At 35.4% G+C, this 61,719-nt stretch overlaps 5 protein-coding genes across 12 annotated transcripts; 3 read left to right on the top strand and 2 right to left on the bottom strand.

Moving 5' to 3' along the window:
* Positions 1 to 4,569: 4,569 nt before the first annotated feature.
* On the bottom strand, positions 4,570 to 7,920 carry LOC120253368 (pentatricopeptide repeat-containing protein At5g46100). Its single transcript, XM_039261708.1, has 3 exons — positions 6,387 to 7,920; positions 6,241 to 6,293; positions 4,570 to 5,080 (listed from the first exon to the last, which is right to left on the bottom strand). The coding sequence occupies exon 1, from the start codon at positions 7,918 to 7,920 to the stop codon at positions 6,469 to 6,471; it is 1,452 nt and encodes a 483-aa protein (XP_039117642.1). The 3' UTR covers positions 4,570 to 5,080; positions 6,241 to 6,293; positions 6,387 to 6,468.
* A 7,526-nt stretch (positions 7,921 to 15,446) lies between these two features.
* LOC120253370 (homeobox-DDT domain protein RLT2-like) lies at positions 15,447 to 27,407 on the top strand. 2 transcript variants are annotated; one of them, XM_039261710.1, is made up of 19 exons: positions 15,448 to 16,093; positions 16,200 to 16,646; positions 17,229 to 17,303; positions 18,014 to 18,084; positions 18,295 to 18,804; positions 18,896 to 18,985; positions 19,050 to 19,214; positions 19,285 to 19,507; positions 19,815 to 19,915; positions 20,325 to 20,411; positions 21,141 to 21,293; positions 21,394 to 21,549; positions 21,980 to 22,189; positions 22,267 to 22,977; positions 23,051 to 23,596; positions 24,520 to 25,152; positions 25,248 to 25,352; positions 25,751 to 26,011; positions 26,098 to 27,407. In XM_039261710.1, the coding sequence occupies exons 1-19, from the start codon at positions 15,970 to 15,972 to the stop codon at positions 26,893 to 26,895; spliced, it is 5,466 nt and encodes a 1,821-aa protein (XP_039117644.1). In that variant the 5' UTR covers positions 15,448 to 15,969; the 3' UTR covers positions 26,896 to 27,407. The 2 variants fall into 2 exon arrangements, with proteins under 2 accessions (XP_039117645.1, XP_039117644.1); XM_039261711.1 differs by lacking the exon at positions 21,394 to 21,549 and having other exon boundaries at positions 15,447 to 16,093.
* Positions 27,408 to 28,211: 804 nt separating this feature from the next.
* LOC120253369 (dnaJ homolog subfamily B member 13-like) lies at positions 28,212 to 30,907 on the bottom strand. The gene is made up of 3 exons (XM_039261709.1): positions 30,590 to 30,907; positions 29,568 to 30,010; positions 28,212 to 28,974 (listed from the first exon to the last, which is right to left on the bottom strand). The coding sequence occupies exons 1-3, from the start codon at positions 30,752 to 30,754 to the stop codon at positions 28,536 to 28,538; spliced, it is 1,047 nt and encodes a 348-aa protein (XP_039117643.1). The 5' UTR covers positions 30,755 to 30,907; the 3' UTR covers positions 28,212 to 28,535.
* Positions 30,908 to 32,336: 1,429 nt separating this feature from the next.
* On the top strand, positions 32,337 to 53,613 carry LOC120253371 (glycogen phosphorylase 1-like). Of its 2 annotated transcripts, none has more exons than XM_039261712.1 (22): positions 32,337 to 32,998; positions 33,249 to 33,363; positions 33,851 to 33,951; positions 34,250 to 34,341; positions 42,827 to 42,962; positions 43,066 to 43,134; positions 43,285 to 43,386; positions 44,410 to 44,508; positions 45,294 to 45,404; positions 45,518 to 45,724; positions 46,408 to 46,515; positions 47,295 to 47,390; positions 48,756 to 48,812; positions 49,276 to 49,422; positions 49,535 to 49,594; positions 49,697 to 49,801; positions 50,393 to 50,554; positions 51,140 to 51,213; positions 51,344 to 51,467; positions 51,826 to 51,917; positions 53,043 to 53,163; positions 53,270 to 53,613. In XM_039261712.1, exons 1-22 carry the CDS (start codon positions 32,345 to 32,347, stop codon positions 53,420 to 53,422), a joined length of 2,985 nt encoding a protein of 994 aa, XP_039117646.1. In that variant the 5' UTR covers positions 32,337 to 32,344; the 3' UTR covers positions 53,423 to 53,613. The 2 variants fall into 2 exon arrangements, with proteins under 2 accessions (XP_039117646.1, XP_039117647.1); XM_039261713.1 differs by lacking the exon at positions 32,337 to 32,998 and adding an exon at positions 33,077 to 33,087 and having other exon boundaries at positions 33,246 to 33,363.
* Positions 53,614 to 54,317: 704 nt separating this feature from the next.
* On the top strand, positions 54,318 to 58,960 carry LOC120253367 (protein NUCLEAR FUSION DEFECTIVE 6, mitochondrial-like). Of its 6 annotated transcripts, none has more exons than XM_039261702.1 (4): positions 54,318 to 54,523; positions 54,637 to 54,758; positions 55,295 to 55,332; positions 58,654 to 58,960. In XM_039261702.1, exons 1-3 carry the CDS (start codon positions 54,363 to 54,365, stop codon positions 55,312 to 55,314), a joined length of 303 nt encoding a protein of 100 aa, XP_039117636.1. In that variant the 5' UTR covers positions 54,318 to 54,362; the 3' UTR covers positions 55,315 to 55,332; positions 58,654 to 58,960. The 6 variants fall into 6 exon arrangements, with proteins under 6 accessions (XP_039117636.1, XP_039117638.1, XP_039117635.1 ...); XM_039261704.1 differs by lacking the exon at positions 58,654 to 58,960 and adding an exon at positions 57,331 to 57,650; XM_039261701.1 differs by lacking the exon at positions 58,654 to 58,960 and adding an exon at positions 56,113 to 56,468.
* Positions 58,961 to 61,719: the final 2,759 nt, after the last annotated feature.

Genomic DNA, 61,719 nt, shown 5'->3' with positions numbered 1-61,719 from the left:
ATTTGCATTTTATAGTAATTTATCATGATGATTAGACTACCAAAGATTTTAGTTTCAAACTCATTTTCAACACTTTGAAAAATGAGATAATGAAAAGAATAATAAAAAAAGAATTAAAAAGAAAAAAAAACAGCGAAAGTAAATAAAATATAAACCCTCTTTCCTTTTCATTATTTTTCCATTATTTATTTATTTATTTATATTTCTTAATTGTTTCCACGCATCTCTGAACGCTTGGTCTCATCCTCAAAAAGGTACGCTTTGATTGAATCCTAAAAAGAGGCATACTGTTAAGTGAATGCAAACAAAGTAGAAAACTTCATTTTTGTTTCTTGAAGTCAAAAGTTTATACTATTAAAATATGTTTTAAGATGTACATTTATACAGTGCTGTTATTAGTTTGTTGGAAGTGCAATTTATTTTGATAAAAAAAAAATGTCAGTGCTACTTTTAAAGTGGATTATTCCACTAAAACTTATTTATTTGCCAATCTATTTACAGCGCAACATAAATAATTAAATAAACAAACCATTAACACATACAAAGGTTTAATCATCTGTGATATTGTTATTTTTACCGATATAAATTTATATATATTTAATTATATAATTTCAAAATTCAAAATTAAATAATTTGTCAAAAAAAAATATAAATATATATATTTCAAAAAAAAAAAATTGCAGTCCTAACATGTACACAGTAAAATAGGACAAGTTCAATAATTTGAAAGGACTATTATTTATAGTGCAATAACTGTACATTTTATCACATTCAATGGTTTATATGTATTTCTTACAACAAAAAGTGAAAACTTTACTAGTTAATAATGTTCCCTATAATTAAAGCATCAAATTTATCAAGAGATAATTAATCATTGTAAAATATCTATTTCCAACTTCTCAAACCAAACAAGTCTAAGTTGTAAATAAATAAAACATAATAGATTTTTGTTACCTAGGTTACTAACCTTAGAAATTTTTTAACATTAAATAGCATAAATAAATAAATTAAAAAAAATAAAATATCACATAAACATATTTATTTCAATTAATAGAAAGTTTTTTCACCCTAGTACCTATAATGAAACACTTTGTTCAATGGCCTCGCACACGAAAGAGTAAAACACAACATGCCAATTAAGCGTAAAGTCCGCCCCTTAAAAAACCTTCGTGGCTGCACACATGTCCCTAAAAGTAATTTATCTACTTTATAAATAAAAAAAACATTAATTATCTCAAAATCTACCCAAGTTAAAAATAAAAACATATAGTGTCAAACTAATTAATCCAACCCTTGTCATGCATGGCTTTGCACAATGATATACATTAAATATAAGGCCCACCCACTGCAACCACCATTGAATGTATTCACGCGGATGAACAACATTATCTACGTAGCACGTACAGAGATTTTTTACGCAGAGAGACATGCAGGCAAAATTGCATGCATGCATGCATGCATACTGTGAAAGAAAACAAGTAGTATAAATTGTAAAGAAACCACCCTTCTTTTTCTCTTTGCATGCATGTACGGTTACCTATATTTAATTACTCCGCTGCTGTTACTATATCATAACTCATTACTTAGATCCCTTCTTCTTGCCTTCAAATACAGTTCCTTTAATAGATCAAGTCATTCATTGATGGCCAACTCTGAGCATCACCAGCCTTCTTTATGATCAAACCTAGCTTGTGAGAGAGGGATCTCTCTCTCTCTCTCTCTCTATATATATATATATATATATGAGTAAACATTAATTTAAATGATGATCTAACACTATTATTTATATAAAAAACTTATTTATTACCTAACACCATTTAATACTATTTAGTACTGTATATTATTCAATGATATATTGTAGAATTTATTTAAATTTAAAATCCAGGAGGGGGATTACATTTTATGTGGATATGTCCCTGGATTATATATATATATAGTTAGTTATTATGTGATATTATGTTTGGTAGAGTATTAATTAAAGAGTTGCATGGAAAAGAACAAACAAAGGTTTCATGTTGGATTTGAGATGATGAAGGAAAAGACAAGAGAGAGCATGTGAGAGAAGAGGGGTTGTCCTCTTCTGAAAGTGAGGATTTTTTATTATCTTGGCAAAGATCCGTATTGGATTGGATGGGGAAAGAAGATCCTTGTTGGGAGAAGCAATGTTCAATGTTCAGGGTTTTTCACTTTTTCTTCAGATGTAGTAGTTGATAGGATGTGGCTTTCTGTGCCACATTTAAACAACTATCAGTTGACATTTTTTTTATTTATTGTATTTCTTTTTTTTTTAAAGTTATTTGAGAGGGCAATTTGTTGTTGTTGTTGTCACTTGTCAATGTATTAAAAAAGAAAACTACTCTCGGACTAGAGTAAATAAAAAATTAATCATAATTTTATATGTAAATTAACACAAATATATACGTCTCTAGTGTTGCATGACATGAGGAATTTATCCTTAAAATTCATTCAAGTCATTATAAATAATGCATCTTCATTTTTATTTATTTATTTATTTATTGACATCTATTTATATAATAATTAAGACCTCTATCTAATTTTTTAATAGGTGAGATTTATCAATAATTTATATATTTTTAATTCATGGGACACCTTGTTCACGCCCTGTGCTTTATCCACGTTTCTCTAAATAAAATTACGGGGCACCATAAATTAAATTTTTGTATCATATATTACTCATTAGTTGTTTTATTTCTCAATGTTGTTTTGAAGGTTACTCCAGAGGTTCAATTCCCTCCTAAATATATATTTTTTAACCGTGGAAGTAATATTTTTAATTACAGTAAAACTATATATTTTTTTTCAGGCTTTTAATTACAGTAAAACTTAATATATTTTTTTAGGCCTAAAAACTCCCCCTCCCCCTTTCACACACTTCCAATCAGTGCCTCTATAATTTTAAAATTAAAAATTTTATAATTTATTAATTATTATTCTTTTACTATTAACGATCTCTTGAGCTATTGATACTAAATCTATTACGTAAAGCTTTCATTTCAAAAAAATCCAGGATCAAAACTTACACAAGGTGAGAGCATAAAAGTGTTTGTCGCCTAATGTCCAATATATATATATATATATATATTCTTTCGCTATGAGTAGGCCTCACTCAGGATGAATCATTAAAAAAAAAAAATTCCCATCAATTTTTATAGTACATGGCTTTCCAATAATTCTTTGAATATATTCTTCACGCCTTCTCATTATCATGCTACATAATTCAAATAAAACGAGATAAATGAAATAAACTTAAAAAATACCACGAGTCAATCTAGATTCACTTCCAAAAATAAATGCTGTATCTATATTTTTCAATATCTTTATCAAGTGTGTTTTATAATCTTTCTACAAGAAAAATGCAAATTATTTAATTTCTAAAAAACACAAATACTATTATTTTATAAAATAAATATTTTAAATGAAATAACCTTGTTTAAATGTGGTTTAAAAAATATTTACTTTGTAAATTAAATATTTAAGAGAGAAAAATAAATCTCATCTAAAACTATATATATATATATATATTAAAGGCACATCCACACCATGTCTCCTCCTAAGTCCAAGTGCAATGTGTTTGTGTGGCAAGTTGACAAAGAGTGGGCCATTTAGGAGAAGGGTGGACTAGACCTTAGTCCTTTTATTTAAAGTGCTAAACATCAAGAAACCCATGTGGCTAAAGAATGCAAGAATAATCTATAAAAACAACAAGAGAAAATAGTTATTTTTTGGTACCAAATTTGTGATAATCTCTAGAGAAATCAAAAGGGTATTCAAAGTGCTCTTCTTTTATATCTTTATTGAATGATTAGACTGCCCCTCTATGAGTGTATGTCCTTCTCCACAATGGCATTAGATACTATAGTTTGGTCGGAAGTATTCGTATCTTATCTTATTTAGATTATTATCACTATTACATGCTTATTTATATCTCCAAATATATATATAAGATAATTTAGATACATATTATTGTTCTCTAGGACGTTTAATCACAACTGTTGAATCATCATTCAATGACTGTTTGTTTATATAAATATTGTATATTTTTTAATGTTCATACATACTGTAAAACACTGTAGAACATGTTTTGATATTATTATTCATGATGATCATAACCTTTCGGATTATCATCTGACGACTACTATGAATGTCCCAAGATTACTCATCCTTAAATATATATATATATATAGACTAAAGTTTAATCTCTTAATATATATTCAAGGATTTGCCCTGTGACCCTTTGTATAATTCAATTGCTTGGAACTCTCAACAATTTGATGCACTAATAGTGATTGTAAGATACATTTAATTATAATTTTCTTTTATATATAAGCCTTAAGGTTTGTCTGGGATGATGATACTTAAAAACTCAAATAAAACACACATTAGCAATAAGCCTCTATCTCACACATTTATTTTTAATTTTGTTTTTAAACATAAATAGCCATGCCCCATATTTTTAAAAAATAATATCAAACAAACTCTTAAATAATCACAAAAGAAATGACAAAGACGTTAATAAAAGTTATGTCTGGGAGCACACATTGTGTTCATTTGTTTGTTTTTTTATTAATTATTTTTTAACTAAGTACAATGAAGAATTATATAATAAGAACACTAGCTAGCACCCACACACACACAGCTCCCATTGCCTCTTTTGATTTGAGGCCAAATCTTCACACACATGATGTACTGAAATTCCCACATGATGGGGTGGCAAACAGTTGGAACTAATGGAGTGGACCCATAGTTTTTGAAAGGCTACTTTTTATTTTCTCTTCATTATTGTCATATATCATATCAAGGAAAAGAATTAATGATTCCCATTGTCATGAAATTGCAGTGGCCCCATGGCACAAAGTTCATTGGTTAGCCACTTTTCTTGCTACCTTTCTTAAGATTGTTACCATGGACCTAAGAATTATCTCAATGATATTATATATATATATATGAAGATGTTTTTCAACAATAAAAAAGATACCTTATAAATGCATAGCTTAGTCCTTGGAAAGCCCATGGGCTTGAAACATTGTCCTGCATCATGGCTTCAAGAAAGCATTCATTCCTGCAGTAAAAGGAACAAGAATCTTTCAAAAAGAAGAAGAAATTTTGAGCTCTTATATGGAAGATAAAGGTTGCAGTGTAAGCCTGAAAAAAATCTTGAAACTTGAAATGATTTAGAGTTGGATGTAGAAACAAGTCTTGAATCAGAATTAACCACCTGAAAAATTCTGATTTTTATCTTCGCTAATGAAGACCAGTGGAACATTATGAAGTGAGTGAGTGGTTCCTAATGGGCTATACATTTTTTTTCACAGCTTCACATCATGGGTGGGGTTGGGAATGCAAGGCAGAGTTGAACCTTCAGAGGCTTTATAGGATGAATTCATAGACTTCTTTGTTGTATTAGGTCACTTGAGGTTTTTTTCTGCAGTTGCTTTGTTTCACCAGATGCCAAGTGATCTATAAAGCAATTGTCTACCAAGTTGATGCTTAGAATTGAAGTTAACTGCAGAATTCAATGTTCCACCACCATCCATGGCGTTCATTTCTCAGTGTTTGTTCCCATTGATGTTCCTCATCTTCCAAATATAGGTGTTAGTTTACATGTAAGGATACACTAGAAGAACTTCTCAGGTGAATATTATCTACACTACTTGTATGAGGTACTGAATGCATCACTCATTTCTTACTAGGATGCCAAGTCTTACACCTAAAGCATGGTTTGGTGATGCTTGTTTAGATAAATTGATAAGCAATATTATTGGTCAAATAATTATAAATGGGAAAAAAGTAATTCTAAAAGCAAGAGCTGTGCACTCTACAAAGTTTTGGCCGTTTGGCAATCATAAATCTGTAACACGAAAGCACCCAAATCACATAAAACTTGAGTTATTCTAAGCCGCTAATCAGTGTTTCAATTGCCTGCGCATTAAATAACTAGAATATCATATTTTACATCATTATTTACACAGTAGCCATTAACCCTCCACAGAAGAGAATCACACAATCATGTGCCACAAAATAAGACTTCTGAAGAAAATTAAATAATATAATTTAATCCCACAAGCCTTAATTTATCAGACATCTTATCATGATCATTGTATGATCCTAACAGATAAACTTCCTAAACAAAAAGAAACATTTGGTCTCTACATGTAACTCGTGTGTCGATACAAAACAAGACTTTCACATGAAAAAACACAGAAGATCAGAGCAACGTACCTTGAAGGAGCTCTTAAGCTGTCCTTGCATCCTATTCAAGTATTGATGCATGCCTGATACATAATTAAACCTAAAAGTATTTTAGATGTTACTGAAGAAATATTGAATCATATATGCATAATAAAGAAACCAAGAATATAGAGCACCTGCAACAAGCACACCACACATTTCTAGCTAAAGAGCACCATTTCGTGTAGCCTTCAAGCTCGACTTGATACAGGTCCATATTCAAGTTTTTACACAGTCCGTTATTGTGTCCCACAACAATTCAGCTGATTCCCGCACTCTACTCCGATTCCAGAATACACCGACAATAGCTCTCCAAGTAACATAATCAGGAACACACCCTCCAACCAACATCTCATAAGCAAGCTGTGCAGCTCTCTGCAAATCATCCTTCTTGCACAAACAATCAATCAGAAGTTGAAATGTCTCTGGCTCGGTATTAATTCCCCTACTTCTCATGCTCAGGTACACCTGAAAAGCCCGGTTTGCATCACTCTCACCACACAGACCCCTCACCACCAAATTATGCATTCTAACATGCAAGCTCCATGTCACTCTATTTGGTTGTACGCCACTCAGCACCATCTCATCAAGACAATTTGCAGCCTCATGAAACTTCCCTGAATCACACAACCCATTGATTACCTTCCCACACAATCCAGCATCTGGTTTCCGTCCCTGAATCCTCATCCTATCCAACATCTCCATCGCCTCTCGCACCCTCCCTTCTCTACACAACCCATCAACCAATCCACTATAAGTGATCACATTCGGTTTGCACTTATCCACCGCCATTCGCTCCGCCACCTCCACAGCTTTCATCACCCTCCCTCCTTTGCACAACCCATCAACCAAAGCACTATAAGTAACCACATTGGGCTTGACACCTCTCACACGCATTTCATCAAACAGCTCCAGAGCACCATCAGGATCACCGGAAAGACAAAGCCCGTGAATCAACGAACAGTAAGTAACAACCGTCGGAGAACACCGCTTCTCCTGCATTTCCCGGAAGAGATCTCTAGCATCACCAACCTTCCCCGACTTGCAGAACCCATCGATGAGAGTGTTGTAAGTGCAAGCGTCGGGTTTACAGTGGCGGTCAGTCATGCGGCGGAAGACGCCAACGGCATCGTCAAGCGATCCGGAGGAGCAGAGGGCCTTGAGGAGGGCGTTGAAGGTGGCGACAGAAGGTGGAATTTTGATGTCCTTCATGTGTTTGTACAAATGCCGAGCTTGACTGAGATGGTTACCAGCTACAAGGGAGGAGAGGACGAGAGTGTAGGAGCGGTGGGAGGGTTGAAGGGAGAAGAGGGAGGAGGAATGGAGGAGGAGGCGGAGAGATTCGAGGGGCCGGCCGGCGCGGGCGTGAGAGCGGAGGAGAGGGAGGAGAGCAGGCTCGGGGATGGGAAGGGAAAGCTCGCGGACGGCGCGGAGGAGAAGCTCTTCGGCGCGGCGGGGGTGAGAGGAAAGGGCGAGGCGGGAGGAGAGGAGGGTGAAGGTGGGGAGGTCATGGCGATAGCCGGAAGGGTACTCGGCGGTGGCCGAGTCGAAGATGAGGATGGCTTTGTGGATGTCCGGCTCCGCGCGGATGAGTGTGCGCACTTGGGACGGAGTGATCGGGTGAGTCCAGTGGATCGGAGCTCCGGCCAGAGACGCTTTCAAGGTCTTCATTTTCACAGTGGGGGAGATGGAGGGCTGGGTTTCGCTATATATATATTATATTATTATATGGTGCTGTGATGGAGGGAAAATAATTTTAATTTGATTAATATTCATTAAAATGGAATATTTGAAGATTTTTTTTTAATTAATGACAGGTGATTTATTATATGATTTTTTTTTACAAAATAATTATTAAAAAAATTTATTTAAATAATTAAGTGTTAATAAAAAATAAGGAATGAAATTTAGGTATTTGATGGGAAAGAAGTGGTTTATGAGGATATACTGGACTTGCCTGATTTAGGGACTAAAAACCAAGAAGGTTTTGGTCTTGGTGTTGTTCATATAACTATATATATAAAGTTAAAGTTTAGGATTTAAGGTCACGTGCCCGGTTCTACTCCAAGAACTCACACTAAACAAGAACATAAATTTCAATTAATCGATCATCCTCACACAAACCCTTAAACAAGTATTTATAAAACCTAGATTAAAGACCAAATAGTAAATCATGATAAATTATTGGATAAATAAATAAAATTAAAATAACTAATAAAGCTAAGATAATTATAAAATATTAAAATAAAAATTATTTTAAAAATTTAAATTAAAAATCCTATAATAATAAGGAGCTTTTCTCCATCTGGTTGTGTCATAAAGCATGGTTTAGGATTTAAAATATAAGGTGTAAATTTATATATATGTATCTATAGGTATAATGTTCGAACTAGGAACTTCTGTTCAAAAGTAGAAAAGGGATTGTTTCTAATTATTTGTAATGAAGGAAGTGGTGGGGAGTCAGTTGGCGCCAAGAGATATTCAGGATACAGTTAATTACGTGCGCAACAGGTAGTCGGCTAAGTCGTCAAAGTTTAAATCCATTGGTGGGGCAAGTGAAGAGATAGGCGACATGGACGAATCCTCACGGGTTAGGAGAAAAAGCAGTAGGATTCGGTGGAAGAGCTCAAAGCTCGCAGGTTATCATACTCCTGGCCACGTGGACAAAAGGAATGTTATGACTGGCGGAGGAGGTTGAGTTAGTTAGATTAACATCCAAGTGAGTATAAAAAGCAAGGGAGGAGAATAGAGAAAAGCAGAGAAGAAGAAAGTATAAGCTTTGGCCTAATTGAGCTTTCTGGCAATATTCTCCGGTGACCTTGACAGGAGGGAAGTGATTCCCACTTTTATCTTACTGTATTTCATTTTGTTTTCATCGGATCTTAAACCCTGTGGACTTGATTTCTTTGTTTGGTTGCTTATTTGGAGTTTGTGTTCTTGATTAGTTGGTTTGATGCTTGATCTCTTATTTTTTGTTGATTGTGTTAGCTATAGTTTGTTTTAGTTTGTTTTGGATTTCTTCCTTTCATCTATCTTTGTGTTACAATAGAATCTATTCTTTATGGAGGATAGAGTTAGTTCCAATCACTATATTGTAGGCTTTAAATAGCCATTGCTTTATTGAAAAATAAATATAATTTCTCTACTCAATCAGTTCTAAGCTTTCTGAGTTCTAATTCTTACATTTGACATCAGAACTTTTGAAAGGGGCTTGATTTGATTAAGAATGTGAGAGTGAGTGAAGTATGGCAACTTCAAAAAAATTCATTATTCCCAAATTTGATGGTCATTATGATCATTGGTCGATGTTGATGGAAAATTTTTTGAGAAGCCTAGAGTTGTGGAGTCTAGTGGCTGAAGGGATTCCATCACCAGCAATTGAAACTGCAGCAGCAAGTGAGGCACAGAGGAAGAGCATCGAAGAAGCTAAGCTTAAGGATCTGACAGTAAAGAATTATTTGTTTCACTATATTGATTGAGAAATTATTGAAACCATTCTTGATAAGAAGACATCAAAGGCAATTGGGATTCAATGAAGCACAAATACCAAGGATCCACCAAGGTGAAATGAGCACAACTGCAGGCGTTAAGAAAGGAGTTTGAACTATTGAATATGAAAGAGGGAGAAAAGATTGATAGCTTCCTTGCAAGAACTTTGGTAGTTGTGAATAAGATAAAGATAAATGGTGAAGTTGTACATCCAAGAACAGTGGTGAGCAAGGTTATGAGATCTTTGACTCCCAAATTCAATTATATTGTTTGTACGATTGAGGAGTCAAATAATCTAGATACCATGTCCATTGATGAACTCCATGGAAGTCTACTTGTTCACGAACAGAGAATGCAAGGAAGTCAGATAGAAGAACAAGTTTTAAGAGTCTCTCATGATGATTGACCAGGGAGAGAAAGGGACAGAAGCTCATACAGGGGTGGTCGAGGTAGAGGAAGAGGGAGAATGTCACAACATAAAGCCACCATCGAATGTTTCAAATGTCATCAATTAGGGCATTATCAATATGAATGCCCTAATTGGGAAAAGAATGCTAACTATGCTGAAGTAGAAGCTAACTATGCTGAAGTAGAAGAGGAAGAAGAAGAGCTTTTATTGATGGCTTATGATGAATCTCATCAAACCAAAAGAGAAGAAGCTTGGTTCCTTGACTAGGGGTGTTCCAATTAGGGATGGCAATAATTTGTCCGGGCCCACTGGCCCGATTTTGTTTGGCCCGGAATAAATCGGGTTTGGACAAAAATTTTAGTAATACCGACCAGGTTCGGACATAATCTGGTTGTCCTGATTTAAATCAAGGCCGGGTCCAGCCCAAGAAATCCAGACAACCGGACCTTTATATTTTTAAATTTCTTATATATATAATGTTAAGCCCACTTGCCCAAGCCCATGTTTTATTATTGCTAATTAAATATAGTTTAGTATTTAAATGATTGTTCATGATTCAAAGCCCAAGCCCATATATGATTGTTTTTTTATTTCTTATATATATATATATATATATACATGTTTTTTTATAAATTTCAAGCCCAAGCCCATATTTTTATTTTTAGATTTCTTATATATATTCGGACAACCGGGCCTTTATTCATGATTGCCATTGAAATGTATATTAAATGTCCGGATTTAAATGTATATAGTTTAGTATTTAAATTAATTTTAAATGTATATTACAAGATTCAAATAAAATTCGGACATTCGGACAACCCGGTTTTTGAAAAAAATCGGGTCTGGGCAAGTCACACTTGTCCGAATTTAAAACCGGGCCGGGTCCGGGCTTCCAATTTAGTTACTTATAATAGTAGTTGTTCAGACCCGGTTTTGTCCGGACCTGGATTTTTTCCACCCCTATTTCCAATCACATGACTGGAAACAAAGAATGGTTCTCGGAGCTGAAAGAAGAATTTGCACAATCGATGAAGCTTGAAAATGACACCACAAGGGTTGTTGTGGCCAAAGGGAGTGTATGACTTCAAATAAATGGCATGATTAAGGTAATTTCAGATGTATATTACATACCTAAATTGAAAAGCAATTTGTTGAGCATAGGACAACTTCAAGAGAAAGGGTTAGCCATTTTAATTCAACAAGAGACTTGTAAAGTTTATCATTCTAGAAGGGGATTAATCATGCAAACCAATATGAGTGAAAACAGAATGTTCTATCTGTTGGCATCTATGGCACCAAAAACCTCTCTATGTCTTCAAGCTGAGGCTCGCACTGACAAAGAATCACACTTATGGCATCAACGTTTTGGCCATTTGAATTATCAGGGGTTAAGCACACTTGCATCCACAAACATGGTAGATGGCATGCCACTTCTCAACATTCCAGAAAAATTATGTGAAGCTTGCATGGTTGGGAAACAACATGTATAGTCTATACTGAAGCAAAGTTCTTGGAGAGCTTCAAAACCACTTCAATCGGTGCATTTAGATCTTTGTGGACCAATCAAACCAGCTTCTAATAGTAATAAAAGGTATTTCATAAGTTTTATTGATGATTTTTCACAAAAAACTTGGATTTACTTTTTAAATGAGAATTCATATGCTTTCAATGTATTTAAGAATTTTAAAGCAGCTGACAACATCGTACACTCCACAACAAAATGGAGTCGCCGAGCGAAAAAACAGAACAATCATGAACACTATACGTTCAATGTTAACTGAGAAGAAAGTACCAAAAATGTTCTGGCCCGAAGCTGTAAAATGGTGTGTACACATTCAAAATAGAAGTATAACTACAACAGTGAAAGGGAAAACCCCAGAAGAAGCATGGAGCAGTGTCAAACCAAAGGTGGATTACTTTCGTACATTTGGGTGTATAGCTTATGTCCACATTTCATATCAGAAGATGAGCAAGCTAGATTCTAAGAGTAAGAAGTGTGTGTTCTTGGGTGTGAGTGATGAATCCAAAGCCTATAGATTGTATGATCCTACCACCAAGCAGGTAATTATCTGCAAAGATGTTGTATTTGAAGAAGAAGCGAGTTGGGATTAGAGCAGGAGCAATACTGAAAAAGAATCAACTTTAGAGGTGCTTGAAATTGATAGAAGCATCATTAAAGAGTTTATTGAAGAAAAGACCACTCCAAATATCTCAGGCAATAGCAGTTCTAGCAATTTCATTCACAACAGCAACTCTAGTGACTCAATTCCAACTGATAAAAATCTAGGAGATGCTCAAATTGAATGGAGGGGTGAAAGAATCAGAAGGGAACTGATTTGGATGACAGATTATGAAGCAGTTGATGGTTTTTCGGAGGAGGAAGATATGCTTGCAATGATGATGGTAACTGATCCATTCTCATTTGAAGAGGCATTCAAGAAAAAAGAGTGGAGAGATGCGATGACAACAGAAATTCAAGCCATAGAGAAGAATCAGACTTGGGAGCTGATGAATTTGCCTAAGGATGCTAAACCTATTGGAGTTAAGTGGGTCTTCAAGACCAAACTTAATGAAAATGGTGACATTGAAAAACACAAGGCACGATTAGTAGTTAAAGGCTATGCACAACGTTATGGTGTAGATTATACTAAAGTTTTTGCACCAGTAGCAAGGCTTGACATCATTCATGTAATTCTTGCAGTAGCATCTCAATATGGTTGGGAAGTTTTTCAGCTTGATGTGAAAAGTGCATTTCTTCATGGTGAGCTCAAGGAGGAAGTATTTGTGCAGTAGCCTGAAAGATTTATTAAGAAGGAAGAAGAAGAAAAAGTCTACAAACTAAAAAGGGCGCTATATGGTCTCAAGCAAGCACCAAGAGCTTGGTACAGCAAAATTGAGACTTATTTTCTGCGTGAAGGCTTCAAAAAATGTTCTAGTGAGCATACTTTATTCACCAAATCAGTTGGAGGTCAAATTTTGATAATAAGCCTTTATGTAGATGATTTAATTTTCACTGGAAATGATGCTTGTATGTGTGGTGAATTAAAAAAAATCAATGATGTTGGAGTTTGACATTATTGATCTGGGAAGAATGAAGTATTTTCTTGGAATAGAAGTGTTGCAGAACCCGAGTGGTATTTTCATCTGTCAGTGAAGATATGCACGAGAAGTATTAACAAGATTCAAAATGGCAAATTGCAATGCAGTGAAGAATCCATTATTGCTGGTACAAAGCTAACAAAAAACGAAGGGGGAACTGCAGTTGATGCCACTCTGTTCAAACAAATAGTTGGGAGTCTCATTTACTTAACTGTGACCCGTCCTGATATAATGTATGTTGTAAGGCTCATTAGTAGGTACATGTCTAGACCAACCATGTCACATTGGTTGGCAGTCAAAGAATTCTTAGGTATTTAAAAGGAACGACTTAACTGGGTATTCTTTACAAGAAGCAAGAAGGAAATGTAAAGCTCTTGGCATTCACTGAGATGTGTCTTGGTCTTCCAAAAAGCAACTGGTGGTGACTTTATCTACAACGGAGGCTGAATATATAGCAGCAACTCTTTGTGCTGTCAGTGTATATGGCTTTAGAAAATTCTGAAAACAATTGGAGTGGAGGACAATGAAGGCACTAAAATTCAATGTGATAATAGTTCTGCCATTCAATTGTCTAAAAATCCAGTTTTCCATGGACAAAGCAAACATATTGATGTGAGGTTCTATTTTTTGAGAGATTTGGTGAATGCTGATGTCGTGAAGTTAAGGTATTGCAAGTCTCAAAATCAAATTGCAGACTTAATGACAAAACCACTAAAGCTTGAGCAGTTTGTGAAATTTCGCAGCTTGCTTGGAATGGTGAATGCATCAAAAGTAAGCTAATTACAATGTTTAGCTTAAGGGAGGGAATGTTAGCTATAGTTTGTTTTAATTTGTTTTAGATTTGTTCCTTTCATCTATCTTTCTGTTACAACAAGATCTATTCTTTAAATTTATGGAGGATAGAGGTAGTTCTGATCACTATGCTTAGGCTTTAAATAGCCATTGCTTTATTGAAAAATAAAGATAATTTATTTTCTCAATCAGATATAAGAATGGAAGACTGAAATCTTAATATATCAGAGAAGTAATTGTGTGGAGAGTGTGGATTGTGTGATGAATTAATGTTCTGTTGATTCTTCAGTGGAATTCATTACATTATTAATTTAGACATGTTCCTCATTTAAAGAGGAATCATATGTTGAAAGACTTTGAACTTACCTTTCCCTTTTTGTAGATATTTATTATTTGAAATATGAAGTGCATTCATGCTTTGTATATTTGGTAAAAAAATTTCACTTCATTAATCAAAAGGATGATTACACTTTTGAATGCTTTGTTGAATGAGACTTTTGATTCAAATTCTAATTGAAGGCTTGCATTGAATTCTCATCCGTGAGTCCCAAATTTTCCATGCTCTTGGAGGTGCATTTATTCTTTTAACACCACATGCGTTGAGTTGATTATTATTAGTACTCTCAGAATAATTAAAAAAGAGGGTTAATAATAATCTATATATATATATATATATATATTAGTCAAGCCAGAAAGAAACAACACTGATTAAATAATAAAATATTTTATGTGGACTATTCTACCATAGTTTATAATTAATTGATAAAAATAGTATTTTTTTTAAGATACTACACTGATTTTGAATTTTAAATTAAAAAAACTCAATTATAATCTCTCATTGGAATTATACATACCTCCACACATATCATGGTAGGTTTGTATGTGTTTATAATCAAAAATCAAAATGATGATAGAACAAGATATTTTTAAAAAATTAAATTGGTTTTTTTTTTGCATGGATAGAGCAAATACTCGTAATATAAAATGGACCCAAATATCCATTTTTATGGGGGGTAAAGATGAAAATTTTCCACAGTTCATCTCTTGTTCCTAATCCCAATGCACTCTCAATGGCCCACACATCCCCGCCAAACCACCAGCTTACGTGGCACCAACCAACTTCCTTAATTAAAGGGCCCACATGATCCACGTCATCACCCAAAAAACACCTCCTCCAATCCAAACCCCCCATCTTCATAGATCAAAGATCACAAAAATTCATCAAGAAAAAAGAAAAACTTTATAAAAAATTATTAATTTTTCAAATGAAAAAAATTAATAAAAAAATAAAAAAATAAAAAAATCATATAATTAGAAAAAGAGAAAGAAAACTCAAGAGATGAACCAACATCTCATCACACACAGAGACCTCTTACAAAGTTCCCAATCACTCTCTTTCTCTCTCTATCTCTAATCACTTTTTTTTTTTTAAATTTTTTTTTCTCAAAAACAAATTCAAATAAACTCAAATATATTCCAGCCAAAAACACGTTCTTCTTTTTTTATTTTATTTTTATTTTTCATTTTTATTTTCCCCACAAAAACATGGTTCTCAAAATGATCCCTTTAATCCAATCCATTACAATACTATCAAATCAAGCTCAAACTCCCACATTCTTTTTTCCATTCCTTATTTTACTAATTATCTTCTTAATTATTTTTTTAATCATTTTAGAGTCTTCGCTTTCTATCATTTGTTCTAATCTTTCTCGATGGATGTTTATATTCTCATCTAAATTGAAATCCAAATCCTACCGCTCATCTCAATCTCAATCTCAATCTCAATCTCAATCTTTTTTTTTTGTGGTTTTTTTTTCCAAATTTTTGTTTTTTTTTTCATGATGTTATAAATAATATTGATTCGATTAGTTTGCGAAGAAAGAAAGGAACCCTAGGTTTTCGATCGACAGCGATCTAGGGTTAGGTTTCTAATGGAGATCGGAGAAGAGGGGAGGAAACCGCCGGAGAAGTCGCCGGAGATGGTGGAGGAGAAGCCTTTGAAGAGGAAGATGAAGAGCCCTTATCAATTGGAGGTTCTTGAGAAGACCTATGCTGGTTTGTGATTTTATTTTTCCTCTTGATTTTGTTGGATTTTTTTAGGTATTTGGATCGAAGTTTGTTGATTTGTTGGTGTGTTATGTGTTTTTGGGGATGGGGGCAGTGGAGATGTACCCTTCGGAGACGTTGAGGGCAGAGTTGTCGGCCAAGATTGGACTTTCCGATCGGCAGCTGCAGATGTGGTTTTGTCATCGGAGGCTCAAGGACCGTAAACTCCCGCCGGTGAAGAGGCCAAGGAAGGATAAGGTGGAGGGCGATATGGCTTCAGGATCGGGGTCTAGTCCTAATACTTTAGTGGAGGCGAGGAAAGGTGGTGTTATAAAGTCGGGAGGTAGGATTATGACTGATATGTCGGCTGTGAATTTGGAGAGGAGGTACTATGATTCAATGGCAATGAGACCATCATCTCAGCCACAACACCTGTCAGCTGTTGAAATGCGAGTAATTGCAGCTGTGGAGGTGCAGTTGGGAGAGCCTCTGAGGGAGAATGGACCAATTCTTGGGATGGAGTTTGATCCTTTGCCTCCTGGTGCATTTGGAGAGCCCATAGGTACCTGCTGTTTACAGTGTTTTTTAATTTTAGAATTGCTAAATTTTTTATGAATTTAGGGGTTGTAGATTTTAATCAAAGTTAGATGTTTTCATATTACAATTTTAGCTAATGTTGTTAATTATATAGCATATATTCATGTTTGTTTCTTAATGATATTGAGAACTTTGCAATGTCAATGTTGAATTCTTAAAAAATTGAAAGTGTTAACTAATTGTATCTTGTGCAATTGGTTAGTAGAGATGGTCTTTGTTTTGGTTCCTGATTGATTTGTACTCACTCTGTTAGTCAGCTATGTAGCAATTGCGTCTTGGACTCTAATATCCTAGAAGTTCATCATTTATTTATAAAACCCAATACATTAAGTTGCTAGAAATTGGCTTTATTAAAATGCTTGGAATCATTTGCCAGCTCCAACATGTTTTTACTGTTAAACTCAGTTATCAAGATGACACAATGATGCCAGTTTTTTGTTTGTTCTATTTCTTGAATGTGTTTGGATAATTTATTTATTTATTTTTATTTTTTTAATTGAAGTTGTAAACTAAGCTGTTCTGTTTTTTGTGCTATATGGATCTGAAGAATCTGACACTCCAGCAGTTTTACCACATGGGCATAGTGCAACTCATCAATTTTTGGATAGGCTTGAAAATTCAGGTGAATTTCTTGCAGTATGGAATATCCTAAATTGCTGCATGTTTATCTCTAGTATCTGAGATTTTATTTTTGAACCAGTTCAAACAAGCTACAATATGAATATTCTCACTCTCCATTTAGATTGGCACACCAAATCCCTATCTATATGCTTCATTCCAATCTATCCCTACACTTTAAACTGTAATAACTAAGGCTGAATGGCTGATCAGATTTTTATTTTCATTTGGCTGCATCATTTTTTAGATGGGTGTAGAATCTGTTCATAGGCTCTTTATCATGCGGAATAGGCCTAAAGGATGAAATATCAAGGAATATAAGAACATGGTTGAGTTATTGTGGACCTGAGTAACAGAATTTGCTTGCATAAGATTTTTTTCAGCAGTCATGATATATTGAACCAAATTTGTCTAAAATCAACGTTCAATTTGATGGAATTACTATATATTCTTTTTTAAGGAATGAATTGATTTTTTTGACATTATTATGCAATAGGTTATTTTTTCCATAGAGTTATCTACTATTGAATAGTTTCTTTCCATTGAAGGTATATTATTTTAACTAGCATATTAGTTGTAGTCTCTGCCCATGCAAATGATGTGGTTATGGTGCATCATGTTGAAATATTTCATAATTTGTAGTTTGTTAGAGACCCTTATTTATAACTAAAGGTGAATTCTTCTGATTTATTTATTGTTGAACAATAATGACAGGACGATTGAAGCAGTCTGTTCGGTCATATGATGCAAACCTTTTTGATAGGCATGATGGGAAATCAAAGAAGGTTTTCTTTCTTCCTGTATTGTGCAAGATCTATTTTCCATTTTACATATGGTTTAAAGGGTTTATTATTTTTTTATGGTTGGCTGATAGATTTATGCCTATCTTATCTTACTTATCATTGTTGTATGATCATTTCTTGTAATTGTCTAGTGTATAAAATTCCAGTTATTTCCTCACCTTGGTTTTTTTCTCTTGTTTTTAACTTTTACAGGCATCTTTCTTGCCAAGTATGGAACATTCTGTTTTTTCAACTTCATCAGGTGGTAAGAGAAAGGTGCCATCTGGTGTTCTTCTAGGTCATCCTCAAGAGGGTACAAGGGCGCTTCAGGAATATAAATTTCTTCCAGAGCAACCAAGTGTCCGTGGAGATGCCTATGAAAGAGTCTCCCAGCCTCACTACTATGACTCTACTATGGAAGCTCCAAATACAAGAGTGTCATCTTTACCTATAGAAAGGCAATTTACACATGGAAAGGAACAGCTGACTCCAAGTTATATATTCCAAGGCCAGATGTCTAATTCTAACCTTTCTCAACATGGGAGGCAGCAGCTGTATGGTTCAAGTCCAACAGACTATGACAATGCTCAACACAGTAGATCTTATATAGATCCAGCAATTGATCCAGAACAAGGTATCCATTCAGTTGTAGGAATAGAAAATGCATCTGATAGAAGGATTTGCCATGATGAAGATGCTTCTCGGATGTCAAGAAAACGCAAGGTATGCCTAGTATTTTTTTTTTTTTTTAAAGCGATTTGAACTCTATGTTTAGGATTTTGTGATCACTTGTATGATTTTTTGTTACACCCAGAGTGAAGAAGCAAGAATAGCTAAGGAAATTGAAGCCCATGAGAAACGGATTCGAAAGGAGCTTGAAAAACAGGACATTTTGAGAAGAAAGGTGCTTCTTCATGCATTATGATTTTGCTTTCTGTGATAAATATATATTAATTTTTTATTTATAGAGAGAGGAGCAAATGCGTAAGGAAATGGAGAGACATGATCGAGAGAGAAGAAAAGAAGAAGAGAGGTTGATGCGTGAAAAGCAGCGAGAGCTTGAAAAATACCAACGGGAGGAAATACGGGAAAACAAGCGCAAGGAGAAGGTTTTGCTGAAAGAGTCTATCAAGGTGGGTATCTCTATATGGTCAACTTTCTAAGTTTTATGGATGTTCTTACTGTTTCTGGGGCTGTGTTTAGGCTGAGAAGTTGAGACTGAAAGAAGAGATGAGAAGAGAGAAGGAGGCAGCAAAACTTAAAGCTGCTATTGAGAGGGCTACAGCTCGTAAAATTGCGAAAGGACATACGGAGCTTGTTGAGGATGAGCATCTAGAACTAATGGAGTTGGCTGCAGCAAGCAAAGGTTTACCCTCAGTTATTACCCTAGACAGTGACACTTTGCAACAGCTCGATGTGTTCAAAGGTCTGTTTTGTGAACCTTGTCATATATATATAGTAGTTATTAGTCCAAGGAATAGAACAGACACCGATGCAATAATTTTGTAAAATGGTATACTTTTGATAGTTTCAAATTTCTGATACATACTCTGTAGGGCTTTTCGCGGCATTCAAGGAATATTTAATATATGGAGATATGTTCATCTTAGGTTGATAGTTATGCATGTGCATGAAGGCAACATGCACATTTTGGATCATTTACTCTTTATGTCCCTTCAGTGTTCCATGCTTTTGAGAATTATTTTTACCCAGAGGTCTCCTTTTTGTTGCAGATATGTTGAGCCCATTTCCTCCTGCATCGGTACCTCTAAAAAGGCCCTTTGCTATACCTCCTTGGGCTAACTCTGAGGAAAACATTGGGAACCTTCTTATGGTATTTCTCTTCGAGATTTATCGTTGCTTTCATTCTTTTTTATCCATGCAATATCTGGTAGTTACTTCTGTTTGATGTTTATTTTAGATGGGACCTATTTTTTTCTCTTGATATGATGATACGATTTGAAACTTTTATCAATCCTGGGAAACACTATCTTATGTGTGCAATCACTGATAGCATGATAACTTTATAAACTTGTGCATGCAAATAACTGCATTGCTCAGAGGTTGATTGCCTATATTTTATTATGATCCACTGTTTCCTTTTTGTTTTGTTTGTTTGTTTTTTTTTTGGCATGTGCGGGTATACGTTCATTATTTGAAAACAGTTGCAAAGTTTTGTTTGTGCTGTTATAATTGTTAAGAAAGACTTTTGTCTCATGATTATTGTTTTATTGTGATTTTAGGTGTGGAAGTTTTTGATCACATTTGCTGACTTTCTTGAGCTCTGGCCTTTTACTCTTGATGAGTTTGTTCAAGCTCTGCATGATTATGTGAGTTCTCTTTTGTTCTTGAATACCGAGGTTGATGCTTCTCCATATGTACATGGCTGTGTATTTACGTACATACATCCATACATAATAGTACGTACATCCGTGCTTACATACACACTCACATGAACATATACCATATACATGCATGCAAATTTCTTTAGAAATAATAATCCCTTGAGCTATCTCTGATTATCTTGTAATTCTGATATCCTCTGCTCGGCCATCTTGTTGTTGCATTCACACCTATTTGAATTTCTTGTAGGCGTTGTATTAATAAATTTTAAATGACTCATTCTTGATATTAGCTTTTTAGATCACTAAATATTAACTTTTGAATTCATTATCTTATAAAATTTTGTATATGTTAAACTATCCTATGCTTGGTCTGAGTTTTTTATGGCACTAAATTATATTCATGAATGGTGAAAGTAATCTGCTCAATTGCAGAAAACTTATTTGTGTTTTCAGGGTGTAGTGTTTGCTCGACCCTGAGATACATCACAGTCCTATACCATCTTTATCTTAAGAAAATCCTGCTCTATTCCCAAAAGCCCAATTTCGTAGTCAGCTTAGATAAGAAAAACCAATGTCAGTAATAAGTATTTGGTAAGATTTGTCAATTGTAATCCACATCTTTAGTCATCATTTTGGTTACACCGACAATGATGAAAAGTTATTTCCTGCTCATAGGGTTGCTTAATATTTCTCAAGTACTGCCGTATTTTACAGGATTCAAGGTTATTGGGAGAAGTACATGTAGCTCTTTTGAAATCTATCATTAAAGATATCGAGGATGTTGCAAGGATTCCATCTATGCCATCAGGTACCAGTCAAACCTGTGCAACTAATCCTGGAGGTGGTCACCCACATATTATTGAAGGGGTAATTTGTTCTTCTGCTTACAGAATATGATCTTATTTCCATCTTGCTTCTTGGCTGTGCAATTTTTCCTTTTGGTATAACCTTTTTCTTTTTTCTCTAGGCATATTCATGGGGCTTTGATATACGCAGTTGGCAGTGCCACTTGAATTTCATGACATGGCCTGAGATACTTAGACAATTTGCTTTGTCTGCTGGATTTGGGCCCAAATTGAGAAAAAGGAATGTTGAGCGCACATATTTTCTTGATGAGAATGAGGTTCTTAAATTCTCACATCCTGATGAATCTGTTATATTCGTAGTGTAGGATCCATTATTTTGATCTGTGACAGTTTCTTTTCTTTTTTCTTTTTTTTTTAAAGAGTAATATTGTGATCAGCATTTCAAATCCTTTGTTTGAAATTGCTTTCTAAATTAGGCCAATGACTTTGTCAAGCCTCATGGTTTAGTATGGCACTGGGAGCTTTATGGAAATCTTTCCAATGGGGACCTTTTAACTGGAGTCAGTAAAAATTTTAGAGTATATGTTATAAAGCCTGATATAAGTTGATGTTCAGTTGATATGTGATATACAATTTTAGCCATGCGAGATTGTTTTGGGATGATGTTAGCTAACTAACTTTGCTTTTGTGTGGGTTCTTTAGTACTTATGTAATGATGGAATCTAAGTCACATTCATATGGGTGCAGGGTAATGATGACAAAGATGTTATAACTACTTTGCGGAGTGGTGCGGCAGTTGAGCATGCTGTTGCTTTGATGCAAGAAAAAGGCTTTACTCATCAACGGAGGTCTCGGAACCGTTTGACTCCTGGAACAGTAAAGTTTGCCGCATTTCACATCCTTTCTCTTGAGGGAAGCAAAGGGCTAACCATATTGGAAGTCGCAGACAAGATTCAGGTAGCTGCCACCTGGGAAGTTAGATACTGTCTTTCATGTTTTAATTGTTTCTTAGATTTGTAAATTTGGATTTCCAGAAATCTGGATTAAGGGATCTCAGAACAAGCAAGACACCAGAGGCATCTATTGCTGCTGCACTTTCAAGAGATACAAGACTTTTTGAAAGAACAGCTCCTTCAACCTATTGTGTCCGCCAACCTTACAGAAAGGACCCTTCTGATGCTGATGTAATACTGTCAGACGCCAGGGAAAAAATACAGGTTTTCCAAAATGGACTTTCTGATGGTGAAGAAGCTGAGAAAGATGTGGAGGACGCAGAGAGAGATGAGGATTCTGAGTGTGATGGTGATGAGGATCCTGAAGTAGATGATATGGGTGTGGAAGTAGAACCAAATCCTGAATTTCCTTCTTCAAATGACTTAGTAGGTGCAAAAGTAAATTATTCATTGGATGCTGGTAAAGGTGAGGCTACATGTGATGCGGTAGATCCACAAAATGGGTTGATGAACATTGAGAAAGGATTTTCATTACAATCTCGGAAGAAGTCAAAAGATATGACTTCATCAAATACTCTGCATGAAGAGTCTTTTGATAACGTTTCAAATTGCCATGAAGGAAACAATCCTAATCAAGACAACTTGGAGGTTGACGAAAGCAACTGTCAGCCATGGGTTCAGGGATTAACTGAGGATGAGTATTGTGACCTTAGTGTGGAGGAGCGCCTTGAAGCTCTTGCTGCTCTAATTGGTGTGGCTATTGAGGGAAACTCAATTCATGCCATTCTTGAGGTATGACCTTTTTGTTTAGAATTTTATCTATGCTTATATTTATAAATATTCAATCTACAATGTAACCTTACAGGAGCGGTTAGAAGCAGCAAGTGCTCTTAAGAAGCAAATGTGGGCAGAGGCACAACTTGATAGAAGGCGTGTAAGAGAAGAATATGCAAGCAGACACCAATATTCTTCTGTGATGGGCTACAAAGTTGAGATGCCCCAAATGAATGCTGCAACAGAGGGGAATCCTCTTGATGATGATGATAATAAGGGTGATGATGGGAATTCTGACACTATGAATAATGGCCAATTTATGATTCCACCGAATCCAGGTAATGTCAATAATATTCCGAGTGAGAAAAATGTACCAGAACAAGAATGTCCAGCAAATGCAGACATCATTCTACCTCTGTCACATGGATACACTGCAGAATCACGCTCCCAGTTGAAATCATACATTGGTCATAAGGCAGAAGAGATGTATGTATATCGGTCCTTACCCTTAGGCCAAGACAGAAGGCACAACCGGTACTGGCTGCTTTCAACTTCAATGTCTCGAAATGATCTTGGTTCAGGAAGGATCTTTTTTGAATCTAGAGATGGATTTTGGAGACTGATTGATTCTGAAGAGGTTTGATCCTTGAACTACATATGTTTTTTTTTTAAATCTTAGTGCTTCTTGTTTAATCACTGAATTTTTACTTCACAAGGTCAGTAGCTCTAAGTTAGCTTGCCCTTTTTTATATATTGGTTTAGGTACACGATCAGATTCATCAGAATATTGAATTGCATGCTGAGGGGCAATTGTAGTTAGATGTTTTGTGTTAGGTTTTTAAAAACTAAGCTTGTTTGATACTAGCAATATCAGAAACTTCAACTTTCAATTCTATATAATTCTTTAAATGGTACCCATGTTATTTCTTATTTGCTTGATGTAACTCACCCAGAATATGAGTTTGATTTTGTTTTCCTGCTAAATGATCTATGCCAAGACAACTTATGCCATGATTTTAAAATGGCTATAGTTGACTCATCAAAGTGACAGTGATGAACAATTTATTCTGATTGCTAGTCTCATGACAGATGATAAACTTAATTTTCTTGTTGCATGGTCATATCCATACATTAGCACATTGAAATTGTTTTTCCACAATCATCCTTGTGAGGTTGCATCCACATTTTAACTTAATTTCCTGCCATGTTTCCTTGTTGCTATTAGTAGCAGAGTTGCATATACATATATATATATATGTATCTTCGCATGAACTGGTACTTTGGATTAGATGAAGTTTGAGTGATATACATTTAGTAGATGAGTTAACATGCTCCAAACTTCAAGACTAGTGTAAATCAAGTCTATGGAAAGTGTTCATTTTTGTATGTTTTGTTTTTCTTTAATTTATTAACCATGCTAGTGTTCTTTTTATACTGCTGAATTGATTTTTTTCTCTCCAATTTTTATAGCTACCAACTGGTGATCATTGATCTATTTATTTATCATCTGATGTGCCTATCATATCTGTTGTAGTTAATTTTAGTATAATATTACTGCAGGCATTTGATGCTCTTCTTGCTGCATTGGATGCTCGTGGAGTTAGGGAATCACATTTGCTTGCAATGCTACGTAGAATTGAGACAACCTTCAAAGAAACAATCAGGAGAAAAAATCATACCAATGCAGTGGAACCAGTTGGGGATCTTTGCAAGAAAGGAACAACTGAAATGGCTTCCAGCTCTGATTGTAGTGTAGAATTTGATAGCCCAAGTAGTACACTTTGTGGTCTTAATTCAGATCCACATGAGCACTCATCATCCTTTAGAATTGAACTTGGTCGGAATGAAGTTGAGAGGAATGCTGCTCTGAAAAGATATCAAGGTTTCCTAAGCTGGATGTGGAAAGAAAGCTATAACCCTTCTGTGTTATGTGCTATGAAATACGGGAAGAAAAGATGTCCTGAATTGCTCCGAACTTGCCAATTGTGCTACCTATCTTACCTTGCTGATGAAAGACATTGTCCTTCTTGTCACAAAACATTTAAGAGCATGCATGATTCTGATACTTACTATTGTCAGCATATAAGACAATGTGAAGAGAAGCAGGTAAATGATCCAGATTGGAAAATCTGTTTGTCAGATTGTACCCCTATCAGAATTCGGCTTCTGAAGGCACAGATGGCACTGGTTGAGGTGAGAAAATATTAGTTAACTTTCTTCCTGCGAGATTTACATTTAGTTTGTTCTATTTTGGTTAAAATTTAAATACTCTCTTGGTATATTTGCAGGCTTCTATACCTGCAGAAGCACTTCAGCCGTTTTGGACTGAGAGTTGTCGAACATCCTGGGGTGTAAAGCTGCAATTATTATCATCTGCTGATGATCTTTTCCAGGTTTTCATTGTCTATCTATATTTTTATATTTGAATACCTTTTGAACAATTAGTCGGAGTTGTAGTCTGTCAGATAGGATTTTTTTTTTTTCCTCTTGTTTGATAGTTACTTTATTGTTTTATTCAATTTATTATTCATAAATTGATATGAGTATGCAACGATTGTAAATTGCATTTTTTCTCACGTTTGGTGCCATATTCCAAAAAATGTAATTGTTCTCGTTTTAATCGTCTTCAGCATTGGTTTTGCATTATACTAGCAAATGACCTTGGTCGCAAAATGGCTAAAAGCGACACTCCTGCATGTTAGTCTTCTGGGACAGTGGGATGACTGACCCTTTATGAGGTTTGTTGCAGGCTTTATTCAGTAATGTTGATGATGTCTGCTATACTTTGCAGGTTCTAACTTTGTTGGAGGGTGCAATAAAGCGTGGCTTCCTGTGTTCGAGTTTTGAAACAACAGAAGAGCTGCTAAATTCAACACCTGATCTCCCACATGACCCTTCTGCTGCTCTTTCTGGACCAGTTCCTGTTCTTCCATGGATACCAGAAACTACAGCCGCAGTGGCTTTTAGGCTTCTGGATCTTGATGCATCTATTTTGTACGCGCTAAAGCAGAAGTCAGACTTCCATAAAGAAAAAGAAGCTGCTGGCATTATTGTATGTCGTTTTTCTTTTCGTATTGAATTTGTCAAGAGTCAGTTTAGGCATTTACGAGGTATGGGCTTGTTCTTACTTTTGTGCAGAAGCTTCCATCAAGATATGTAGTTGTTAAGAATGTTCCAGAGGCAGACCTGACAGAAACTCCAGAGCTTGTACGCTACCAAAGAGAAGTTGGCTGGTTTGACTCTGGCAGCAGACGAAGAGGTCGTGGACGAGGCAGCCGAAGTAGGGGTGGAAGCCGAGGTCGTGGTCGGGGTAGGGGACAAAGGGTAACTGGTGTTTCTTCCAGAATGGAATTTCTTGAGGAGAGAAATGTTCATAATTATGCGAAAACCACAAGAAAATATACCAGAGCCAGGACACGTGGTCGTGGTCGTGCACGGGGCAAGCGTACTGTTAGGTCCTGGCAGAGACCAGGCAGTAGGATACCGGTTGCAAAAACGACTCCATTGAACCATTTTAATGACATAGAAACTGGTGCTATTGATGAAAATATTGAAGAGTCACCACAAAGCTTGGAACGAGATGAATGGGTTCTTCAAGAAAGAGGAGCTTATGCTGAAGCTGATGAATCTGAAGACCAAGGTCAAGCTTCAGAGGATGAGTATGATGATGACCAACCAATGGACTTCAATGGAGGCTATGGTTCAAGAAAGCCCATAGGATTAATGGATAATGAAAGTGAATCGGAGGATGGAGATGAAGAGGCAGAGGGCGATGATGGGGTACGGTACGAGCATGAAGATGTGGGACCTGTTGAGGATGATGAGGAGGAGGAAGAAGAGGAGATCGAAGATTATCAAGACGGAATAGGGGAAATTGACAGAAATGGTGATGATGATTATGGAGCATCATCTTATTCTTCAGATTACAGTGGCTAGAGATGATTATCCTTCGGCCGTTCCTACTTTAGACTTTGAAGGGAAGTGTGAGCATGACAAGCCATCCCAGTTCCTATTCTTTGTAAATATTCTGGCGGCATTTGGGTATTGGTGGTGGTGATGAAGACAATATATTTATATATATATATAGAAATATATTGGGGCAGTTGTAAGCCAGTGATCTGAAATTTTCTTGAAAATCATTGGACAAGATGGGCTTCAGGTTACAGGTGTTCTATTTCTTTCCTGAAATCATCTTGATAGGGTTCTTGGCAAAGGGAGGATTCAAATGTGGTCTTCACCTGGTTGTGTTAAATTTTTTGTTTATATTTAGATCATCTGATGTTTGGGAATAGAACTCTGCATGAGCTTGCCTCAGTTAATATTTTACTGACATGTAGGATGGATTAGTAATCCCTGTGATGTGCTCTCCATAATTATCTGTATCTAATTTCATTATAACAAATTGGCTGACCTTTCATAATGGCTTCTTGGCTTGAATTTATCGATCATTTTGAAGTACTGCAAATTACGGTTTGATCATGTGCGGGATGGTTGTTAGGATTTCGATTAATTATATATAAAGTGGTTTCTACAACTCAATGATTTAAATAAATGAATCCAGATATGACATGTACATATATGTTTGTTTTAAAAAAAAAGTTATCCAATTATTCCTTACAATTTTTTTTGTTCTTTTTTGATAAAGTATAATATACTTAGAACTAGTCCAGCGTCTGACCACCAACGGAATATATTCAACGTAAACTTATCCTCTTCAGTTTTTTAATATATAACTTTTTAGTTTAATTTATCCTGTTAGAATGAAGCGCATGAGTCAACTATTGGATAGCCCAATGGTATGACACCAAAGTATAAAGGGGAGGTCATGGGTTCAAATCCCTCCCCCGGTAGTACTATTCATCGTATCATACTGTTCATATACTATTCATCCGGAATTCTTATACTATTCTCATACTGTACAAACTGTACATCCGGGTTCCAGTACTGTTTATATTCATATAAAAAAGGGCGTTTGTCGTCTATTATTTAAAAAAAAAAAAAATGAAACGCATGTGTATTAGTGTATATATCCTCTAATTAATTTGTTTGAACTGCCAAAGCGTGCTAAAGCCAAATAAAGCGGGCATGGTAGCAACTCATTTATGACACAAAAGCTACCGGTTTAGCATACATTCACATTAATAATAAAATAATACATACACAAAGCACTTTTAATTATTTATTATTCAAGTTTTGTGGAAATAAATAACTCCCCCTGATCATAGCAATGGTTCAATTTAAGAAAAAAAAAATAAAAAAAAGTAAAATGCAGTCCCATCTCTTCAAAACAATGTAATAGATAAAAACACAGTGATAGATCTACAAGAGCATTTTATTTGGGCAACGCCAAAGCAGAAAAATGAACCTTCACGGTCATATGATATTCTTCATCATGATCTACAGAATTAACTCCACATTCCCCATACTATTTCAAACCTATAAAACAAGCTCATATTAGAATTCTCTTTGGCATTTTAATCATAAATCCAACTCCAACAGAACTTCCCTGAATCATTTCATCAGCCTCACCTCCCTCCATATTCACAATGTCAATGCCTTTTACTCTTGTCAAGAACTCAAGGACCCAAAAGCCTTTTGATTCCAGCCTTCTGCTCTGCAGTCAACCTTGTGGGGAACTTGATGTTGAACTTGATTCTCAGGTTCCCTTTCTTTGTAGCATCCTTTGGTAGTGGCATGCCTTCTCTTGGAACTACCTCCTCATAGTTAGGATGTATTACATTGTTTATAGGAATGGTGAGAGTTCGTCCGTCCAGGGTTGTCAGATGGACTGTATAGCCTGTCAGGGCTTCAACAAGAGAGATCTTTTGTGTAGCAATGAGATCATTGCCATCCCTTGTGAACACACCATGTGGCTTCTCATCGATCACGAAGATGATATCTGCAGGGATGACATTTGGCTGCTCATTCCCTTTCTCAGGAAATGTGATCTTCGTTCCCTTCTTCCACCCGGGCTTTATGTCAATTGTCAAGATTTCCTCAACTGGTATTGTTTTACTGTTGAAGTGCAAAATTGTGTAAGAGCAAGAAGCTCACCTCAGGAATGCATAATTGTAAGGAAATAGTTATCAAAGTTCAAACTACCAGTAAAGGCTTCATTAGCTATGGAGAAATTCCTATAATGAGAATTTCTAACAATCTACCTCTATATTCAGAGCCTCCTAGATCGATTAAAAGAGAGGAAACATGTCATAATCAAAAAGCAATTCAATTCATCTTAATTACAAAACTAGACTTCTTAACCTAAACTCTCTTGAACAATTTGAAATCCTTTCAACCAGAACAACAAAGGTTGTGACTTATAACTGTGTACCGCTCTCATTATTTTTAGATCATAAAAGACTGAAAATCCAATTGAACAACAGAACAACAATATATGCCCCAAATGAAAGAATTCAACGCACATACAAAAGCAACTACATTTGACAAAGCTCTTCAAGTAAATTTGTGTGTGTTGTGCAAACAATCAGAAATCTATACCAAGTTTGGACTCACAGTGATATTACAGAGGATAATTAAAGAATGGGTAAAACCATGAATCAGAAACTAACAAATGGAGGATAAGATAAGTATGAGAATTAGAAACTCACCCACTAATATCGGCAATCTCTCTAGAGATCTTCATCTTCTTGGTGGTGCCTTTGTAGAGCTCCTCAAGGCTACAAGGAAGCAAATTCTCAATGGGTGCTGCTTTTTGAGACCGACCAGCATTCATAGGGCCACCAGCACCACCCATGCCCTCCCCACTGAATGCCTGGCTAAAGAAGTCATCTCCAAACATGCTACCACCGAACCTTGAAGTACCAGCTCTCTTAACTCCACCCCCCATACTGCCGAATGGACTTGAGAACCCGAAGAACTCTGCAAAAATGTCATCAGCATTCCTCGGGTTGAACCGGAATACATTGGGACCATCCCCACCACCGCCAAAGTTGAATGAGGACCCGCCAGCACCCGGTGGAGGGACCTGGCCCTTGAGGCCTTCCTCACCATACTGGTCATAAATGGCACGCTTCTGAGAATCACTCAAGACCTGCACAAATGGAGCAACAAGGGCATCAAGAAAAGTCCCCTTTTTGTCCCTTTCTCTTCTTGGGAAAGAAATAAAGAGCAGAATTACAGAGAACTAAGCATGAGTAGCTATGCTTTCAGATGTAAAAGAAACTAACTTTTAGGAGGGAAAAAGAAACCAGATGAAAGAATGATTGTGAAACGCATATATGGCTAGATGAATAATGGATTTTTCTATAAATGGTGGATAGAAAGATACTTTCAGAGATATTAAAAAAAAAATCATCATCAAATTTGTTCAAATAAGCAAAAGAAGAAACTTTGAAAAGATTTCAACGCAAATTCATTGAAAACGCAGTTAAATACAGCAAGAATCAATCACATCAACAGCCAAAATAGAAAAACAGGAATAAAAAAAGATCAAACCATGAATTACAGATGAATTTCCTCCAAAAAGACAGAGAGAAAAGAAATAAAGGGACAAATTATAAAACAAAAAAGACAAATCAGTGGAAAATTCAAAGGAATAAAACTTCCATCAAACAAACAAACAAACAAATAAATCAAAAATGAAAAAAGAAAAACAGAAAACCTAATCAACCTCATAGGCCTCGGAGATCTGCTTGAACTTAGCCTCCGCCTCCTTCTTGTTGTTAGGATTCTTATCCGGGTGCCATTTCATAGCAAGCTTCCTATAAGCCTTCTTCAAATCATCATCCTTGGCATCCTTGTCAACCTGCAAGACCTTGTAGTAATCCACTCCCATGATCTTCTCTTCTCTTCTCGATTCCTAGGGTTTTGCGAATCGATGAACTCTTGCTTGTTGTTCCGATATTAGGGTTACGAATTGGGGGAGAGTGATATGAAGGCACAATGGATTGGACGATGGAAGCGTCTGGGTTAGTGTAGAAGCTTGTGGAACTATCCAGAAGAACCGCGAACCGTTCCGGTTCGTTTGCTTACTGATATTTTCATTTTTATTGCTTATTTTAAGATTTTTTAAATATATTTTTTTATTTAAACTACTATATCTTTTTCGTCAAATTATGAAATTATATACTATACCCTATAAAAAAATTAATTTACATGCATGCTCCCTATATATGCTATAGGTATTATAATTATAAAATCAATCCATGTAAACTGCAGGCGATCATCTGCACACGCTGTTGGATCTAACATTTAATGGTGCTGCTAGCGATGCCTCTCTTACGCGACAGCTAGTCTATGAACAGCCAACCATCGCATTGTAAAAATTAGATGAGTTTAATCTATGATTATTGGGGACCTCTTAAAAAGAATCTACTAAATTCATCGAGTTGTTCTAATAAAAAAACTAAAAATTAAATAACTAAATTAACCAAATTTTTCAGATGTAGAGGCAATTAAGAAAAGTTGCATCAACAGAATTATTTGATTTATTTAGCTGATGATTCGAACCAAAATCGAATAGTTAGACACAATACTTTTTTATTCCATTTTGGGATTCTCTCTTCTGTCTTGGCCTTATTTATTATTATTATTATTTTTTTATCCTCTAACTGACGATAACATAAATTATTATAAGAATTTACATATATATATATATATATATACACGCACATTGCAAACACAATATTCATCTCATAGTTGAATTAAAATTTAAAATATAACTTATACTTTCTTATGTATAAAAATGCGATTTGTAAAAGATGTAGACAAAAACATTATCTACTTGTTTAGGCTTGTATAATTTTTTTTGACTCTTTTAGAAAATACTGATATATCACACAGACATTAAATTAATTTTTGGGTCAGTATTAGAGTTCTATGGAAAGGCATATATATATTTTTTATTAGTTTTTTTTTTAAAGAAAAAAATGGATAAACCACATTCATTAAAAGAAAAACAAGTATAAAAAGAGCACTAACACGGATGCCGAATAAGTCAATCCCCAGCAAGAGTTAATGTTTATTTTTATATACATAAAAAAAATTAAAACTTTTAAAATTATTTATTTAAACACTCCAAGTTTTTGATAGTAAGACCAATATTTGTTGGTTCAAATACTTTTCTAAAGTACTAAAGCCAAACATGCGATAACAAAAGTTTACAGGGATACAATTACAAAAAGGGCCTTTCAACCAGTAACCCGTGATGGCAATCTTGACACTCACGGGCCTATTTACCTTTAACGGATCCAAAAAAAAGATCCAATAAATCCATCAAGATTCAAAACCAACGAACTCAGATCCGCATCCATTAAAATTTTTAAAAATAATTAAAAAAAATTTAAAATTTCAAGAAGTCAAACCCTCTATAAAACCCATCTCCCTCTCCCTCTCTCAAAGCCTCTTTTAACATCCCCTTCCCAAAATGTCCACCATCGTCTTCTTCCCAACATGCCCCTCTCTTCCCATTATACCCTCATTCCCACCGCCTTCGCTTTCATTCTGGTCCTCTTTGAAACCCACTACCAAACTCCGCTCTCGGCTCTCCGGCCGCCTCCGCCCTGTTGCTGCGGCTGCGCCGCTAGCTTCCGAGACCACCATCACCGCCGACAACGCCGACTCGCCGGATGCCACTGCCATCGTGATCCGCGCTCGCAACCGTGTCGGCCTCCTCCGTGTCATCACCCGCGTCCTTGGTGTCCTTGGCCTCCGCATCGATCGTGCCACCGTTGAGGCCGACGGTGACTTTTTCTTGAAGACGTTCTTTGTCGTTGATTCACATGGTGCGAAGATTGAGGACTTTGATAGCTTGGAACGGATCAAGAACGCGATACGGGATGCTATTGACGGGGGCTTTGATTTGGCAATGAGTGGTCGCTCGGAGATCGTGCCGCGGAGGAGGGCTGGGGTTGGGGGGTTGGTTTCCGGGGAGGAGAAGGGGAGGACGGTGAGGTTTTTCGAGATGATGGATGGGTTTCTGAAGAATGATCCGGTGAGCTTGCAAAAAGATATTTTGGATCATGTAGAGTTTACTGTGGCAAGGTCTCGGTTCAATATCGATGATTTTGAGGCTTATCAGGTAGCATTTATTTATTTTTTTTCAATTTTTTTGATCTTTCTTGATGCCTTCTTAGATTGAGATTTCTGAGTCATGATTTTGAGGCTTATTATGATCTGTGATATTGTATGACCATTTTGCTCTATATGCTTTATCTTTGTCATATCAGTCATGAGTCTTTTTGGATGAATTCTCATATATTTCTTTTGAACGAAATATCATCATCATTTGCATCCGGTAATTTTTTTTTTTTTTTGTATGACAACTGCAGGGGATGGCACACAGTGTAAGAGACCGCCTTATTGAGCGATGGCATGACACCCAACAATTCTTTAAGAAGAAAGATCCCAAGCGACTTTACTATCTTTCTCTTGAGTTTCTTATGGGTATCCCTCATTTCTTGTTGAGCTAATGATGTTCATCTCTCAGACTAGTTTCAGGTTAGGGGGTACTGTTCTTAATATTTAGTGAAATATTCATCTTTAGTGTTGCATGTTTTGCTTAAAAGAAATCTTTGTAAGATGCTGGCCTTTATTTAGATCATATTTCCTTCTATAAGTCATGCACATGATCAAACCATCAGGTCTAATTGCAAAATTGGTTTAACTTTGGTAACCCTCAATGCCCTCATCTGATCAGTCATGGAAAGCGTTTGAATTTGCTACTTTATGCTACTGTCTTCATGTATTTGCTACTGTATGTTACTTATAATGGATGACAACCACTTTATTCTTCAAACTCAGACCAACTTCTTTCTTATATCTGCCCTGAGTCAGAATTAGGAAAACTCTTTTATGACTCTCCTGGGTTGCTTTTGTTATTAAATCCCATGCTTTGACCTGACACCTTTTTTTCCTTGTCTAAACATTTCAGGGCGTTCTTTGTCGAACAGTATTATTAACTTAGGTGTAAAGGACCAATATATGGATGCACTGAACCAACTAGGGTTCTCATTTGAAATATTGGCGGAACAGGTTTGAGAACAATTTTGCATCTGTACCACTTTTGATTATTATGTACTATGTAGATACAAACTAAACAATTTATCTGAAGTCCAAGCCAAAAACTTAAGTTGATTGTGAAGCTTGCTAAGTAAGCAACACCAAATATGTACTTTAATATATGATTTCTAATGTTAATACAGTAATCCCAACAATAGTCATGTTGGTCTAATATATTTCTTTTTGTTTACTTTATAGCTATCCTCTGAAGTTTGAATATATTAAAAAAATAAGGAGCTTAATTATATAATCTGACTTTTTTTTATCCAAGGAAGGGGATGCAGCTCTTGGAAATGGTGGCCTAGCACGGCTTTCTGCATGCCAAATGGATTCTTTAGCTACAATGGACTTCCCTGCTTGGGGGTAAGGCTTCTTGCTGGGTCTATAATGATTTATCCTGATTTTTTGTGTACGAATACTTTTATGGATGCTTTCACCATTGTTCATGATTGAAGAGATTTAATGCTCAATAATCTTCTCTAGCTTTATTCATAATAAAGGATGTGTAAATATATACAATTATAATGCTAAACATAGACATAAGAATAAGGAAATTAAATAACTCAAATAACTATCCTAGTTTAGAAGATTGAAAGAAATTTTGTAAAGATCTAATCATATCCTTAAAGATCCTATTAGGCTCCCTTAAGATAGTGATCCGGAGGAGACACCAATTTTGAAGACTAGGTCCCTTAATCAAGCCTGAGAAAGAGGTTTAGTAAGAGCGTCAGCAAGTTGATCAACGGAAGAGACATGGGACACACGGAGTATTGACCGTTGAATAAGATCGAACAAAATGATATCCAATTGAGATATGCTTCATACGTGAGTGAAACACTGGATTAGTACAAAGATATGTGGCAACAACATTGTCACTATAAATAACCGATGGGGAGGGAAGTGATATCCCAAGTTCATTAAGTAGAGACCCGACCCATTGAACTTCCGATGGGCAGAAGCAATTGCTTTATACTCAGCTTTAGTAGAAGAACGGGCCACAAATCGTTGCTTCTTTGAGCTAAAAAAAAATGGGATTAGGACCAGGAAAAAGAACACAGGCCTCGTGGATATGCGGTCATCTGGGTTCCCGACCTAGCCAACATCTGTGAAGCAGTGTAAAGAGAGAGAAGCTTGCACATAAACAAAGTCCAAGATCACGTCTGCCATTGGGATATTGGAGGAGCTTAGCATCACCCTAATGAGTTGCAGAAGATGCATGCATAAATTGCGAGAGCTTGTTGACTGCGAAAGCAATATCCGGTCGATTGACAAGGAGATACTAAAGACTACTGACTATCTTTATATACAAAGAAGCATCTGTGGGTGGAGATTCATAAGAATTTGAAAGTGTAACACCCTCTAAACTGGTTTAGAAGAGAGTATGTTGTGCCAACTGTCGAACAAGCAAGTCAATAATGTATTTTCTTAGAGAGAGAAAGCATGGTGTTGGTGCAGGAAAACTTCAATACTAAGAAAATAGGATAGCGGTCTCAAGTCTTTGATAGAGAACTTTGTAGCTAATTGCTCAATAACATAAGAAACAAACACATTATCGTTACTTATGAGAATTAAATCATCGACATATACCAAGAAGTATGTAGTGAGACCATCACAGTTGTAGACAAAGAATGACATGTCTGACTGTGTAGGAACAAGGCTTACTTGAAATAAAAAGTCACGAAGTTCTTGATACCATGCTTGAGGTGCTTGTTTAAGATTATAAATGGATTTTTTGAGTTTGCAAACGTAAGAAGGAATATTAGCATTAATAAACCGAGGGGGTTGTGTCACATAAACCTCTTCATTAATATGACCATGGAGAAAAGCGTTGTTGGCATCAAGTTGCCAAAGAGACCAGCCATATGACAATGCCAAACTCAAAATAAGGCGAACAGTGGTAGGCTTCACTGCTGGACTGAATGTATCAAAGTAGTCAATTCTATGTCATTGATGAAACCCTTTAGTAACGAGATGAGCTTTGTATTTGTTAATAGAGCCATCACGATTGCGCTTAATGTGAAACACCCATTTACAGCCTATGATATTTTGTAAGCCATGAGAATGCATAAGATCTCATGTACAATTATGAAGAAGAGCATCAAACTCGGTGGACATAGCAGAGCGCTATCGGGGACCAGCAAGGGCTTGGGTCACACTTGTGGGCTCAATCTCTGTGAATTAAGGAATGGAGCTGAGGCAATATTTGGGATTTGGCTTTATGAATGTTATTTCTGGAGCGAGTGAGCATAGGATGGGTATTGGTGACAGGTAAGGAGAAATGAGAAATGGTTTGTGGGTAGGAGAGATTGATGAAGGATTTGTCGGTGAAAAATCATCATTATAGGTCACCAGTAAGACTGAGGATGGGTGTTCATCATTACGCAAGAGATGTGAATTGGCAGTACGACCACACGAAGATGAGGGAATTATGAGGTTTGGGAGGAAAACAATGAAGGACTCAAGTTACAGATAGAGTCAAGACTTGAGGGAGAGATAGATGAAACAAACATAGAAAAAGGGAAAAACATCTTCAACGAACTCAACATGATAAGAAATAAATATTTTAGAGGAAGATGGATTATAGCAGAGATAAGCACTTTGTGTTTAAGAGTAACCTAGAAATACAAATCATGAGATCGGGGTTCCAATTTATGAGAGGTATATGGACGAAGCCATGGATAGCATTGACAACCAAAAACTCGAAGTTTTTGAATGTTAGGTGGATGGCAATGTAATTATTTAAATGAAGACACCATAGAGAGATTGGATTTTGGCAAGCGATTGATGAGATAGGTGGTTGTAGCAAAGGCAAAAGGCCAAAAGGTGAGGGATGGATGCGTGATGGAGAAGGGTAAGACCAGTTTTGACAATATGGTTGTGACAACATTTAGAGAAACCATTGTGTTTTTGGGCTATGTGGAAGCCCATTAGATGCAAGAAATAATGAAAGTGCAATATATTCATCCCCATTATCTGTTTATAAGGGAACAATTTTAGTTTTGAAGTAGTTTTCTACTAGAGATTTAAATTTGACAAAAGTGCCAAATGTTAGAATAGATAAATGAAGAAAGAAAAGAGAGAATGGTTCATTTCATCTTAATGTTTACAAGTGTATATATAGACTAGAGTAAATGCTTTATAGTAATGGGCTTTGACACCCCCTTCAAACTCAAGTTGGATCAGGAGGATCTGAGACACAGAGTTTGAGAAGATGGAACTAATGTTGTTCTCGAGTCTGGGTCCATGGTGAAGAAATCGGCAACTTCAGACTCAACTGGCACATACTAAAGAGCAATGGTCGACTGCTGACAATGTGAACGTGTAAAAGATGCATCAACGCTAATATGCTTGGTTAATTCATGCTTCATAGGGTCATTGGCAATCTATATAGCACTTGTGTTGTCACAGAGAAGAGGAGTAGGAGTATCACATGAGACACCAAATTCATCCAACAATCGACGAAGCTATACAATTTCAGATTTGGTAGTAGTAAGTGCCTGAAGTTCCGCCTTAGTGCTAGAATGTGACATAGCAGTTTGTTTCTTGGACTTTCATGCAAGAAGAGAAATGCCAAGAAATATGCAATAATCAGTGATAGACCGACAGTTAACAGGGTTACTTGCTCAAGTGGAATCCGAGTAAGCGTGAAGCTGAAGTGGACTGGAATGGGCATAGAACAGACTTCGTGATGCTGCCCCCCTTAGATAACGCAACACACAAAGTAAATGACCGTAGTGAACTGAAGTAGGAGTGTCAACGAACTGGCTCAACACATGAACAACATGAGCAATATCAGGCCTGGTGACAGTAAGACAAGACTGCCGACAATATGACGATAGCGAGAAAGATCCTTTAATGGTGAGCCGTCCGTGGGTTGAAGCTGAACATGGAGCTCCATAGGTGTAGATGCAGTCCGTGAATCAGTAAGGCCATATCGTACGATGAGGTCCTGAATATATCGATACTGAGAAAGTAACCATCATTTGTAGAAGTCACTTCGATCCCTAGAAAGTAGCTAAGAGGTCCTAAATCAGACATCATAAACTGCTGGCTGAGACATTGCTTCACAAAAGCAATATACTCCATATCATCACCAGTAATCAACATATCAACATAGAGCAGGAGCATGTAATAGGAATGGCCTAAGCAGGTAGAGAAACAAGATCCCAAGTGCTTGTTTTTTCCAAAGCTGAAGCTATTCAGATATAGCCAACGGCCACTCAGGGATACTGACTGCCTCCTGATAAGTGCTGGGCTCAAATATAGCACCAGCAGTAGGAAAACCATATCTGTCAAGTGCAAAAATAGTAGTACGATCACGAAGGTCATACCAAGACGTCGAGGCAGGTAATAGACCATCAAATGCTGCATCAGTGGTATTGGCTGGAGTATCGAAAAGAGCAGGAATGGAGGGCTAGGGATCATGAGAAACTTTAGGCCGGCGACGATAGTGAAAATGATATGTCTCAGGAGCTGAGGGTGAAGGTATAATGGAAGATTGAGCTGAAGGTAGAGTAGGAGACAAAGAAAGAACAACAGAAATCTCTATGGTAGGAACCAATTCCAAAGGAGGAATTCCAAGAAACGAAATAGACTCTGTGGAAGAAGGAGAGGAAGAGGGAGGCTGAGTAGCTGAAGAGTAGAAATAAGGACGACTCTCGTTAAAAGTGACTTCACGAGATATGCGAATGTGACGAGAGGAAGGGTCATAACAATAGTAGCCCTTATGCTCAAGACTATACCCAAGAAAGACACTCAATCGATTGAGCTGTTAACTTAGTATGTTCATGAGGTGCAAGTAAGACATAACAGACAACCAAAGACTCGAAGATGATCATAGCGAGGAAGAGAACCGAATAAGATTTCTCCACGACATTTACCTTGAAGAGAAGAGGATGGTTGCATGTTAATGAGATAGATCGCCATGGAGACGGCCTCAGCCCAAAAATGAGCGGAAACAAAAGATGAAATCAAAAAAGTCTGAGCAGTCTCAATCATGTGATGATGCTTACGTTCAGCGATCACATTCTGCTGACGAGCACCAGGACAAGAAAGTTGAAGAAGACTATCCTCAAATGGAAGAAATTGACGAAAAATAGTAGACAGATATTCTCCCCCGGAATCAAAACGAAAAACATGGATGGCAGTAGAAAACTGAGTGTGAACCATGCTAGCAAACGACTGATAGATAGAGAGCAACTGAGATCGATGTTTCATGAAATAGACCCACGTATATTTAGAGTAATCATTAATGAAAATGACATAATATTTGTGACCACCTTTGGAAGTAAAAGGCGCAGGACCCCAACATCAATAGACACATGACCCAAAAGACCCTGATTAACTAAGGAAAACAAATGTGAGCCACATAGATGACCCAGCCGATGAAGCCAGTGTGGAAAAGTAGCAGAAACAGGAAAAGTTGATCCCTGAACATGGATCGTAGAAGCAAGAGAGCGTGGTCATAGTGGAAAGAATAGGAAGAGAAAGATGATCAAGAACGTAGAGTCCATGAGAACCACTACGGCGATGGCCGGTCCTAATCACAGCTTTCGTCCGACGGTTCTGCATATAGCAAGAACAATCATCAAACCCAACAAAACAGTGAAGGTCAGTGAGTTGACCAACAAACATAAGATTCATAGACAGTTGAGGAACGAGTGACATATCAGGAATGGTAAATCTAGAGGTAGAAAGAATCCCTTGATGTGTGACAGAACAAGAAGTTCTATCGGCAGTCTGAATATACGTACCATCAAGAGCAAGTCTGCAGGATGAAAGTTGAGAACCATCGGAGGTCATGTGAAAAGAAGCCCTTGATTTTAAGACCCAAGAAGAATTAGAAGTGCTTGATGCTGACATCGAGGCAGCAGATCCAAATCCACGAACAGGAGGATCAGAACAAAAAGTGCCAGGAGCAACTCCGCGCCAAGATCTAGAGGAGCGCCTGACCCGAAACTCAGCAAGCTGCTCAGGATGTAACTTGATGCAGTTTTGTGCATGATGACCTGTTTCTTGCAATGGGTGCAGACGATAGTGTTTACAGAAGAACCTTTGATGACTCCAGACCGATGAGAAGCCACCAAAACAGTGTGGGATTGCTGAAGCAGTAGCAAGTGCACGAAGGCGTGTCTCCTCGACAATCAAAGCTGCAAGTACTTTAGCAAAAGCAGGAAAAGTACATCCAAGAAGCTGAATGCGTACCGGCTCAAACTCGGAGCAGAGGTCATCATAAACTGAAACATGAGGTTTTGCTGCTCATGTTTTTCCTTTCGGCACAATTCTTGCAATTGGAGCATCCCTTCGACACCATAGCATCCAATTGACCAGATACACAAGTAAAGATCGTGTAGAATTCCTCCACTGATAGATCCTATTGTTGAAGACTATGCAGGTTTTGTAGCAGGGAGAACTGGAGTGTCTCACTGGTGTGTAGATAGCGCTATTGAAGATAGTTCCAAATTTTTTTTGCTGATAAATGATCAACAAAGCTCATCCAAATTTCTTTTGCTATTGAAGATGACCGGAAGATGACTGGAGTTATGGTTTCTCAACCCTCTTTGATACCATGTTAGAATAGATAAATGAAGAGAGAAAAGAGAATGGTTCATTTTATCTCAATGTTTACAAGTGTATATATATAACAGAAATTGTGAGAAGAATTGGAATTGATTTCTTAATTTTTGGAGTACAATGGGCACCACATATATACACACATTAACCCTAAATTAATCCCACAATTTATGGGATCCAAACAAATCAGAAAAATATTCTAACAAATCAGAAAAATCATCATAATACTGAGTAACTACAAAAAATAACTTTCCTAATTTACAGTTTCTTCTATTTTCTCCAACAATATAGACTAGAGTAAATGGGCTTTATAGTAATGGGCTTTAATACCAAAGACATCTGATTTTTGTTGCAGAAGATACAACCATATGTATTTAGTGAAATGATTAACAAAGACAACATAGTATTTGAACCAATCAATAGAGAGAATAGAAGAAGACCACACATCAGACAAAAGTAATGCAAGAGGAGTAGAAGATGAAATAGTAGACTCATGAATTGGAAGCTTATACTTTTATGGATTTTTTATTAAGAACAAGAAAATTTTGATAAATGTTGAGAAGAGCAAGAAAGAACATGAGATGAAACTAAATGACTTATAATTTTGTTAGATGGGTGACCAAGATGTGGGTGCCAAAATGGAATGGAGTGAGTGGTGTACAAAAAGGCATGTGGTGGTATTGACAAGTTTTCCGAGACTGGCCAATGATAAACACCATCTTTTTGAGGTCCTTAAAGAAGAAGGGCCTTGGTTTGATGATCCTTCACTTGAATTCCGGACATGGAGAATATAACTTCAATATTGTTATCTTTGCATAATTGGGAAACATAATTTAGATTTTTGTCATAGTTGGAACACAAAGAGTATTTGGGAAGGTCAAGATTGATAAAGTGGGTATGTTGGGATAGCCAATATGGGTGATAACTAAAAGCCTTTACCGTCACCAATGATAATCTCATCAAACCCTCTATAAGCTGAATAGTGCAAAAAGTTCATAATATTGGTAGTGACATGATGAGAAGCACCCGAATCTGGGATCCATTTAGATGCTGTTGGAGATGCCTTTGAATGGGCAGTTGTGTGAGCACTTGGCGCCATGTAGCACGATGGAGAAAAGGTACAGGACCGCTGGGTTATAAAAGGTTGTGGTAATTGTTGGAAGACAAGACACCGTTTGCTAAGTGTCCTTGTCGTAATTATAGTTGGCAACGGCTGAGATATGGACATTTTTCTTGATTGCCAGTAGAAAAATGAGGTTGAAGGGTTGAGGAGACAATATTTGGTGGTGTGAATGGAGCAAAGGCCATGACTTAAAAATTTGTGGTGGAGGTGTGATCACTAGAGTGGGGGATGAGTGGCGTTAGCCTTTGTGGCTCTAGTACCATGAAGAGATTTAGTGCTCAATAATCTTCCCCAGCCTTATTCATAATAGAGGATGTGTATATATATACAACCATAATGCTAAACATAGCATAAGAAAGAGGAAATAAAATAATTCAAATAACTGTCCTAATTTAGAAGATTGATAGAAAAATTCAAAGATCTAATCATATTTTTAGAGACCCTATTAATGATTGTATGATTCAGGTTCCATTGTTGGGTTTTACACCACCTGTCATAAATCTCCTTTAAACCCTCCAAAATTTGATTCGCCATGTTTTCCCATAATATAATTGCTGTAACAAAAGTAGTCTATATCTCAATCATGATTTATATTCCAAAATTTGATGTACCTTGTTTTAAATATCGGTATATTTTAAATCTATATGACACATTTTTCTTTGCCCTTGTGGTCTGTTTCCAATAGATTGTTGGGGCAAAATCTCATAATTCAATCTTGCAGGAGAACTTAGTGGCATGCATCTGGCAAATATTGTTAATTTTTCATTTGAAGGGTGGCTCATTTTTTGTCTATTTGTTTAAGATCACTAAAGTGGACATTGTTATAGCTGCAAAAGGCTTGCCTGTGATAAGGGATGTTATGGTACTTTTGCAAGAATTAAGTATGTTTATTTACATGCCTCTATTGTACAAGGAGAATCTATGAGGTCATATATGATTTTCTATTTCATAACTTTGATTGTTCCATAATTGCAATTTGATGAGGATCTTATGTTTATTTTTAAAATTAAATTGTGTTAATCATTATTCTTATTTATGGCACAACCTGATTTTTTAATTATTAAGGTTATAGTGATATATGGTATATACAGCTAGTTGACTATGCTAACTTTGTTATTGTTAGTAGTGGATGTAAATTTCCCATCTTTGCAGCTATGGCCTACGTTATCAATATGGGTTGTTTCGCCAAGTTATATTAGATGGGTTTCAGCATGAGCAACCTGACTATTGGCTTAACTTTGGAAACCCTTGGGAAATAGAGCGTGTTCATGTTTCCTATGCAGTGAAGGTTTGTGAGTTTTCATACCTCATTGTCATCTGCAGTTCAAATTAAGGTCTCAAGCTGGATTTTTAATGCAATAATTTTCTTTTTGAGTTGTCGGATGCATTAGTTTTATGGGACTGTTGAAGAAAAGCATTTAAATGGCAAGAATTGTAAAGTTTGGATCCCTGGAGAGACGGTAATAAAATGCTTTTGCTTCTTTTTTATTTTTTTTTTTAATTTTTATTTATAACTGTGCTTTTATATATCTAAATTTCTAATCAATATCTCATCAATCTTGGATCCTCTGATGTTTATCATTGACTTTTATCCTTTTCATTTCTGACAGGTTGAAGCTGTGGCATATGATAACCCAATACCTGGCTATGGAACAAGGAATACCATAAATCTCCGTTTGTGGGCTGCTAAACCTAGCGGCCAGTATGATATGGTAATTGTGGTTAGACCTTGTTGTATTCCACATTCTTATCATATGGTTTTACTATGATGCCTTGTACTTAGTTCTAGTCCTTTGCAGAATTAGAATATTCTGCACTTTTCCTGGACCAAATTCTTTAAGATTGCTAATCCTTCCTCGACTATATGCCCATAAGATTATGGATTTCAACTGCTTAGACAAGGGCAATATGAGTATAATGTAGAAGCTTAGATGTTCAATTGCTAAACCTTATCTCATTTGCCAATTGAATATGATTGGTGTGCTCAATTTCAGGCATTGTCTTGGTATATTGGATTGCTCCATCAGTTCTGGATCATATTGAATATCTTGTAGGACACATATTATGGTTCCTGAAATTTTGTATATATTGAAAGATATGCTTGCATCCTTGTGCAAGTGTGTTGCTGTTTGTGAAACCAGTGCAAACAAAGTATCTCAATTTTGTGGAATGTATATAATAAAAATAAAATGCAACATATTTCAAATCATACGTGTGATGTCATTGCTGTTTTCTGGGCATAATCAATGGAGATTTTTATAGGTCATAAATAGATCTCACTCTATAGTGGACTTCTTTAGTGAAAATAGGTGTTCTAAGGTAGCGTTTGGATTACCGTAATGGAGTGAGGGGGAATGAAGTAAGGGAGAGGGGGGGAAGGAATGGGTAAGGGATGGTTATGAAAAAAAGTGTTTGTGATTGTGCTTTTGCAATCATTTCTTACATTTTAAGCTTTAATGTATGTGATTGTGCATGTTTTTTTGGTATTTACTATTGTGTGCAGAATTATGTATTTTCAATTGAAAAGTACGCGAGCTGTAAAATTTTCTTCTTAAGCTGTAACCAGTGTTGCTTTGACTTGTACTAATTTTCATGCTACGCCTTCTTCAAATTTTATTTTTTTACCACGTAAGAATTATTCTTAAATGTGGACTAATTCAAATTTTAGAGTGAAAATATTCCGGAATAAATTTTCATTATGATAGGTTATTGATGTTTCGAGAATGTCTTGGCAGGAATCCTTCGGCACCGGGGATTATATAAATGCAATCATTGATAGGCAGAAAGCTGAAACAATCAGTAGTGTTTTATATCCTGATGACCGTTCTTACCAGGTTTGTTTATGCCCTTTTTGCGCTGTGCAACTTCGCACAAAGAATTGTGTTTGCTGGCTACTCATTGGTAACTATTTAGTTAGCACATCTTGTGTTGCAGGCTTGCAGCTGGAAATTTTATAAATTTTCTTTTATTTATTATTATTGTTGTTGTTGTTGTTGTTTTTGTTTTGCTTATGTCTCTAGCTTTGCTATTTCTTTTATTTGAGATGTGTATAACACTGATGAAAGTGTAATATAAGGCAACCAGGAGAACTACATGAAAGTGATATGTGAAGCATCTGAACTCTGAAGTTTTCATGAGATAAATGAAATTACCAACTATAGTTAGATCATAGAGATTTCATTTGGTTTGAGTTTTTATTCTTGGTGAGTGTCAAACTTGTTTTATTGGATGTGCACTACAAATCACAATGTCAGTCATGAGACTCATGACATAAGGCTACCACTTTAGTCGAAATTGTTGGAGGATCAAAGTGAATGCAATTCTGTGAACATTTAAATGGCCTTAATTATAGGAACTAAGAGAAATCGCAAAATGATTTTATTAAGCTTTGATTTATTTTCTTTATGTAGTAGATGCTTACATTTTGAAGCCCACAAAGTATTTTCTAGGACAAGGATGAGAATTGCTATTTTAACAGTCAATAATGTTAAGCAATCAAGAAAGTTTTGAGCACATGAGATGCTTCTGTGATTTGTTGGGTGGTTACGTGACAATTTAGATAATAAGGAATATAGGCTTTAAGGTGGCTAGAACTAATTCGGCTGCTTTTTCATTCCAGGGAAAGGAGCTAAGGTTGAAACAGCAATACTTCTTTGTTTCAGCTTCTGTGCAAGATATTATACGAAGATTCAAAGATTCTCATAGTAGTTTTGATAAATTTCATGAGAAGGTATTTTCAGCTAAAATCACTTTCATTTGGTTCTCTATAATCATAATCTGAATACCAAAAGTTTAGAGTGCAATTTGTATTTGTTGTGCTTCACCCTTCCATATCTCTTGCAGGTTGCTCTCCAACTGAATGACACACACCCTTCATTGGCAATTGTTGAGGTGATAAGGGTGCTTGTTGATGAAGAACATCTCAGCTGGAAAGAGGCTTGGGATATTGCATGCAATATTTTCTCTTACACAACGCATACTGTAGTGCCTGAAGGACTGGAGAAAATTCCAGTTGACCTACTTGGCAGCCTCCTTCCCAGACATTTGCAAGTTGGTCAAAATAAGTTTCAATTTCTTTTTGTTTTGTTAGCAAGGAACTTAGGTTGCCCTTGTGCAATCTCCATTCCTATCCTTTTCTTTATCATAAAAAGAAATGCCAAGTTAAGCCAGCCAATTGAGATAAGGCTTTTTTCTTTGTGTGATCTCTTTACATAGTTTACTTTGTGCATGATGTTCTGTTGGTATCTTTGCTATTAGCAAGAACTGCTAATTATTGAATTAGCTCCATGTTAGATTGACAAGTATTTTGGGTCACCAAACTTTTGCAAATTTAACATCTTATCTTTTTTGTTTAGTTGATTCAACTCCAAGAGGGAAGATCCAGAATTTCATTATTAGATTTATACATGAAAGAATGCGGCGGTAATGAGGATGTCAGTTTTAAGTATTGCGCAGATAATAAAGATGAAAGTTATCATAACTTTTGTACGAAGTAGCAATGATAAATATGGCTTGACGTAGCTATACTAACTTTCTCGTAGTTTTGTTAACAAATTTTGAATTAAAATGCACATCTTATTTTTTGCTCATCATTATTGTCTTTATACTATTTCTAAGCTTTCCAATGTATAAGTGCCATTTTAGCTGGTATCCTTTTCTTTTACTTCATTATTTCTATGCTTGACTGCATTTTGACTGTTTGCCTAAGAGTTGCCATGCTTTTCATCATCCAGATAATCTATGATATAAATTTTTCCTTCACGGAGGAGTTGAAGCAGCGATTTGGACTTGATTATGATCGTTTATCCCGTATGTCAATTATAGAGGAGGGTGCTGTAAAGGTATTCTAACATGTGTCTTTGGATTTACTAGATTCCCTATGGATCAGATTTATTAATTATTGTATTTTTATATTATTGTTAAGCTCAATTGAAGTCCTGATTCTGTTTTGGGTTTTCTCCGTCACTTATTAGAATCAAATTATGCAATGTTATAATCAAATGCTTTCTTATATAAGTTTTATAGCTATATACTTTATCTGCATATATCCGGTCCAACCCATGTGAGGAATTCTCTATTGTGACCTGTCCCATACCATGCTTAATGCCTAAGTCATACACACATGATCTTTCTTTCCATTATTCATTGTGGGACTATTTAATTTAACCCTTATACACTACCCTAAATCTAATTCAATCAGAGCTAGGTATCAAATGCCCACTAGCGTCTGCTTGGTTTGCCCATGAATTAACTCACACTTTATACCATTAACAGTGTTGCCAAATTATTTCAATCTAGAAAAGATGACTCAGCCTGACCTAATCATGTGGCTCATGTTCACATTTTGTTCATGGCATGCCAAAAAAAAAATGATACATGATCCCTTCTCCATTTGAGAAAAAAACCTGGCTATTCGGAAAATTATCTTTCTTTAATGCTATTCTTTTGTTTAATTTTTTTCATGTTATAATTCATGTGTTTGTATAATTTCACAAGCCCTGTTAAGCTTTAGAGTAGATAATCTATGTCTTTAATCTTGTTTCTTGCTTTAATTTTCATTTAAGGAATTTTTTTTGGGGTACAATTAATACCATGACTTATCAATGCATCCTTTTTGCAGAATATTCGAATGGCCAATCTATCAATTGTCGTTTGTCATAATGTTAATGGTGTTTCCCGTGCTCATTTAGATACTCTCAAGTCAAAAGTGTTCAAGGTAAAAAGAGTCGACTCATATAGGTGGTGGATATATTTTTAGTTTGCTTTTAAAAAACTTAAAACAACATATGTTAGGTTGAGCCAATTATCTTTTAAACTATTGAAAGTTAAGCATGCATCTACTAAGAGACAATGGTGAAAGAGGATTATTTGTTTAAAACATATGGCCAAGTTGAATTTTCTTGTTGGCATGAAGTTCATGAACTGGAAGTATGAAGAATAATGTTAGACCTGCTGTGAAGTTTGTCTACAAGAGAAAAGGGAAAAAAAGGTCCAAAGCTGCTTCCTAGTGAGTTGAAGATGACTCAATTAAGCCAGACTTGAGCAAATTACAAAGATGGGTGGGGACATCTGTTTCTGTTGTTCTTGTACATTTCAGTGAACTGGTGCATGTGGGTGTCATTTACATTTCCTGTTTATTTGTGTTTAGTGTGAGCTGGCAGCCAAGGTTCTTGCTAGTAGTGGAGTAGTTGTGGTTTTGTCAGAAAGGGATTATTTAGGAGTGGGGATGGTTACTGGTAAGGAGGAAAAGAGGGGGGAACAGTTTTTATCAAGAAGGGAATGCAGCCTCTCGAATAGCTGCTGGTGCTTTATCCTCTTTGAGTTCTATCAAAAGAGTGGCAAGGATCAGACCAAATTGTTAGAGTGAGAATGTTCCTTCTTTTATTTCCATAGATAATACTAATAGATTTAAAAACCAACAAACAATAAATGATACTTTAAAAGCAAGCCGAAGATCACTCTCTAGAAGGGACAAAGCATAAGGCAATAGAAGACTATGATTAATTTGATGGCGTAGTTATGCAATGAGATCACCATTTATACTGTCTGCCCTATTGTGGACTTAAGTCATCTCCCCTCTTATGGCTCTTACAAATCAGTTTCTCCTTTATTTGATAGCTCTTACAAATTAGCTGCTCTTTTATTTGATATTGGATTCATTCTACAGACCTAAACCTTAGGAATCAGTGGCCAGCTTGATCCGAGCTAGTCTGGTTTGCTGCCTGATCTGCGCCTCTGTAACAGCTTTATTTCTAAACTTATTGTGATCTGCAGCCTGATTTGTTGCTTGGTCTGCACCTCTAACAGCCTTACTTCCAACTTGATTTGCCACTTGATTTGCAGTCTGATTTGCTGCTTGATCTGTGCTTGTAACGTAAACATTTCCGGAAGAATCTCAGGAATAGCTCACTTTGAAGCTCTAACAATTTTATAGAAAAGCCCCAGCACAGTTGAACAAGGTCTAGATTGGTTTGGAGTCGCATAGGAACCTCATGCTCATTTTTAATGTATAACATCCTCATCTATAGTTTTCGTCTAGTTTTCTAGTATCCTTTGCTGACTTCAGGAAAAAATGCTGCAGGACTTTTATGAGCTTTGGCCTCAAAAGTTTCATCATAAAACAAATGGCATTACTCAGGTATGATCTACTTTGTCACTAATGCGTGAAGTTTCTATGTCTTCATCCAAATAACTATCCTTTTGCATTTAAAGCTCATTGAATTTTATTGTAGAAAAGGAAAAATGCTAAGTTTTCTCACATTTATCGCGCTGCATATTTCTCTATTTGTTGCTATTATTTCCAATTTATATATCTCAAAATGATTAGCGTAATTACTTGATGTATTATTGTTCTTGCTTTAATGTATCTGGCTGTTGGAACTAATGGATTGCTCTTGACCAAAAGTAACGGAAAGTGCATAGCTAAGATGTGACTATATTAATTGAATTGCTGTAATTGATTCATTTGATATACAACCAGTTGTCATTGTTATTGCCTGCTTAACAGTATGGTAAATACAGCTTGCATTAGGGTATTGTTGATAATTACCAAGTTTAATATCTCTGTTATTTTCGACTTCTTGAATATCTTGTATTTTCAGCGACGCTGGGTTGTGGTCAGCAATCCTGGTTTATGTGACCTTATCACCAAATGGCTTGGAACGGATGCTTGGATCCGCGAGGTAGACCTCCTACTTGGATTGCGGGAGCATGTGGAAAATAAAGAACTCCAACTTGAATGGAGAACAGTAAATCCATTTTCATCCATGTTTATTTAAGTGGAGCAATTAATATCCTTATTCATTTTTCTTTTTGATAGTAGAACTTGACACACCTGTGTAATTAATGCCTTCTTTGTAGGTCAGGAGGGTGAATAAAATTAGGCTTGTGGAGTTCATCGAAGCCATGACTGGCATGAAGGTTTCAAAGAGCCTTAATGAAATTAACTTGTTCAAGATAACTGTAAAACCTTATTATCCTAAATCCTTCATGTTAAGAAACATCATATTACTTTATTTTCAGGTCAGTCCAGACGCAATGTTTGATGTACAAATCAAGCGAATTCATGAGTATAAGAGACAACTGCTTAATATACTTGGTATTATCCATCGTTATGATTGTATAAAGGTAGGCATTTTTTTTTTTGCTTCGTAATCATTGAATTATACTTGAATTCATAATTCTCATTATCACTTGCTGTTTTGTCAGTTAGATTGCATATGGCAGTTTCTCTTCTCAGCAATTTTGATGGCAATATGTATTTTGTACGATACCCAACTACATGAGTTACATATCCATTGCCTTTAGGTTTATCAAATTATGATACTGGGTGGAAATCAATACCATTGGTAGATCCTATAACTGAATGATTGCTTTTTTTTTAACCTCTAATTTGATGAACTTGAATAAAAATTTTAAATAATAATGAGTTATGTAATGCTCAGGAGTTGTGGGCCAAATCACTTTCTTCATTTTTGAATTCAATGTTCTTTAGTTCTTTCAATTTTTTTTGTATTATTGTTCTTTTTCTAGTTCTCATTGTTACTAGCACCATCTTCAATTTTCTACTTTTGATCTTTCATCTATTCTTGTTAGGTCATAACTCATTAAGTTTGTATTAGTGGTAATACACGTTAAAGAACTTTGATGCAATATTTTACATTTATCCCCCATTGGCTAATTTTCAGATCAATGTGCTTAATTTATGCTTTATTTCAGAACATGAAGGATAGTGAGAGAAAGAGAGTTGTGCCTCGTGTTTGCATCATTGGAGGTAAGGCTGCTCCTGGGTATGAAATGGCAAAGAAAATAATCAAGCTCTGCCATAGTGTTGGAGAAAAGATCAATTCTGACCCTGATATTGGTGATCTATTGAAATTGGTAAGAAAATTGTCCCTTTTACCACAATTATTGAGGCACCATTTTTGAATTTAGTGATGGACTAACAAGTAATAACATATCTGATGGGTTTTGATGTTGTTGTGCAATGATTTATTTTACTTGCATGTGGAGTTTGTTACCAGTTGCTCAGTTACATTTGTATCTTATTGAATTACTATGTGATGAAATTCTCCAGTTGCTCAGTTACATTTGTATCTTATTGTGTTACTATGTAATGAAATTGCTCCTGTTTTTCTAAGTTCTGCAGATGCAACATTTGCGTAGGTTTCTGTCACCTATCTGGTGTTGTATCTGGATAACTCTTCTGTGGAATAGCCTGTCATAGTGGTGAATTACCCTTTTCGACAAACCAGATCTGCTAAGATGCACTCTTAGATCTATAATGAGAAGGCAAAGAATAATGGCCTGTGTAGTTTCCTAGGTTTTTGCTATTGTAATGTGCTATTGTTCTAGTAGAAAAGCGAGCACATACTCTGAGATTTTAGTTCTCTTTTGTTTAATGTCTCTACATAACATGAAGTGGGTTGCTTGTTCTATTTGACAGTTGTGTAATTCATCCTGCAGATTTTTATTCCAGATTATAATGTTTCAGTTGCTGAACTCGTAATCCCAGGAAGTGACCTTTCACAGCATATTAGGTAAGAAAGGACCATAGTCTTGGTAAAGTAATTATTAAAGTTTGACCTGATCCAAGAACATGTCATTGCAGTAATTTTGCTTTGATGCCTTATACTTCTTAGGAAATGAGATATCTCATTTCATATGCAGCACAGCAGGCCATGAAGCATCTGGGACTGGCAGTATGAAATTTTTGATAAACGGATGTTTGCTGTTAGCCACTGCTGATGGATCTACGCTTGAAATCATTGATGAAATCGGGGAGGAAAACATGGTCAGTTTTTTACTAGATGAAGACTACTAACTTTTAATTCAGTTTGACCATCTTAACTGAAATGATTATTTCCCCCGTCTCACTGGATTCTATGTTTGATGAAGGCAGATGATAGTTTCATTATTTGAAAACAAATGCACATGCATCCCAATCTCATGTTCAAACTAGTTTGATTATAAAAGATGAGAAGGTTTTCTTGTATTATTGATAGTCTTGTAAAACCATGTTCATAGGTAGTTTAATCATTTTCAAAGTTTTCATAAGGTGGAAACTCGAAACAATGCTGGTAGTATATATCTTCCCTTTTTTTAATTTCAATAATTTGTCATAATAAGTGCTACGAGTTTCTTCTTTCCAGTTTATTTGTGGTGCCAAAATTCATGAAGTTGCCATGATGCGTGAAAATGGTGAGGCCCCCAAGCTGCCACTCGAACTTGTTCATGTTTTGAGGTGTGTTAATATAATTCAGTAATAATTTTCTTATTTACAGTTAAAGTCATGCCATACTTGTCCATTCTGTTTATTTTGGATATACCTCATGTATCTCTTTTAGTTTTAACTTTTCTTTTTCAGATATATCTTGCTTTAAATTCACTTGATCTGCAAGCTTCTGTGATCTATTTTAGTACCATCCCGGACAGCTTTTATTGTTAAACAACAATGGTACTGCATGAATGAAGTGTTCCATAAACTGGGTTCTTGATTTGATGGCATCTACACTACCATTATCTTCACCAACATTTTAATGAACTTTCGACTCTTTTTTTTTCTAGTTAAATAGATTGGTTTGACTGTCAACTTAGAGTTATTTAAACTTGATTCAGGAATGATTGTTTTTCCTCCTTTCTGATTTGATTGCATGTTTTGATTTAATGCACTGTACAGTACAGAAGATTACAAGCTAAGTTCCTTCCCTTGATAAAATCTTGGGCATTGACAGACCACTTTTTGTGGGAGCATGAGATATGTTTCTCTGAAGCTTTGACTTCTGTTGGGTCAGAATATCTACTGGTATATAGAAAAATGTCAGGGAGACAATCAAGTTTATTCTGTACATCACATACATAAGCTTTTTTCAAAAAAAAAAAAGTGGACGGCACACGCACATACATGGTTCAAGCTGAGTTCTATTCTTTTTTTTATCCAAAGAAATTTACACGTGATCAGTCTTAGCCAGTGATATATCCTATGGAAACCCATCAGCCGTGGTCGCCATGTTGTTTGTTCAGTTTACCTGTTGGCCTGAGGATATAGATAATAAAAAAAGGCTTGCATTATGTGGCTATTAAGATTTAAAACAGAACAGAATGTTAAATTTAACATGAAAAATTTTTAGATAGTGCGCTTGCTGATATCTATAAATTAAGTGTCACTTACAAATTGTAGAAATTAATTTTAACTTATCTTTCAAGGTTATCTTATGAGGTTCATAAACCAAATGGCCCAAATCTCACTTTGATACTTGGTGAAGCACAACTAGCATATGGATCTCATATTCAATAGAGATTATGTGGGACTACCTGAAATATATTTCATCATTGAACTCATTTTATGTGTTTACCATGACACATGCAGAATGGTGCGTGACGGTTATTTTGGCCACGAGGAGTACTTCAAACCATTATGTGATTCTATAGAGAGTGCCGGAGATTTCTATCTCCTCGGACATGATTTTCCAAGCTACCTCGAAGCCCAGGTCAGTTAAAATCCTTGAGACAATATATTTACATCCTTTGTCAATTCTAGCCATATTGGATGAATGATATTTACTGTCATTTTTTTGAATGCATGCACAACCACAGGCAGCAGCAGACAAAGCCTTTGTCGATCAGGAGACGTGGACGAAGATGAGCATACTTAGCACGGCTGGCTCTGGAAAATTCAGCAGTGATCGAACCATCGGTGATTATGCAGCGGAAACGTGGGGTATTGAACCTTGTAGGTGCCCCTTTTGACTTGGAGATTCACAGGCAAGAAGCCAGTATTGTTGATTATAATGCAATTGTGGAGCTTTGGTGACCTTAAAGTACATTAACACAGTATATGTTCACCAATTTCATCTGAACTATTTAGTTTTGATAACAATATAGCTTTTGTACTCTTCCATGTAATTTGGTTCAATTAATTAATTATGGAGTTCCATTAAGTACAGCCCCGAAAGAAGGTTTTCTGAATTAGAGGTGAAGGGAACATGCAATGGAAAACAATGGTGGGACAATGAAATTAATTTTCTCAGTCCATATATATATATATATATTCATGCAAATAAATAGAGAGAAAAACAGTTTTGATTAGTTTTACATGAATAATCACAATGAACATAATTATAGAACATATTGCATATAATGTGTGTGTGCCATATTTTTAGATTTTTCTTTTTATTGTGAGTTTAAATAAATTAAAATTATAATATAACTAAATAGTAATAATAATATAAACAGGTGCTTTCTGCTCCCACTCCCCTATAAAATAGGTAATTGTCAATGTCATGTGGAACTTATATTTGTTAATTCACCTTATTAAAATATTGTTATTTATTTAAAAAAGCAACTTATCAAATATCAATTAAAAAAAATTATACAAAACTACTTATTTAGTTCAAGGGTAAGTGTGTATATATATATATTTATATTATACAAAATTGGTTATCGTTATGATAAAATTACCCTTGGCTCAGTAAACCCACATGACTGCATCCAATCAGTTAAAATGTGATGCTAAATTGCTAATTGGTCCTGATCCAGCGATCAATTCTATAATAAGATCCCAGTTCCTTAATGGATCGGGTGCGGATCCTTTTCGAGATCCGACCCGATCCGATCCTCTCCTATCTAAATACTACCAGCACTGCTCTTAAACCCCCAACAACCTCAATACCTCGATTCACCATCGTTCATGGCCGCCGCCACCGCCGCGAGGTCCGTATTCCGGTCATCCTCCATCCGCAGCATGGCGAAGAGGCTCTCCGCGGAGACCAGCGCTTCCCGTCCTCCCCTTCGAATCCCCAAGCCGCAGAGGCCTGCTCCTCCTCCTCCTTCTCTTCCTCGTATACTCAGGTATCTATTTCGGTTTCATTGTTGGTTGGTTCTTATAGATCACAAGCTTGGCTTTGATTTTTGTTTTTTTTGTTTGTTTGTTTGTTTTTGTGATTTTTTTATCATGTTTGAAGGTCTCCCGTGGAAATGAGCTTCTGTGTGGAGTCGCTTCTGCCGATGCATAGCGTGACTGCGGCCGCGTTGATGAATTCGATGCTCTCTATTCCTGGCAATGGCTATGGTTGGCTTTTGGAAGGTATTGCAATTTTGTGCGAGCCATTGTTTTGTTATTTGTTTTGTTTTATTTTATTATATATATATATATATATATTTTCAATCTGTCTGTTGAGATATTCTTGTTGCTTCTGCACAGTGCTTTTATTGTTATTTGTGTTGATTTTTGTAGAATTGTGGAAAATGTGCTTTCAGATAATTTTATTGATATTCCTGATCGTATGTTTCTTTAGCCGTATCAATATTCTTACTGGGCAGCCTATTATTTTTGGTTATTCTGATTCTTATGATTTGCTTTTGTCCCTTGAAAAAGAAAATGAGAAGAAGTTTGCTTTGTGAGTGTTGATGGTATCCAATGGTTAAATGGTTGCAATACAATATTTCACCAATTTTGATGTTATATCTTGAATTTGAAGTTAAGGGTATTGATGTGTTCAAGCATGTGTTCATTTCTTATGTCAAATCATCATTATTGCTTTTTCAGTTTCAAGTTCACCTTATTTATGCATTTAATAGACAAGGAAAATTTTCTTTTCTCTTCCTTTTTTCTTCTTGTAGGGAAAGATGAAACTAGATGAAGTTCAAGCCAAAGTGAGGTGATTGACCTGAAATTTCTCTCTTTTTAATCATTAAGGCCAAACTAGCTGCCATACGAAGTGAAACTTTCCCATACAAACATTTTTGGTTACTGCCTGTGTCTCACTTGAAGTGATTGTAGTGTATATTGTAAAAGAAAAGAGTGCCTTGATGATTTCTATGATAGGTGGACCAAAGTGGTTGTCTTTCTCCAATGCTTTCCTCTCAAGTTTGATGGATAAGAAGCACACACACACATGCTTCCCCTCACAGGCACAAGCATGCTTGAAAGAGTTAGGAATAAAATATCAAACAACTGTTATTAATGTCAAAAATGAGTTAAACCAGACAACCCTTCAATTTATTTGAAATGAATTTGTTATTGCATTTTATGACAATCAGAAGAAACAAGTAAATGCAAGGAATTTCACCATTTCATATAGTTTTTGGCCAACTCAAGTTGAAAACTGTATTGGGTTAGGGTCTTAGGTATAAATATGAAGTATATCAAAGGGACTGATATTTTTCTAGTCATGGCATCAACCTTTAATGAACTGGTCTAAGTGAAGGTACATTCCTTGACAGCAAGAGTAGTGATTCTTGTATATATATGCTGATTATTTTTATTCCTAAAAGATTTATCCCTCCTAGTTCTTTCTGTGTGCACTATTATGTGATATAACAGACTTCAATTCTTCCAACATATGTAGTTAAATAAAATCATCTTATTTCAATCATTCTTCTACCCATACATATTTACTAAATTAAGGAGTATACTAATTGTTTCTGCATTCAATCAGCTGGCAATGATGACGTGTGACAAAGACTGGCTGAAACCTAGCGAAAATTCTAGATCTGATTTTCAAGCAACACATGCTCCAGAGTCATGTTTTTGCATGGACTGTTTTGGGAAAGGACATGTTCTGTTTTTTATAATAGTTTGATGGATGATCTCTTTCTTAGGGAAATATCTTAAATAACCATGCAAACAGGAGCAAATCTGTTTATGTTTGATATGGTTGTTAGGAATTTATCTCTATTTTGTTTTTTTTTTCTGTCTTTCACAGGTTTAAAAGAACAAATATTTTATGGTTATAAATGCAAGGATTTTTTGTAGCCAGCTACCAAGATATTATTATTTGGCTCTCATTACAGCTGATATGTGTGTGTGTGAATTACATTAATACTATTATGCTCCTCATTATGGCATATGCCAGTATGAGTTGTGAATGGAGGTTTATGTTCTTCAGAAACACATATTTTCTGCCAGTTTTTCTTCTTAATAGCCTAGATATTATGGGTCCTGTATTGTCATATAACTTAAATTAGATTTAGTGGCCTTATGCATTCCATCAATGCGCTTGATTCTTTGTATACTGTGTGTAATAAGTTGTATTTTTTTCTCTTAGAAGTAAAATTATTTGCACAAATTGAGGCAAATTCCACATTAATTGCTGACTAAAGCCTAGATTTAAATTAGGGTTGCCAGTTTGAAACTGAGGCCCAAGTCAGTAGACCAGTCTTATTTGCACAAAGGAGATGGTCTAAGCCTGAACCTGAACCGAACAATTGACTCTGCTAATGAGGTCGAGTAAGGGCTAGCTTAATGTTTTAGAGTTCCCATGGCTCTGAAGCACTAAGTTCAGCCCTTGGCTTCCAGCTATTCTTAGTTTCCTTCAGTTGACCTGAATGAAAATTTTGGGTGTTTCTCTGGTTATGGATGATTAAAATGTCTTTTAGTCCTCAAATTTTAGTTTGTTTTATTTGCTATTCTTACTTTTGATTTTAGCATTCTATTCACTGTCTATGGTTTTTGAGTTGAAGTTTATTTTATTCTGCATCATATCTCAATTTGTTTTTGATTGGATTTATTATAAGTTTGAATAATATATGTTTCTAGGAAGTAAGCATGGGGAACCAACAATGTTGATATGTCATATAGTTTTGTTGAGTTTTAATTTTTTTGCTTATTTTATTACTAAATTTAAAGGGCATACTGATGTTTTTTATTCAATCAGCTGGCAATGATGACGTATGATGAATCTCTACTGGATCCAAGGAAATTCTCGTTTAGACAACATCATGTTTAGATAGCTTGGGTGTTAAAGTGACATCTTATGTGGGTTTGGTGAACTTCTCACCTGGACGAAGTTTTTAGTTATTCCTTTGGTTTCCTATGTTTCCATAACACTCATGCTTAAACATTTTTGATATTTTGGAGATGTTTTGAGGCAATGAGTGATCAAATGTAAAATGGTCTGAAACAATTCTGCTCTAGTAAATTTATCATTGAGCAAGAATAAGTTTCTATGCTATTCTTCAAACATTCCCTACAACAGTTTAGGTTTTTATTATAATTATGGAACTAATTGGCATGCACAAAAGCATTTTTTTTTTCTTTTCGCCTCCTTATGTACTGTTTAAACTTTAGAGCATGTTTAATTTTAAGTTTTTATGGTTGCTTATTGGTTGTAGAGTTGGAGATAAATTATATTTGAAGAACTTCATTCTAGCTTTGATCCTGGTCAATATCTGAATTCCTCATCAGTTTGTGGGTTTCCTAAATTGAAAGAATTTATAGGAGCATATTGGTGCATAGATCCTTGACCATGTACTTTGTTCGAAAGAATCATCCTGAACAGACTTTTGTGATGTACTAAATGACTGCACAAGGTGGATTTTTGCTTAGAATATAAGAGTTGCATGTCTGAATTTGGGAATATCTAAATTGGAAAGGGAGGCAAAACTTTAGACAAACAGAAATAATATAACAATGGATTAGCCCTGTTGTCACAGTGCTTATGATGTTCAATAGCTATTATACTTCAACAGAAATCTGTGCTCTTGAGTTGGGGAGATCAGTGACTACAGTAACTTAATTTGATTTTTTTGGTACGCAATATGTAGGCATTATGGACCTACTGGCTTTGGGGGTGTTTTTATTTGCAATCCCAATATATGGATATTTTCCCATGTAACTAGGGCAGCCATTAAAAGTTCACAAAGAAGTTTCAGCATGGCAAATTTGGTTGTTCATGCCACTTGCAGCTTCTAAAGTCTAGTTATGACAATCCTGATTGAATGAGTGTGTCCTTCCATTTATTCAAAATACTGTGTGACATAGGTGTCTACTATGTTATGCATCACTACTTAAGATTTACTTGTATTCTTATGCGTTGAGAAATAATTCATCTGCTGCTTCAACTTTTAGCTTTTTCTTCATTTTCTCCTCTTAATTTTAGGCCTGCTTATTGTCCTGATCCAATATCATCTCTCTTTCATTTCTATTTCCCTGCATTAATTCTAATTTGGATCTTAGACACTTGGTTCTTGTATTGTAGATGGATGATAAGTTTTCACTTCGGGACACCACCACAACTGATAGTAGCCATGGATTCCATCATGAATTTTAAGGTATTTGTTGATTTTCACTTTGAAAGAGCTGTTGAAGAGCTTCAAATAACTGCCTCCCTTCTCATGACACTGTGTTACTTGGAATTAGGATTTTGGTTAGCATGCAAAGCAATCAACTTTTAGCCAGTTGTAGCAAATCTTGCAAACATATGCATGTTTGAGAATGTGTTGTTGGATTCTTCAAGTCTTCACTGAACCTCTCTAAATACATCCACGGCTTATAGTTTCATTTAATTACTTAATACTTTTTTATTTCATACAAACAGGAAATTCTCTCTTGAGTTATACCATACATTTGGTTTATATATGCAAAACTTTGTCCAAGTTAGAGCAGTAAGGCTATAGCAAACATCTGACATAAAACTGCGTGAATTTGCTGCAACACAATGATTGGTTTTGTTGTCAGTTTCATGCATTTGCTGAGCCCATATTTTATCCTATCTGTATCCTCTCTGATGATGCACTTTGATTTTGTCCAAAACTGTGTGAAAATTCCTAAAATAATTGTATCCCCTACAGGTGTTAAAAAAAATTCCTACTCAAAACCTGTCAAAATCCTTTCCCTTGGACACATATCTCCTTCTTTGTGGATAGGTCTCATGTCACGCGTCTTAATTGTGCCCCAGAAGATTATTTTTTATTTAATTTATTATTATTATTATTTTTTTCTGTTAGGCCTCTTTCTGGAAGTTAATAAAAACCACAATAATTTCATGTCTTCTTTTTGAATAGAGGTGATAGCATTTATGAACTTCTGAGCATGCCCAAATTACAAATCTCTCCAGTTGATGTGACTAATTAAATTTAGATTTTTTTCACAAGCCTATTTTTATTTTCCTATGAACCATTTTGTCAGAGGCCTTTGCAAACAAACAAACAGCTAGATGAAGTTTGGATTTAGAATTTTACTAGCCTGATGGCTTGCTCAGAGATTCACCGGGAGTTGACTGTTAGTTTGTCTTTAAGTGAACTTTTATTACTGCTTTTCTTTCCAAAGTCATTTCCAATATTTAATGGTAACCAGTTTTCTATGAACTGAACTGTCAACAAGTTTGACTCAGTCGCTATGCATAATGCATCTGCTTCGCTTCTTCAAAGTCCAGAGTTATCTTTCTCTTGTTTTATCACTTCATTGTTTGTGATATTTAATTTCTTCTTTTGTTGAATGTGATTACTCTTGTGTCTGTACTTTGTTTAGCATAATTACTTGAGTTGATGTGTAGTTCATGGGTTAAAATAAATATGTGATTTTTCAAATGGTGTAATTAATATTTCATCGGGCATTATTAGCTTTTGACCATTTATTTTATAACCAAAATATTGATATTTTTATAAAATAACATTTAATTAATATGTTTGTGATGTAAAAAATTAAAAATCCCTTTAGATTTTGAATTTCTAATATAAACTCATTTAACAGGGTTTTATTTTTATGATAATAATTACTTAATAATTATTGATATTTGAATGGTCTCCTTTCCTTTTCCATCCCATTCCATCATATATACCAAATACCATCTTTTTTATTCTCCTCTTTTCACGTGAAAGTTTTTCTAAAATTTAGCTGAATTTTTATGGACAGAAATGAAGCTGGAGGATGATTTATTTATTTATTTATTTAATTTTATAAATAAATAAAAGTAAAATTGGTGTGGCTCAGTTCCACCAAGTTTCCTTTGATTTGAAGTCAAGAAAAAAATTGGCTATCCATTAAAAACAAGTCAATTTCTTCACCCTCCTTGAATGAAGGGGAAAAAAATTAAAAAAATTACATTTATGTCAATTCTATATTATTTTGACTGATAAGGGGTTTTTTTTTAAATTTTAAATTGGGAAACATATATTAAAAAAAATAATGATGACGTATTCTCAAACTTACAATCTTTTTAAGAGAAAATTGCTTGCTTAAATTTGGTATTATATATTTATAAAAGTTATTATTTATTTGGATATTTTTTACCATTAAAAAAATCAACTTAAAAAAATCATGCAAAAAGGCCGATTAATATACTTGAATTAATTTTTATCAAGATAGATATAAACAATATCAAGGGTATAATTGCATTTAATAATTATTGTGGGTGGATTTTAAGAATATTAGCAAGTAAGGACTTTCTTGTAAATGTAGAAAAGCTTAGGGAGGTATTTACAAAATAACCACTAATTGTCTTTGATTGTCTATTTCTTGCAGTGATTTAAAAACCGGACCGGACCGGCCGGTTGAACCGGTTGAACCGGGAACCGGCCGGTAAACCGGTCCGATTACTCACATAAAATAAGAATGACTAGGGCTGCGGTTCAACCGGTTCAACCGGTGAACCGATGAACCGATTGAACCCGGACCTGCTAATTTATTAATTTAAATTATTTAATTGGTTTATTTATTTTATAATTAAAAAACTTAAATAAAAGTTAATAAACTTATTAAATTGGTCCAAATTTCAAAAGGCAAAAAAGTAAAAAATAAAAATAAAAAACAAAAGGCCGTAAGATATTAATATATTATGATTTATTATCATTAATTTATTATAATTAACTTATAATTTTATGCTAATCAATAATTAAATAATTAAAGTTAAAGTATTAAAGTATTAAACTAAACATTTCAATGGTTTTGGTTTTTATTTTTTAATCATTATTGTTGTTGTATACCTGTATACTTATATTTTTATTTAATTATTTATTTTTTTAATATTTGTAGTATAGTTATATCTTTCAGTATGTTTCAGTATATTAAACATTAAAGTTGAGACTTTCGTGACCTTATAAAAGTGTAATTTAACTTTCATTATATCTAATTTTGCATTTTTTTTATTATTTTTTCTTTATTTTTGAAGTTATTTTTTACTTATTTTTTATTTTTTTAATTTTTAAGTATTTGTTTATTTAAAAAATTTAATTCCGGTTGAACCGGCCGGTTCAACCGGTTCAACCGGTTGGACCGGAACCGGTTGCTTAACCGGTTTGATAACCGGTCCGGTTATTAAAACATT

This window comes from Dioscorea cayenensis, unplaced genomic scaffold (assembly GCF_009730915.1).
Source record: "Dioscorea cayenensis subsp. rotundata cultivar TDr96_F1 unplaced genomic scaffold, TDr96_F1_v2_PseudoChromosome.rev07_lg8_w22 25.fasta BLBR01000071.1, whole genome shotgun sequence".
Lineage (NCBI taxonomy): Eukaryota > Viridiplantae > Streptophyta > Magnoliopsida > Dioscoreales > Dioscoreaceae > Dioscorea > Dioscorea cayenensis.
Note: the sequence above shows the minus strand (reverse complement) of the source record. Positions and strands in the feature narration are given on the sequence as shown.

Coding starts and splice junctions, on each gene's coding strand:
- LOC120253371 (XM_039261712.1), top strand. CDS start 32,345: ATGTCCACCATCGTCTTCTTCCCAACATGCCCCTCTCTTCCCATTATA. Junction 32,999..33,248: donor ATGATTTTGAGGCTTATCAG/GTAGCATTTATT, acceptor TGACAACTGCAG/GGGATGGCACACAGTGTAAG. Junction 45,725..46,407: donor TCCTTCCCAGACATTTGCAA/GTTGGTCAAAAT, acceptor TTCATCATCCAG/ATAATCTATGATATAAATTT.
- LOC120253367 (XM_039261702.1), top strand. CDS start 54,363: ATGGCCGCCGCCACCGCCGCGAGGTCCGTATTCCGGTCATCCTCCATC. Junction 54,524..54,636: donor TCTCTTCCTCGTATACTCAG/GTATCTATTTCG, acceptor TCATGTTTGAAG/GTCTCCCGTGGAAATGAGCT. Junction 54,759..55,294: donor CTATGGTTGGCTTTTGGAAG/GTATTGCAATTT, acceptor TTCTTCTTGTAG/GGAAAGATGAAACTAGATGA.
- LOC120253369 (XM_039261709.1), bottom strand. CDS start 30,754: ATGGGAGTGGATTACTACAAGGTCTTGCAGGTTGACAAGGATGCCAAG. Junction 30,011..30,589: donor AGATCTCCGAGGCCTATGAG/GTTGATTAGGTT, acceptor CCATTTGTGCAG/GTCTTGAGTGATTCTCAGAA. Junction 28,975..29,567: donor GAGATTGCCGATATTAGTGG/GTGAGTTTCTAA, acceptor GCACTTCAACAG/TAAAACAATACCAGTTGAGG.
- LOC120253368 (XM_039261708.1), bottom strand. CDS start 7,920: ATGAAGACCTTGAAAGCGTCTCTGGCCGGAGCTCCGATCCACTGGACT.
- LOC120253370 (XM_039261710.1), top strand. CDS start 15,970: ATGGAGATCGGAGAAGAGGGGAGGAAACCGCCGGAGAAGTCGCCGGAG. Junction 17,304..18,013: donor GGATAGGCTTGAAAATTCAG/GTGAATTTCTTG, acceptor CAATAATGACAG/GACGATTGAAGCAGTCTGTT. Junction 19,916..20,324: donor ACATTGGGAACCTTCTTATG/GTATTTCTCTTC, acceptor TTGTGATTTTAG/GTGTGGAAGTTTTTGATCAC.